Source organism: Dermochelys coriacea, chromosome 9 (assembly GCF_009764565.3).
Source record: "Dermochelys coriacea isolate rDerCor1 chromosome 9, rDerCor1.pri.v4, whole genome shotgun sequence".
In the NCBI taxonomy this organism is placed as follows: domain Eukaryota; kingdom Metazoa; phylum Chordata; order Testudines; family Dermochelyidae; genus Dermochelys; species Dermochelys coriacea.
The window spans coordinates 52,632,593-52,704,681 of NC_050076.1; the positions used below are offsets into that span (position 1 = coordinate 52,632,593).

General features: G+C 44.8%; 1 protein-coding gene across 1 annotated transcript; it reads left to right on the plus strand.

Annotated features, from left to right (window-relative positions):
- The first annotated feature begins 29,124 nt into the window (after positions 1-29,124).
- CLDN18 (claudin 18) lies at positions 29,125-49,513 on the plus strand. Its single transcript, XM_038417554.2, has 5 exons — positions 29,125-29,710; positions 41,509-41,673; positions 44,562-44,670; positions 45,563-45,673; positions 46,949-49,513. The coding sequence occupies exons 1-5, from the start codon at positions 29,491-29,493 to the stop codon at positions 47,124-47,126; spliced, it is 783 nt and encodes a 260-aa protein (XP_038273482.1). The 5' UTR covers positions 29,125-29,490; the 3' UTR covers positions 47,127-49,513.
- The last annotated feature ends 22,576 nt before the right edge of the window (positions 49,514-72,089 follow it).

The following is a 72,089-nucleotide window of genomic DNA, read 5'->3' on the forward strand; positions in this document are numbered from 1 at the left end:
GAAAGTTTCGCAGCCACTGGGAATCGTCCCAGACCTGCAACACTATGCAGTCCCACCAGTCTGTGCTTGTTTCCCGAGCCCAGAATCGGTGTTCCACCACATGAACCTGCCCCATTAGCACCATGATGCCCACATTGCCAGGGCCCGTGCTTTGAGAGAAGTCTGTGTCTATGTCCTCATTGCTCTTGTCACTGCGCTGATGTCGCCTACTTGCCCGGTTTCGCTTTGCCAGGTTCTGGTGCTGCATATACTGCTGGTTAATGCATGTGGTGTTTAATGTGCTTCTAATTGCCAAAGTGATCTGAGCGGGCTCCATGCTTGCCATGGTATGGCGTCTGCACAGAAAAAAAGGCGCAAAACGATTGTCTGCCATTGCCCTGCCGGAGGGAGGGGCGACTGACAACATGGCTTACATGGCTGGCTTACAGGAAATTAAAATCAACAAAGGGGGTGGCTTTGCGAGAAACAGAATGGTCCCTCAAGGATAGAACTCAAAACTGGGTTTAGCAAGCTGTTGATTTCACCGAGGGAGGGAGGAGAAAATTAATACAAAACAAATCTGGTCTATTTCTTATTTTGAGCCATTTCATCTATCTTTATATATCTTGCTGGCAGCAGACTGTGCAGTACGACCGCTAGCCATTGTCATCTGCTGGGTGCTCAGCAGAAGATGGTGCAGTATGACTGCTGGCCATCATCTTCTGGTGGCTGCTGATTAAAAGACAGAGCACTGCCGGTAGAACTGAATTGCCATGAGACAAAACTTAAAAGGGAAATGACCTGGGTGAGTCATTCCCATGTTTGCCCAGGCACCCCTCATCTCATTGAGGTTGGTTAAAAGAGCACCCAGGACTATGTCAATGATGGCTACCAGTCATACTGCACTGTCTGCTGCCAAAAGGCAATAAACTGCTGCCGTGTAGCAATGCAGTACCACGTGTGCCAGCACCCAGGAGACATACGGTGATGGTTAGCTGAGCGGGCTCCATGCTTGCCGTGGTATGGTGTCTGTACAGGTAACTCAAGAAAAAAGGCGCAAAACAATTGTCGGCCCTTGCTTTCATGGAAGGAGGGAGGGAAGGGGGGCCTGACAATATGTACCCAGAAACACCCGCAACAATGTTTTAGCCCCATCAGGCATTGGGATTTCTACCCAGAATTCAAATGGGCGGCGGAGACTGCGGGAACTGTGGGATAGCTACCCACAGTGCAATGCTCCAGAAGTCAACGGTTGCCTCGGTACTGTGGACACACTCCGCTGACTACATGCACTTAGAGCATTTGTGTGGGGACACACACAATTGACTGTATAAAAACGCTTTCTACAAAACCGACTTCTATAAATTTGACCTAATTTCGTAGTGTAGACATACCGAGTCTCACCTGTGTTAGTTCAATTTGCCGCCTTACTAAGGCCACTGTAGCTGCTATAAGAAGACAGGTTTAAAGAGTTACTCTTAGGGGAGATTCCCTTCCACAGATATTTGTCTAAAGTCATTAAGAGATGACTTGTTATTGAGGTGAGAGCCCCTGTTAAAGAGGTTTCAGAGTAGCAGCCGTGTTAGTCTGTATTCGCAAAAAGAAAAGGAGTACTTGTGGCACCTTAGAGACTAACAAATTTATTAGAGCATAAGCTTAAGTGAGCTGTAGCTCACGAAAGCTTATGCTCTAATAAATTTGTTAGTCTCTAAGGTGCCACAAATACTCCATTTCTTCCTGTTAAAGAGGCAGATTTTAAGGGATTGTCCATTGAAATGGGACTTATGCTTCTAAATGCCTTTGGCACTTTGGGAAATCTGGCCCTAAGCTGGAGGAGGCAAATGTATTTGGAAGGAATTAACGGGCTTTCATCCTTCAGGAAAAAAATGCAATCAGTCCAGAGGAAAACTCAGGTCCACCCATCCTTCAACCAGCTTCTGAACTGGATTTCCTCAAAGCTCTCACTTGGTACATACATGGTCCCCAGTATGGTAGTATTTGAGCACCTACCTCACTATTTAAAGTAACTTCTTTTTTCGTAGTTTTATCATAATTAATTTCAATAGACATTATGTGATGTATACGTCAACTGCATGAACTCACCTGAAGTCATTACACAAGGCTGGGGCTGCTTTGTATTTGCATGAAAACCCTCCCAAACATAACCCAGCTGCTGCAGGAATCTGTGCCTGTAACTTAGTAAATAGCACTACTTGCTCAGTCAGCATTAAACCAATATCCTAGCCCAGGGGTTCTCTACCCTTTCATAGATACTAAGGTCAGAAGGGACCATTCTGATCATCTAGTCCGACCTCCTGCACAGCGCAGGCCACAGAATCTCACCCACCCACTCCTACGAAAAACCTCACCTATGTCTGAGCTATTGAAGTCCTTAAATCATGGTTAAAAGACTTCAAGGAGCAGAGAAGCCTCCCTCAAATCACCCATGCCCCATGCTACAGAGGAAGGCGAAAAACCTCCAGGGCCTCTTCCAATCTGCCGTGGAGGAAAATTCATTCCTGACCCCAAATATGGCAATCAGCTAAACCCTGAGCATATGGGCAAGATTCACCAGCCAGATACTACAGAAAATTCTTTCCTGGGTAACTCAGATCCATCCATCTAATATCCCATCTCAGGGGATTAGTCCTATTTACCCTGGATACTTAAAGATCAATTACTTACCAAAATCCCATTATCCCATCATACCATCTCCTCCATAAACTTATCGAGTAGAATCTTAAAACCAGATAGATCTTTTGCCCCCACTGCTTCCCTTGGAAGGCTATTCCAAAACTTCACTCCTCTGATGGTTAGAAACCTTCATCTAATTTCAAGTCTAAACTTCCTGGTGGCCAGTTTATACCCATTTGTTCTTGTGTCCACTTGTGTTCTTGTGGTGCTGAGCTGAAATAATTCCTCTCCCTCTCCTGTATTTATCCCTCTGATATATTTATAGAGAGCAATCATATCTCCCCTCAACCTTCTTTTAGTTAGGCTAAACAAGCCAAGCTCCTTAAATTAAATTTCATCCTATTACTATTACTCCAGTTTACAAGGTCATCCAGATCCTCCTGTATAATATCCCGATGCTTCTCTGAATTGGCAATACCTCCCAGCTTTGTATCATCTGCAAACTTTATAGCACACTCCCACTTTTTGTGCCAAGGTCAGTAATAAAAAGATTAAATAAGGTTGGTTCCAAAACCGATCCCTGAAGAACTCCACTGGTAACCTCCCTCCAACCTGACAGTTCGCCTTTCAGTAGGACCCGTTGCAGTCTCCCCTTTAACCAATTCCTTATCCTCCTTTTGATGTTCATATGGATCCCCATCTTCTCCAATTTAACTAATAATTCCCCATGTGGCACGGTATCAAATGCCTTACTGAAATCTAGGTAAATTAGATCCACTGCATTTCCTTTATCTAAAAAATCATTACTTTTTCAAAAAAGGAGATAAGGTTGGTTTGGCACAATCTACCTTTTGTAAAACCATGTTGTATTTTGTCCCATTTACCATTGACTTCAATGTATTTAACTAATTTCTCCTGAAAATTTTTTTCCAGGACCTTGCATACTACAGATGTCAAACTAACTGGCCTGTAGTTACCCGGATCACTTTTTTTTCCTTTCTTAAAAATAGGAACTATATTAGCAATTCTCCAATCATTCGGTACTACTCCTGAGTTTACAGATTCATTAAAAATTCTTGCTAATGGGCTTGCAATTTCAGGTGCCAATTCCTTTAATATTCTTGGTTGAAGATTATCTGGGCCCCCCGATTTAGTCCCATTAAGCTGTTTCAGTTTTGCTTCTACCTCAGATATGGTAATATCTACCTCTATATCCTCCTTCCCATTTGTCATGCTACCATTATCCCTAAGATCCTCTTTAGCCTTATTAAAGACTGAGGCAAAGTATTTGTTTAGATATTGGGCCATGCCTAGATTATCTTTAACCTCCACTCCATCCTCAGTGTTTAGCGGCCCCATTTCTTCTTTCTTAGTTTTCTTCTTATTTATATGGCTATAGAACCTGTTACCGTTGGTTTTAATTCCCTTTGCAAGGTCCAACTCTACTCGACTTTTCATAGATTCATAGATACTAAGGTCAGAAGGGACCATTCTGATCATCTAGTCCGACCTCCTGCACAGTGCAGGCCACAGAATCTCACCCACCCACTCCTACAAAAAACCTCACCTATGTCTGAGCTATTGAAGTCCTTAAATCATGGTTTAAAGCCTGTCTCACTTTATCCCTACATGTTCTGACCTCAATTAGGTAGCTTTCCTTGCTGATCCCTCCCATCTTCCACTCCCTGTATGCTTTCTGCTTCTTCTTAATCACCTCTCTAAGATGCTTGCTCATCCAGCTTGGTCTACAACTCCTTCCTATGAATTTTTTCCCCTTTCTTGGGATACAGGCTTCCGATAGCTTCTGCAGCTTTGATTTAAAGTAATCCCAGGCCTCCTCTACCTTTAGATCCATAAGTTCTTCAGTCCAATCCACTTCCCTAACTAATTTCCTTAATTTTTGAAAGTCAGCCCTTTTGAAATCAAAAACTCTAGTTGCAGATTTATTTTTGTTAATCCTTCCATTTAGTTTGAACTGAATTAGCTCATGATCACTTGAGCCAAGATTGTCCCCTACAATCATTTCTTCTATGAGGTCCTCGCTACTCACCAAAACCAAATCTAAAATGGCATCCCCTCTAGTCAGTTCAGCAACTACTTGATGAAGGAATCCATCAGCTATTGCATCTAGGAAAATCTGAGCCCTATTATTATTACTAGCACTAGTCCTCCAGTCTATATCTGGGAAGTTAAAGTCTCCCATTAGTTTCCATTAGTATTTACTTGATTAAAAACATTAAAAAGGGCTCTATCCATATCCACCAAGCAATATCGTAGGAGAGGCTTTACTAGTTATCTTCCCCAATGTAATTTTTGCCCAGACGACTCCGTCTTATCCATTGCATCGCTTCTTATTTCTTTACATTCTACCTCATCATTGATATACAATGCTACTCCACCCCCTTTACCTTTGTTTCTGTCTTTCCTAAACAGCACATACCCTTCAATACCTGTAGTCCAGTCATGACTACTATTCCACCATGTTTCTGTTACCCCTATAATATCTGGTTTCACTTCCTGCACCAGTAGCTCTAGTTCCTCCATTTTTTTACCTAGGCTCCTCGCATTGGTGTACAAACACCTTAATTTTTGCTGTTTGGCCTCGCTCACATTTTGTACCCTATTAGGCACAGTCATTCTTCAGCCAGTATAACTATTAGACTAGTATCCACACCACCCTCGCTCCTTATATACATTCTCCTACCCACGGCTGTATCCCTTCTTACTTCGTCTTCTTCCCTCTCAATGCTAAAATCTGGCATGGAGATTACCTGGACATCTCCCAACCATCTCCCCCTAATTTCTAGTTTAAAGCTCTCTTTATCAGTTGTGCCAGCCTTGATCCTAGAAGTCTATTTCCTTCCCTACTCAGATGAAGTCCATCCCGAGAGAACTGTCCTCTGTCTGTGAATGCCTCCCAGTGGCCATACATCCCAAAGCCCTCCTTATAGCACCACTGCCTAAGCCATCTGTTGACAGTCATAATCTTGTCACACCTTTGTTGCCCTTCTCTAGGAACAGGAAGGATCCCGCTAAAGATCACCTGAGCCTCAATTTCCTTAAGCGTCTTCCCCAGTCTAGCATAGTCTCCCTTAATACTTTCCAGCGAGAATCTAGCTGTATCATTTGTTCCCACATGAAGGATAATTAGGGGATTCTTTCCCGCTCCCTTTAGGATCCTTTTCAACCTCAGATCTACATCCCGTATCTTAGCACCCGGAAGACAGCACACCCTTCTATTCTCTGGATCAGCTCTAGTTACAGGCCTGTCTATTCTTCTCAATAAAGAGTCCCCTATCACATAGACCTGCCTTTTCCTGGTGATAGTGCTATTCCCCAGTCTCTCCCCTGTTCCCTCTGGCTGCAAGTTCTTTCCATTCCTATTTTCCCTTATAATCCTCTTCAATCCATCCTGTATCCTCCTGGGGCTCATATTTGGTGTAGTCTCCCTTGACTCTTCCCCTTTTCCTATAGGACGAGCCTCTCTTCTCTTCTTCCTTACCCTTCCACCTTCAACAAATAACTGCCGAGCCCCTTCTTCATTTTCCAACTCTGCAAACCTGTTCCTAAGCTCTATTTCTCCTTCACTAACCCATCTTTTCCTCTGCCTGGTTCTTTTAGTCACATGCTTCCACTGACCACTTTCCTCACCCAGTCTCCCCTCAGAATTCCCCAGCCCTGCTTCTATCTGTGAGTCTGAGCTTTTCCCTTCAGATACCTCATATCTTTGCTCCATCATCTGCTCAAACCCCTTCCTAAACTCAGCCAGACTTTCCACTTGCATCTCCAAATCTCGGATCTTTTCCTCCATCAGCTCTATCAGACGGCATTTCATGCAGACAAAACTCTTACCAGGTCCCCCCTCCAGGATCATGTACATACCACAGCTTCCACATCCAGTCATCCTCAATGTGTCTTCCACCACATGAGTCACTCCCACAGCTGCCTCCGTATCTGTCATTGCCTTCCCATCTAAGTCCTGTTAATCTGGAAAACACAAGTCACACCAAAAAGACCACCCCCCCAGCAAAAGCAAACCCCAAACAAGCACCACAGTACAAACTCCCCTGTATACAGCTCTGTTTGCTCCTGTGCCGCTGCAGCTGTCTTTCCATAGCAAGGACCAGATCTCTATCGAGAGTTCGTCTCCTCCCCACCAGCTGTGATCACACAGCCCATCTTTCCCATTTACAATCATACCACTTCCCACATTGCACCTACAGAAATAGCTTGCAGGTGACATTTTTCAAATTACCCAAATGATTTAGGAGCCTAAGTCCCATTTTCAAAAGTGGCTTAGGCACTTTAGAGCATAAGTCCCAAGACCCAACATGGGTAAGTAATAGAGCTGGTCAGAAAAGGTTTTTTTTTCCCCCTGAAAACTTTTTATTTAAATCCACCCCCCACCCTGAAACTAAAGCTAAGCAAATAACTGATTTTTCAGATAGGGGGCTGCACAAACAGATTTTTTTCAAACCAAAACTGATATTTTCCCCAGATTGTTTCAGTGAATTCAAAAGCCAAAAAAAAAAAAAGTTTGGGTTGAAAAGCTGAAGTGTCAGTTCAAATTGACATTTCATTTGGAAAGTGTCAATTCATAAAGAAATGAAATGATTTGTTTCAAAAATGTCAAAACAAACTGTTTATACAGTTGATTTTTTTTCTGTTTGTTTGGCAAATCTTTTTGCCAAAATTAGTGAATAGTTTCAGTGCCCAGAGCCCAAAGAGTTTTAGATGTTGGGAAGGGAGGAGCGGATTAACCCCCCCAGGAAAAGGAGGAAGAAGACATTTTCACCCAAAAATTCTCTTGGGTCAAAAACCCAGTTTTCTGTTGAAAAAAAGTTGACAGAAAGCATTCATGAGTCTGGAGGAGAGGCTGAGGGAACTCAGTTTATTTAGCCTGCAGAAGAGAAGAGTGAGGGGGGATTTGATAGCAGCCTTCAACTACCTGAAGGGGAGTTCCAAAGAGGATGGAGCTCGGCTGTTCTCAGTGGTAGCAGATGACAACAGAACAAGGAGCAGTGGTCTCAAGTTGCAGTGGAGGAGGTCTAGGTTGAATATTAGGAAACACTATTTTACTAGGAGGGTGGTGAAGCACTGGAATGGGTTACCTAGGGAGGTGGTGGAATCTCCATCCTTAGAGGTTTTTAAGGCCTGGCTTGACAAAACCCTGGCTGGGATGATTTGGGGTTGGTCCCGCTTTGAGCAGGGGGCTGGACTAGATGACCTCCTGAGGTTTCTTCCAACCCTAATCTTCTATGAATACTCTGATAGATGTTTTCTTTAATGCAATGGAGCAGAAAGAAGGCGCCAAGACCATGTGATCAGATAGACCTCTGCAGACCATCAGCAAGTACACTTCAAGCCAACAATGATCCATAGACCACGGTTTGGCAGGATCAGCCCTATTCTGATTCTAGGGAGCATTGTGCTGATGTAGGTGCCGTATGTTGGATATGTGGTCAATACCCAACATAAGGCCTTTTTCATATTATTAAGATCATTAACTCTAATGTCCTGGTCAACTGTAGCTCAGGCTTTACCAAATTCTGTTTGTTTTAAAATTTTCCTTTAGTTCTGGAATCTCTCAACTCCTCTTTCCTCACAAGCCATTGATTGTGGAAGTCCACTTGAGCAGAGACATACATAAAGAATACTAAAATACTGTGCCTACTATCTTCTTTTAGACTTATTGTCTCACTGTAGCAGATTGAGCAGTCACCACCACAGCACCTCGTGCTGGTTGCCTCAGGAATTATCTCTTTTCCAGTACTTGGAGGGCCTCCTGCCAGCCAGTGTCTCTCCTGCCTCATGCTGGCATGCCCTTCCTAGACCCTAGTGTCCCTCACCTTGGGGTCCTGCCCCACAACAGTGTCCCCACACTCTGGGTCTCCATTCCTGTGGGAATCCCCTGCCTCCATGCCCACCTTGCCTCAGTGGCTACTGCCAGCCATCATTTAGCCCCCTTTCACTGGGGCAGACTGCAGTCTGTAATGGCCACTCATCATTGGCAAGGGGGTTGGACCAGCTGCATCTCTGCAGCCCCACTACCTCCTTAGGCCTTAACAAGGCCTCAGCTTGGGGAGTTGCTAGGTGGGAGCTCCCCAGCATCTCTTGCCACTCCTCGCGTAGCGTAGCGTAGCGTAGCGTAGCGTAGCGTATGCTCCTAGCAGGTAGTCCCTTCCCACTCCAAAGCTGGAGTGAGACTGACTCAGCTCCTCCCTTATCCCTTATATCAGGGCCAGGTGTGGCTTGATTGGGTGTGGCCACAGTTGTGGCCACTTCCCCAATCAGCCTACCTTTTCCTGAGGAGCAGGGTAATTACCCGGCTACACTCACCAATCTACTAGGCCATTGTCAGATGAACCACATTCTGAGAATGAAGGGGAACAAATAGCAAAATACCCAGAGACATTGTCCTGATTAGCAGGTCCCCCGCTGAACAGGCTCAATGAATATTCATGGTCACATCTCAATCCCGTAATCTTATTTATAGTCAGAAAAATGTATCTGCAGTCATTTCTGTGATGCTATAGTTCCATGTAGAGAAGAGTAAGGATAATGTGAGGTGTTTGACCCCTAGGATGTCCCTAGGTGATATATCTACCATCTTGCTGTTTCTTCTCACTAAAGGCATTTGGGAGTAAATCAGATAACAGATTGTTGTCCTATTGGGACATCACCCCTTTTTAAAACAAATCTTCTAGTTTTTACACAAGAAATAAAAAACAGGGGAAGAAAGTTCACTCTGGGAGTGGGAGTTTTGTTTTTCAGGTAGATTAAACTATAAAATTAAGTGGTTTGGGAGACGACAGATGAAATCTCAGCAAAACGCTCCCATAGCATAACAGAACTTTAATCCCCTCTTTTCCGCTCTGAAAATCTGCTCCTTTAGAATGAGAGAACCTGTTGATTTTGGATTCTTTGCTGCTGCTGCTCACCAGGGAAATGAGCTGGCCCCATACTTCTGGAAGCAGCTCCTCAAAACACAAAGTCAAGGAAGAAGCTTTTATGGAAAAGTCTCAGTTGCTCCGAACCTGTTTTGTGATAGTCCAGTAAAGGACAATGAGAAATCACTCAGAACAGAGATATTGTCACAGAGTGACGGAGGAGAGGGGAAATCACAAGAATCCACCATGGTGTTTGATTCCCAGGAGGAGGGGAAGTATTGGGTAATGACTCAAGCACGTAAATGAATTGTTCAGGCTGGAATAAAGAGAACAAGGGGAACTATAATATCAAGTTTTGAAGTTTTAGGTGGTCACAAGGGTTAAATCCTTGGTCAGTCTCACTGTAAGACTGATTAAATTGTATTGGGTTGCTACAATGGAGGCCTCTGGTTATGAATGATAACAATGTTACTTCGGGCCAGAGTCTCAGCTGGCATAAGTCGGCATAGTCATTGAAACAAATGCTCACTTATCTCAGCTAAGGATCTGACCCTTCTCATTTTTATAGCCCTCTCTGCGCCAGGATTTCAATGGTTTCATAACTGATGACTCAAGCTTTACAGCCCCATGGGAAGTAAAAATTGAAGTATCCCTGCTTTACAGATGGAGAAACGTAGGCATTAGGCTCAGCTGTGCTTGCAAAGTGCTGCCCAATGTTGGGGATATGGCAGCAGCTCAGTGCTCCACCTGGAGTTTTCAGAAATGCACAGTATATCCTCCTGGAGGTGGGGGACTGTAGTGGGGTTAAGACTCACTGGCACGGTGCCTCCTGCTGGTCATCTTGGGAATTAACTTTTCCAGCCCAGAGCGCACTCTGCAGGCCGGTGTCTCACCTGCTGCTGGCCCGTGTCCCTCCTGGACCCCAGTGCCCCTTTATCTTGGGGTGCTGCCCACTGGAAGTGCCACCACATTCTGGGTCTCCCCACCCAGGGGAACCCCCAACCCTCTAAATCCACTTGCCTCAGTGGCTACTGCCAGTCACCATCTAGCCCCCACTCAGTGGGGCAGACTGCAGTGTAATGGCCACTCATCACTGGTAAGGGGTTAGGACCTGCTGCCTTTGCCTCTCCTCAGGCTGCCCCTCTGCAGCCCCAGTACCTTTTGGCCTTAAACAAGGCCTGCAGCCTGGGGGGTATACCAGGCTGGAGCTCCCCAGCTCCCTTGCCCTATTTTCCAGCACTGCTCTGCTTTGGTACCTTGCTCCCAGGCAGCTAGCGCTTCCCACTCCAGGACTAGAGTGAGACTCCTCCAACTTCTGGCCCACAGCCCTCTTATAAGGGCCAACTGGGCTCTGATTAAGCCAGCCACTCCTGTGGTCAGCTACACAGTCAGCTTCCCCCAGCTGTTCTTAATCCCTTTTTCCAGCCACAGCCCTCCCCAGGGTTGCTTTTAACCCCTTCAGAGCCGGAGTGGGGTGACCACCCCACTACAGGGACGTTCCGCTGCTGTGCCAACCCTGGGGAAAGGACAGGAACACAAACCCCTGGCTCCTCCCCACTGTGTGTAGAGACTGGCAACCACCAGCCTCAAGCAGTGTTTGTGCTTCCTGAGTGTAAGCTCCCCCCACATTGTCATTGCCCTTTTGTGCAGAGTGTCACACCAATGGGAGACCCACCTTTCCAGTCCCTTTTCACATCTTCTGATGTGACGAGGCATCTTTTGATCCTAAGGGACTTGTCCAAGTCCCCACACAAGTCAGTGGCAGAACAAGGATTAGAACTTGGGCAACTTGTGACTCCCCCTCTCATATTCATTCCCATAGGCCGTGCTGCCTCTGTGAATTCAATAGGCCAGGTTGAGTTACGCTGGAGCATCCTGCTGGTGACCAGCATGTTGGGTTGGAGTCACAGCTGTCAGGGCGTATTTCTATTTATATATTTATTCCAAACAAACCCCACGTGTGGTGAGCCCTTCCCCAAGCCATGAAAGCCCAGCACAGGCAAACAGAGGCAACCGTATTTGTTCTCTAGTTTTAGTCTCTATTTTGAATTGCGTGATATCAGGGAAACTTCCCGTGATTCATAAACCTGCTTTCTGCAGTGATTGATACCGAAAGTAATCACAGCCAAGACATGCGGGAGGTGGAGCATGTCATCATGCTTCGCGCTAAGTAGGTATTTGGGCCTGACTCAGGGCTCAATGAAGAGACTGGGAAGCTACCCATTTGGCCCAGGCTCTTCGTGAAAAGCTTAGGGGATCTGGAGGCACCTGAATCATGGTGAAGGTTTAGTACTTCAGCTTCTCCTCCTCTCCCCCAACACACACACACACACTCCACAGAATAAGTGCTAAGGGGTGTGGAACCAAGCGGGCCAAGCCATTGTTCTAAAGCAACTGATTGGACCTTGTTTTGTAAAACCAGCTTCGTCTTTATAAAGAGATAATGTGATGTCCAGAACCAAGCCTCCATCACAGACATTGTGGCCCAAAGCCACAGCCTGGCATTGGAAGCAATGCAGAGGCCGGAACAGTAGGATGCAGTGATGCTGCTAGCGACTGGGTCAGCAATCAGAAATTAAGTCGACCCATCTATGTTGCTCAGGGGTGTGAAAAATCCACACCCCTAAGCAACATAGTTAAGCCGACCCAACCCCAGTATGGACAGCGCTAGGAAGAATTCATCCATTGATCCCACTATTGGTGCTCAGGGAGATGGAGAACCCCTCCCATCGCTTTAGTGAGTGTCTACACAGAAGCGCTACAGCAACTGTGCCGCTGTGGGATTTCAAACATAGACAAGCCCACCTTCTCTAATGGGGTGCAAAAAACACTCCCTTGTATGCCTAATAATTAGCTGTGCTGGCTGGTGTGTGGCCATGGCCCTGCCTCATTATCAGACTAGGACAATGTTGGGACTGCAATAGTAGCCAGCGCCTGTGCAAGGATGTGGAGTTGTCCTCCCTAGTTTGAAAGAATCCAGACTAATGGCCCATGCAGGGGACCCTCCCAGGATTTAGCATTGAGGGCAATAGATGAGGAAGCAGAGTTTGTTCATGCCTTACTGCCTTGCCACTGAAATACTCAATCCTGTCCACACACAGGTCTCATGCCCTCAGACCTAGGCTCCATATGCTGCTCATGTCAGCCAAAATCAAAGGGAAGCAGAGAAGCTCTGACTGTGAGACAAAGGAAAGCACAACAGAGCTGGGAAGGTGCCTTTCCCTCCAGCTTGAATATCATTCAGGAGCCCCGGCAGCCCTTGGGAATATCTGGCTCACTGCCTGTGAAATGCTGGGCTTTCTGATGCCTTTTCTGTTGTTTCTGTTCAATACCTCTCCAAATACAACTTTCCCGACTGGCTGGAAAACACTGGTCACCAGTCATTCCTTGTGGCTGCAGTCGCCAGCGCACCTCATTAGTCAGAATGAAACTACTCTGCAAGGTAAACAGAGAGCAAGGTGTTAACACTGTGAGTAACAAATGGCTCTTGGTACCGATTAAGGAAAATTATCTCCCTGAAATAGATAAAGGGAACAGGGCAAGTCTGTGAGGCACAGGCTGGACCTTTCCTGATTCTATTAGTGACGTGGCCAGCGGCTCCAGCTAAAAGTACCTTTGTGCTCGCTAGGCTGCCCAGACAAGATTTGTATAGTGCTTTTGAACCTCCAGGGCCCATTTTGAGAGCTAGCAGCCATCATGTCTGTGACGATATGCCAGGCCCTGGGCTTTGTGGTGTCAGTTTTAGGGGTAGGTGGAATCATAGCGGCAACAGGCATGGACATGTGGAGCTCTCAAGACCTTTACAACAACCCAGTGACAGCCGTGTATAACTACCAAGGCCTGTGGCGCACCTGTGTCAGGGAGAGTTCAGGTTTCACCGAATGCCGCTCTTACTTCACCATCCTTGGGCTGCCAGGTAGGGGACTGCTGGTCGTATAACATCACTGGGGGCAGAGGTGGAGGTCAGGAGGGCTCTAGAATGAAAAGACATGGGCCTGCCATTTGTTTTCTCTTTCCTCTACCGTTTCCCCTGATTTCTGTAGTAACTGAGGCCTAAGTCTTCCAAAGTGATTTTGAGTGTCCAAATTTAGGCATGTTTAAAAGGCCTTCTGTTCAGCAGGTGGGTGCTCAGCACTTTCTGAATTGAAGATCCCATTAAGATGCCTCAGTTTGAGTATCCAAAAAGCACTAGTCACTTTTGATAATTAAAGGCCTTCAGTTCCTGGCTTTCTTGAAATATTAAGGCTCCATTTTTAATGAACACCCTAAAGTGGTTGTAGATTGAAGAGGTGGAAAGGGGGAGACGAGGTGGTCAAAAATAACACAAATTACCATTTGCAAATGTCCTACCATGACTCTTTCCGTGTTCATCCTCCACTGGGGCTTTCTCCTCTTCCAGAGTTCCCATGACACCTGGACATAATGGGATGAAAAGAAATACATTGCACAAAATGTTTGCAATGCTAGGAGATTTCCCATTTCTGGTCAGAATGGACCACAGTTGACCAAGTATTGAAAACAAATGATTTGTGAATGCTCTATTTGAAGAACATTTTCAAAAATGGATCAGCTAATGCTCACGGAGAAGAGCTTTCCCAAGGTTACGTTTTGTAGAACCAATCCCCTCACAGTACCATTTTAAACACGGACTATCCGTTCTATGTGGGAAGAGTCGATAATTCTAAACTGTCCATGCAGAATTCCATAATTTTCCTTTTGAAATATTTTGCATGTTTGGATGCCTCACATTTGCTCATGCAAAATCCCTCAAGTGTGTATTTATAGTGCCCCTTTGAAAATATGCTGCCCTCCCCACAAAAAGTACAAATTCTGCCTGAAAATACAATCACACAACTCCCAGTGATGACTACAGAGCATTACAGGTGTAACCAAGGACAGAATTTGGCCCTAAAATTGTTAACCCAACTGAATGTTTAAAGTGCACTAGTTTACCATAGGTTTCAGAGTAGCAGCCGTGTTAGTCTGTATTCGCAAAAAGAAAAGGAGTACTTGTGGCACCTTAGAGACTAACAAATTTATTTGAGCATAAGCTTTCATGAGCTAAGTGAACTGTAGCTCACGAAAGCTTATGCTCAAATAGATTTGTTAGTCTCTAAGGTGCCACAAGTACTCCTTTTCTTTTTGCATTTACCATACAATCAGTAAAGTAGGTCAGGTCTGAGATGCAGTAGGCTGATATTATATTTTAACATAACTTCAATCCACTAACACATTTTTCAAAAATAATTAGATTAAAATCAGTGAGAATGAACGAATACAGTAGAACACAAGAACTATAACATTAAATATTGGTAGGTTCTACATTTTTTAACCTTTAAAATGCTTGTGATTAGTGATATGAGAGAAGGATGCAGAGTTGTATGAAACTTAAAGTTTTCATTTTGCAACTCTTCATCTGTGAAAACTGCTTTTAACTTTGGAATATACCAGTGAAATTTACAAGGTAAGACTGAAAACATTGGGGTTTTTTTGTTTGTTTGCTTGCTTTGCTATACTGAGGATTATTTTTATGCAGTTCTTGAAGAGACAGTGCATCCTTCCCATAAATAGAAAGCTGCAAAAAGCCATTTAAATTTCCTTTATCACTTGCCCCCGCATTTTAGGAAAAACTGCAAAGCTTTTGCAATTCCCCAAATTTCTTCTGGTTCTCCAGATCTTGGGTTGATACCTGCAAGACAAAGCTATCCCAGTCTGCAAACATGGAGCAATTGTGATCAGACAGACCTTATCCATTCATCAAACACTTGAAGATTTTGGTATTAAAAATCACCATAAAGGAAAAAGTTTCTGGTAGGGCAAAATAAAATCAATCCAAAGATGTTGAGTAGTCTTGTATAGTATTCCACAGTGTCTACAGGCTTTTAATTAACTCATCATCTTCAAGTCCTAACAGATTGAATTAGGTAATTACCATATCTGAAGTCTTGGACACATTACAAACATTGACAATAGGGAAAAATCTCTTGTAAAAATGTGGATGAAATCCTAGCCTTGGTAAATGGGGCATCAGGTATCACCCTGTGGTGCGTGTGCATGTGTGTGTCTATATATATATGGATATTTATGTTCTGTAGTTCTGACTTGCTGATCACTATGGCAAGCATTATCAGCACTGCCCTATGAAGAGTGATGATCTATTTTTACTAGAGAGACCTTGTTTTTCTTAAGGGGGAGGGAAGTGGAAGTGACTTTTCTCCCCTATTATATACTGCATGACATTTCAAGTCTCTGGTGACAGTGGAACAAAAACAACCTCACCATTGCTTCTAGATTGGCTTAATATTTGAGCTTGTTCTGCAACACAGACATGCCTTTGCACCTGCAATTAGCAAAGGGCAACTGTATTTTAACTGGAAAAAAAAGAGTTTACAAATTAAACAAAACCAATATATTTTTTAAAATTCTGTCTATATTATTTAAGCTGATCATTCTGGTGCTTGTTTTAACTGTGTCACATCCTGATTTGCATTAAAGCCATCTTGCTAGCTGTTCCATAATTAATGGTATGTCAGCATTTCCATTATAAACCCTTATTTATTATTCTGACAATGGCAATTTATATTGAACAATAGTGCCATAGTGAATAAAAATGCTAAAACTGTTGTATAGCAGCCAGGTGACCTAAGTGCATCATTACATTTTTGGTTTCTGTATTTTACTTTTCACTTCCCAACCCGTAGTATAAGAAAAATAGAGGAACTGTAATTTTCCACCCTTTTAATTTGTCTCTAACATGGCTGCTACTCTGAAACCTCTAATTTAACTGGACATTTAAATTTTGAATATACTGAGGAAAAAATCAATACAGAAAATATGAAAATGAGAAATAACTTCTGTAGTTTATTGCTCTTACTTCAGCAGTTCAGTTATAAACATTCAGTCTGGTATGAAATTTGTCACCCAAGAACCAAGCTTGTTTGTTCTCATTTTGTTTCTGAATATTATTTTTGCTGTTTGGTTTTGTGGATAAAAATTCTCTTTTATGATCGCACATCTGAGGCGATGATACTGAGGCACATCAACTGGATTTAAACACACAAATAAGAAATAAATGAAGAAATAACCATTACTAATTCTAGGCAGAGCTACTAGCACTGTCTGTAATATATATTGCCAGACACATTCCGTTATACACCCTAGTTTTCAGTTGTTTATAATGCCAAACTTCAATAATTCAGGATGAAATTTTCAATGCCAGGTGTCTGTTTCAGGCTGAATTTTTCTGAGAAGTTTCAGCAAAATTGGTTTGGCTGTTTCTGAGAATGGGGGATTAGGGAGAATTAGATTGTTTGTCCCATGCTAAAAACAATCTTACAACTGTTTGTTGAGAAGCCCTAGCTTTTCTGTGCTTTGGAGAAGGGTCTTGAAATTTGGCTGGGGCAGGAGGTCACCCTGTGGAGTTCACCAGGAGGTCACTTCTGCTGTCCCTGTGAAAATCTGCCCAAATTTGGCCAAGCTATAAACCTTGAAAAATTTCAGTTCATACGTATTTGCAGTGTTGTTGATGCCATGTTGGTCCCAGCATATGAGAGAGACAAGGTAAGTGAGGTAATATCTTTTATTGAACTGACTTCTGTTGGCGAAAGAGACAAGTTACCTTTTCCAGACTTGAAGAAGAGCTCTATGAAGCTCGAAGGCTTGTCTCTTCCACCAACAGAAGTTGATCTAAAATAAAATTTATACATGCTCAGTAGAGATTTGTTAGAATTTAGCAGCTAAATTCTCCAAAGATTCCATCTGCACTGATCACGCTCACAGCTGCTGTGTGTGACCATATGCTGCTTGTGCCATCCCCACAGAGTGACTGAGCATGCTCCATCCCAGGGCTGCAGGAGCTGAGCAGGACTTTCCCTGAAGTTGTAGCTCCTGGCTGATGTGGTGCTGGGTACCAAAACTGAGAGCAGGGAGACAGGCAGTGTGGAAGTGAAGGAGGGTACAACTTGATTTTAATGCCCGGTGGTGAGGTGAGGGTAAGGGAGAGGGGGCTGCAGGGATCAGAGGATGAGAGAAATAGTGCAGGAGGGGAACAGGAGACAGGAGGGGGATTGGCTAGGAGCACAGGTAGAGGAGGGCAGAAATTAGGGTGGTTGGGGTGGACAGAAGGAGAGAGAGAGGGGGACAGGTTGGAGCAGAGGGACAGAATAGTGTAGCTCACGAAAGCTTATGCTCAAATAAATTTGTTAGTCTCTAAGGTGCCACAAGTACTCCTTTTCTTTTTGCGAATACAGCCTAACACGGCTGCTACTCTGAAACAGAATAGTCTGTAACCACCAAATCACGCTCCCTCCAAAACCTGGAATTAAACTCAGGAGTCCTGAATCTCCATATTCCTCTGCTGTCTGCAAAGACTTGTGAAACCCACTGGGAAAAAAGTGTGTCCCATCTCCCTGTAGTGGCTAGTCTATATAGAGGATAACAGCTTCTACTGCTACTAGTTACATCATTAGCTCAAGTGGCAGAGCTCTGTGTGGTGGATCTAAAAGTTCCAACCCTGCTGATTAGCCAGGTTTTGTGTCAGTATGGTGTCACATGGTAGAATCTTTATATCTTCAGTTTGTTTTTTTTAATTAGGAAATTACATTAACATTCTACATTAAAACAACAATAATATTGCAAAGTCAAGCACAGAAAAAGTTTGGAAATGCGAGAATTAAGGTTTCCCGTGTAAAAGGCATAAGGACAAACTTAATTTTGGCTTCTCCTAAATGACAATTCCTTGATTTTGCAACCTTAACATCCATTTAACATAGTATTTTGGGTGTAATAATAAATAACAGTCTTCAAAATGCACATCAGTTACTTAACACTAAGACCTATTAGAGCATATTAGTTCTAGAATAGCAAATGTTTGAGAATCTAGGAATTCATAGGTAGGGTTCAACAAATATTATCTCCTAGCCCCCATCCCTGCCTGTCATGCTGTATACCCAAGATTTAGCTGGGGTTGAGGTCTAGTAAAGTATATCATAATTATTTTTGGAGTAAAAACTTGGCCCCACTGAGATCAATGGTGAAACTCCCACTGACTGAGGTGGGGATGGGATTTCACCCCTGGTGTTTGGGCATATGTTTGGGAGTTCATGCAGGTCTATGATACGTGTTCTATGGTGCACTGTCTGAGTCAGATCAGGAGGTGAATGAGGAGTACTACAGTACTCAAGGGCCATATTTTGCCACCCTACTCAAGTTCAGTACTATCTTTATGTTGCAAGTAGCTCCACTGATTTCAGTAGCATTACTCGTGGAGTAGACTATTAATCAGTATGAGTAAAGATGGCAGAAACTGGTCCTATATACACTAAACTGTCTGGTTAATAGCAGCCTGGTGGATAGAAATATTGTTTCTTGAATATGTCTGGAAGATACAATGTCTGAGTTCTCATTGGCAATTTGTGGGTAGATGAAGCAGAGGCCCATATGAGATGTGCTTATGTGAGTGCAGATCTCTATTTACACTCTGGAAGGTGGATTGCAATCTGTAGGGGAAGCGTCGCGAAGCAATATGGAGGTGGGGTATGAAGGGGTTGGTAGTGGATGGGTGGAGGCTAAGCACTAATTAGAGTTAAGCTTGCTTGTGGAATCATAACTATGAATATTCAGGCTTTCACACCCTTGCAGCAAAACTCTCTTCTCAGTTATACCAGTGTGAGTCAGGAAGCTACCTCATATAACCTGAGAGCAGAATATGGTCCTTGGAAATTTGAAACTTAGAATTTCCTCTGTGTGTGTGTGTGTATTATACCTACAACATTCTAATAAGATTTCTTTCTTACGTAATTGATACATATTTAAAATTCAGCCTTAATAAAACTCTTTGACTGGGAATGTTGGTGGTAGGGTGGTACCTATGTTAAGGAAAATTGCTGGCAACTCTGCTGTGTAGGACTATTTTTATCCAGTAAGCTAGTAAGTGATCACAGCGGTACTAATTGGCATATCTTGATCTTCAACTGGCAAAAAGTGTAACAGAGTTTCTTCAAAGCTATGCCTGCTCACTTCTTAAAATTGTTTACCCCAGTCATTTCAGCTCCTGATTTTAAAACATCAGCAGGTAACTACAGCAGCCAGCTTAAAAACTTCCAAGACAAGCCTTGTGGATGGCAGGGTTTTGAGTCTGCTAGGGAGTCTATGGACTATAATAGGGAGCTCTCAGAATTATCAGAGGCCAACAGCCTGGATCATGCAGGAAGGGTATCTTCCTCCTTGTCAAGTGGTAGGCCCTCCACAATGAAATCTATGGGACTCCCCCAAAATTGCTATATCTTTAGAAGGAGGGATGTCATGGGGGGCAGAGCTAATTGAGAAGAGGCTAAGTGGACATGATCTGGGCCATAATGAATAACTTGAAAATGAACCACTCAACCTGTCCAAAAATACTCTATGGCACCAGTTTTCATTCAGGCCAAGAGAAAAAAACAAACCTGGTGTGTCTCTAACAAGCCATTTTTAAAATGACACATTCCCCTCCAACCCCGCAGCAGAAAGCATAAGAGCAATGCCTCTGCTTTTTCAAGCAGTCCTACCTCCCTAATGCCTTGTCTCAGATAGCCCAAGAGGTTGGGCAGCAGAAGGCATGGTAGTACTCTGCTCATGCTCTGCCTACAATCCCCCATACACAGTGTGGCTGGATGTTTCTGCAGAAGTGACCATCCGATGTCGTGGGTATTGTGACAGGGTCGGACCAGATGGCTACAGGAGAGTAATAGAAGGCAGATATATTAGCCCAAGGTTAAGTAGGTCCCTTTTCCCCGGGTAAGGTAACAGGGAAGGTTCCAGAACAATCAGGAACCTTCTGGAAACAATTAAGCAGAGAAGCTGATTAGAACACTTGCAACCAATCAAGAAGCTGCTAGAATCAATTAAGGCAGGCTAATCAGGGCACCTGGGTTTAAAAAGGAGCTCACTTAAGTTTGTGGTGCACGTGTGAAGAGCTGGGAGCAAGAGACACTAGTACCTGAGAGTGAGAACGTATAGTTGGAGAATTGAGGAGTACAAGCATTATCAGACACCAGGAGGAAGGTCCTATGGTGAGGATAAAGCAGGTGTTGGGAGGAGGCCATGGGGAAGTAGCCCAGGGAGTTGTAGCTGTTGCACAGCTCTTCCAGGAGGCACTCTAGACAGCTGCATTCCACGGGGCCCTGGGCTGGAACCGAGAGTAGAGGGCGGGCCCGGGTTCCCCCCCAAACCTACCAATTCCTGGTCTGACATAGGAGAAGTTGACCTGAACTGTGGGTTCATGAAAACGGCCAAACTGAGGGCTGCTGTGAATCTCCGAGGTGAGCAAATCTTCTAATAAGCGCAAGACCCATCAAGGTAGAGGAGGAACTTTGTCACGGTATTCACCCACGAAAGCTTATGATCCAATACATCTGTTAGTCTATAAGGTGCCATGGAACTCTTTGTCGCTTTTACATGATGAAATAGTTAACATTGACATTTACAGTGTCGTTGTTAGGATTCGGAATTAACACTACCTGTTGTGATGAACGGGGCGGTTAACGACTCACTTAGAACTGCTTTCAGTCTCTCTGCAGTGGATCATGTTCAGAAGGTTTTCTTCACATCCAAAATAGCTAGAAATTTGGGGGGGGGGGGGGCTAAATCCTGAGCTGCCACACATTGGTGTAGCTCCACTGAAGTGTGTAGGGTGAAACCAGCCTAGGACCTGGGCCTTTGTTTATAAAAGAAAGCTTAAAATCTTCAGAAACTGGCAGAGGCACCTGGGGCAGAGTATCATTGTGTGTCCTCATGCCCTGGCTCAGCCCTATGGGACACATCCAGCAACCACCCTTCTGTACCATGGGAAGGAAAGATGCTGGCTGCAAGGAGCAGGAGCTCTGGGTGCTGATGGCTAGAGAAGGCTATGAGCACAGGCAGGGTGGATGGCAAGCTGGACACCTTGTACAAGATCCTCACCCTCATCCCAGTCCCTTTACGCTGTGTAAAAGGGCTGGAGAGGTGTAAAGGGACCCTACAAGCCCTGGTTGCTCCAGGGAGAAGATTCCTCTAGTGCAGGCACTGTGGAAAGAGCCATAGGGGTGCCATAAAATGACTCCTTCACCAGCCCTGGTGTAGGAGTGTGGCTGGAGGCAGTACGTTGGGGTTGAATTCACAGCGTACAGTGCTGTGGAGATTTGGGGTAGGCTGAGACCTGCAGGGCACTCTGGGGAGGTGGCTGTAACTTACACAGGCTCCTGGGGCTGTCAAAGATGAACCAGCCTGCAGAGTAGCCCAGGGTCAGGACTGGGCAAAGGTACCGTCAGTATCCACCAGACTCACCATAATACATCTAACCCCATGGAGTGCTCACAGAGGGCAAGCAGAAGGCACTCTGCTTTGGTCCAACTGTCCTCCCACTGAAGTTAAAGGCACCAACCCATTGATGCACAAGGGGACAGAGGGGAGTTAAGCTAACACTGAGTGCTTCTGAAAACCCCACCCAGAGGTGCAGAAAAACCAGCCCACTCGTTCCCCAAATACCATGTACTGTGAGGCCCTCACATTATCTTGACTAGTTTTGCAAGTCATGTGGAGAAGGAGAAGAGGTTGGATTTCCTTTGATTCAGTCAGAAGAAGTTGGAAATTGCTATTATGGGTGTGCATTGTATTTGCCAACAACAAAGTAAATACGAGCTATAGGTAATTTCATGGGAGTAGCAGTGATAACATTCAAGGGCTGTAATGGGCCCAGTGATTAGGTCTGAGATAAATTAACATTGGGCAGATAAAGGAGGTGTGTTATGAAACAAAGATTATTGAATGATGCAGTTACAAAGCCACCTCCCACTTTGCAATTTTGGTAAAGCCCTGTAAATGCTCTTATGCCTCAAGACAAAAGCCAACCACAATCTGCGTAGTGTGATGGAGATGCTTCATCTTTGGGTGGGTTGCTTCATAATTTGGCGGTTTCTTGTACCTTCTTCTGAAGCAGCTGGTACTGAACTCTGTTGGTGTCAGTACAGTGGATCATTAGTCTGATGCACTATAGCAGTTCTTATGTTCCTAATATCTATCAGCTGACCTTCTCAGCCCTTTGAATAGAGGACATCCGAGGAGCATGCTTAGAGAGAGGGGTGTGGCCAGAGCTCTCTATTGAGCTCCAACTATTCCCAGATGCAGAACGCCCTCTGAGCATACTCAGTAATAATTTGTCAATCACCTAAATTATAAATTTTATAATTACCCAAACAATTTTTTTAAGCTTTGTTGTGAGCCTCCAGATCAAGGAGCACATGTGCAAGTTAAAAAATCCAGTTGCTTTTACATTATCTGTATGGGAGAAGGAAGGGAGAATACATTTTTACAAAAGGAAATTTTTTTCCCACCTTGAGTAACTCAGAAATGACTATGTGGATTTCCCTCAAATTTTGGCGTGGGTGGAGGTGGGGGAATCACATTGCAGCTGAGATGGAGCATGGACAATTTCATCCTAAAATAAGAATTTTTCAGAAAGCACACAGCAAGGGAAAACAGGGGAAAGAACTGAAACTGGTTTACAACTTTAACTGCATCATTTAGTAAAAGCGACCACTGGGATGGGTGTTTCTGTGGGCTTTGAGTCTCCTGTATTCACAGCTGTGATGTTAATCAAGGCATAAGAAATGGCAACCAGCTAACTTCTGGATGATTATTGCAGTATTCTAAGGGCTCAGGGATGAGTGAGCTGAAGCCCTGAATAATGCAATAATCCTTTAAAAATGTAGTGTTTGGTGGTCCTGGTGAGGGGGTGTGCTGAGCATGACTGACATGGATGTAGATTTGCCATTCAGCTTGAAAACTCCTACATGACCCTGTTTTTGGACTTCCTTCCTCTGCTGCAGCTTTTGAGGACAGAAAACTGAGTATGAAGAGAGGAAGGAGACAGAAAGAAAGGGACCACATCTAGCCCTGGTGTAAGGAAGCACAACTCCACTGATGCTGGTGGAGCTGTGCCCCCAACACAGCTGAATTTGGCCCCAAGATGTTAAACAACACAAAGCTTGTAGTATGTCAGCCAGTTTAGAATCAGTGCACTGGTTTACATCTGGAGGGTGTTGCTGGGGGGACAGTACTTTTGTATTAGTGTATTATACCTCCATTTATTTGATGGGGATCTCGTCATGACTCACCAAGTAAATGAGAAGGGATTTACCGCAGCAGCATGACAGCTAGGGAACTGTTCAGATTGTGACAGCTAGAGAGGTCTAGAAAACCCCTATGCTAGTGCTGTCTCAGTGGCAAATCACCAGCCCAACACAGATTTCCAAAGGTATTCAGACAGACCACTCAGACCTACCACACCTGCCCTACATGCACCTGCTCCGCTTCTCCCTTCAGGCAATGGCCTCTGAGGTTATGCAGCTCACTGAGCTAGTTTGCATGCTACCTACTACAAATCTGCTTTTAGGGGTAGAAGTCCTGCAACTCCACACGGCCGGGGGTATTTGCTGCCCCCTCTCTCATCTGCTGTCGAATGAGAAAATATGCCCAAATCTGAGCCTGTGTGAGCCCCCTTCTCTCCCCTGTGACAACAGTGGACTGCTCCAGCAGATGGGCAAGGAGGGGAGACATTGCTCCTGTGAGTGTCTCCTCAGCTGTTCTGGATTAGTCCGTAACTGCAACCCCCTCCCTCCCATTCAATCATTTCCTGTGAAAATTTCAACAAACTTGATACCTTCTGGCACTTTCTTTGAATCAGCCTTTTACTTCAGAGAAATTTTGACCGGCTTTAGTAATTAACCATTGGAACAGCTTTCCTAAGGACATGGTGGATTCTCAATTCCCTGAAGTCTTTAAATCAAGCCTGAGTATCTTTCTAAAAGATCTGCTCTAGCTCAAATGGAAGTCATGGGCGTGATGTAGGAATTACTGCATGATGTTCTCTGGTAGGCATTATGCAGGAGGTCAGACTACATGACCATAACCATCCATTCTGGCCTTCAAATAGATGAACACATTGTTTGGAAAGACACCATCTTTCCTGCTTACTTAGAGTCAGGTTGTGAGAGGCCCATATGGCACTGTGCAGTGTGGGAATGCACAAAAGCTCCTTCTCCAAACCATTGCCATTACTGCAATGCCTGCCATGGGGAGAGCACAAAGACGCTTCCTCAGGCACCACAGAGAGCATGGGCAGGAGGCAAGGTCTGAGCCCCACATCGCTTTACACTGAGGTGCAGAATAGACCAGATGTACCTGGGCAGCAGTCTCAGATCCCCCTGCCCTGGTCTCACTGGGGTAAGATGGTGCCTTCCTGTGGTACAGTTCCTCTAGAGATCCATATAGGGTGGTGTGTCTCTGCTCTGCCCCCTACATCAGCCTATCACAATCTAACCTGTTCTTTCCCCAGGATCAATTAGATGCCAGGCAAAACGGTGGCCATATGATTTCCTACCACTAGATGGTGACAGCAGCACAAGCTTTAGGGCGTGGCCAGTGGAAGAAAAGCCATTCATGAGCATCCCAGACATGCTAGGTCTTTGTGTCTGAGCAGGTGCAGGGGGGCCAAGAGAGAATGGCAGGGTGGTTCATGCCAAAAACAACCCCTTCAGTGGGGATCTGCCTTCTCTTGGTACTTGTCTGTGCACACATGTAGCTAGGCTGTAGTGGGAGAGAGGGAAAGAGCCATAGCAGAACTGTGGATAACTGGGTTTTGTGTGCTGAGTCTCTTCCAATGGGATGTCTGTAACCCTTCCCCCCACCCCAGGACTATGGCCCCAATCTCTGGACTGGGACCAGCTAGGGGCAAATCTGCCTCTGAAGGGAGTAGGAGGTGCTGAGAGTTGTAGGCCACAGCACTCTCTGAGGGCAAAGGGAGAATGGCAAACAGAACCCTTGCAAGGACCCCAGGGAAAGCTAATCCTTCTGTAAAAAGGGTAGAGGTAGAGTATAAGAAGGGCCCTTCGTTTTAGGGTTTTATTTTATTTAATATTTCCCAGAAATGTATCAGTGTTTATTACTACAATAAACAAAGGTAAAAATTGGTGGAAAAAAACTAATAATGATTTTCCTGGGTAAATATCAGGGTTTATTTTGGTGGATGGAAGGACGGGGGAAAAGGTATTCAGTAGATTAATGCTTTGATGAATGGAATTCAATTTGATTTGCTGCAAAACTAAAACAGAACTCAAAACACAATGCCACCTCTGAGTTTAAGAAAACAATATATCTCTAATCCCCAAATAAAACTTTTCATTTGAATAAACAGTTTAGTGTTGTAGACTTAGAACTATTAGCTTATAAATATTTACATTTAATAATTGGGCCAGACCATTTGCAGTGCATACGCTCAACTTCATCCTTTTCTCCTGTTTTTGTTTTTTAAAACTTTTGAATCCTTCCTTGTGTTCCGAAACGTAGTCTGATACAGATTTTCATTTTCTTCCCATTGTTGTGTGTCAGATCTTTAAAGTGTTATCTGCTAACAGCTTGAAATGTGTATGTGGTGGGTGTGAGATCCATCAGTACGTTCTGATGCTCATGTTTGTGTGCCTGTTTATTTATAGTATGTATTTTCTAGACTAATACATAGCCATACTTTAACAGGCATCTTTGCATATACACACAGACTAATGTATTATCGTAACACATCATATGTAATGTATTTTCCTAATAAAACAAGTTATTTTTAATATATTTGAATGATATAAAAGTAGGGTGAAAATCGGAAAAAAAAGAATAATACTTTTTGTAAAATCCAAGATTTTTTCAGTACAATTCTGTTTAAATTGAAAACAAAGTGGCTTAAGTACATACAAACACCTGTAACCTTCATAACAGCTGTGCAAAGTGCTCAGTCCTCTCTTCATCTGATAGTGTGAAGTGACTATCTGGATTGGTCTTTTAGGGGGCCAGAGAAAGTAAAGTGTCCTACCATGGAGGATGGAATAAGGCCGCTCTCCCCAGAAACCTTCTGCAAAGGCTTTTAGAATATCTCCAGGATTTGTATATGTTCAGATTTTTCAAGTATTCCCTTATGTGCTCTATATGTCAATGGCCATTTTTACTGGGATGTCCTTACTTCCTAACTGTTCAAATTATTCTGTAATTCCTTGCTAAAGCTAGGGCTGGGTGAAATTTTTCAGACATACCTTTTATGGTCAAAAATGCAGATTCAGCTTGACTGAAACATTTTGCACATGTTTGCTGAATTTGCCAGATTCTGTCAGTCAGAAACAAACACACAAAAAATTTTAAAAAAAATCAGAACATTTCATTTCTCTATTTTCTAAATGAAATGTTTCAGTATTTTTATTCAAAATTACTTTTTGTTTTGAACTTTACTTTAGTTTTATAAAAAAGGTTAAAAAAACCCTCAAAAAAGAAACAAAACAATTTGTTTTGTATCAAATGAAACATTTTGTTCAACTCAAAACCAAAGGTTTTGTACTTTTTCAGTTTGCTGAAAATTTCAAAAAAATGTTGTTTCAGATCAACTCGAAAAAATCGTTTTTTTGTTCAGATGCTGAACTGGCAGGTTAACAAAGGATGTCAATATTTCAGCCATAAAATCAGTCTCACAAGCACTTTCACCCTTACCTGATCGCCATTTGTTGCATTAATTGTAGAAATGTAAGGCCCAGTTCTGACCTTAGCTATCTGGGGACCAGCCACTCACCTGATGTAAACTAGTGCAGTTCTAGTAAAATCAATGAAACTATGCAAGTTTACACCAGCTGAGGGCCTTCTTGAGAAATCTACTAGTGCACAAGCAATTCACAAGAACTACCTGTGATTTGTGATTGTGCTAGAGATTCATAATGAGCCTTTTACAGGACTCTCAGCTACTATAACAGAAACTATAAAATACAGGCTAGAAAGGATTCTGTTTGCTCCAGTCAGTCTTTGGAGGCAGAAACTAGCGACTACCTGTAATTTGAAAAGTTAGATATCTTGAATTGTACAAAAGAACAGGGCACCATTCTGTGAGCAGATGTTCCCAACCCCATCATGGGTTGGACAATTGAAGCAAACCTCTGTGGCCTTTGTTAGAGCAAGAAGAGAAAGCCATGTGAATTGGCTCAAAGGGCAGCCTGACATCAGCCTTTTCAGGGACAGTGATCTAAACAAAAGGCACAGCTGCTAGCTAATTCTTGTGGCTGTTCTACCAGGATTACATATGATTTTGTATGGCTTCAGATGATAAAAATAGGCCTAGATGGACCACGATCTTCTCCCAATATTCCTGCATGTAAATCTATATATATTGTCAAGCTCAGGATGTATTTTCTCCAGTGAAGCAGTGCACGTGAAGTGTTAAAAGGGATGTCCTAGGTAGTCATTATATAGGATACAGCGATGATAGCCAATACATCATAACACCCGTGTAAATCACCCATCCTAGTGATAACCTCACCTCTCTTTCTGGTAGCTTTCATTCTGCTTCATAACGAGGCTATCATATTGACTATGTCTGCAGCAAAGAAAGGTTTCTTGATTGGATAAAGACAGAATTTGTTTCTAGGTCAGGGTTGAAGTAAATCAGTTGAACAGTATATTAAATCAGAATTGATGAGCATGAAGTCTGGAAGGTCCCTGTAACTCACAGCAATGCATTGGCAGAGCAGCATGGCAAATTTATATTGCTCCCCTGAGCAGAGCACTTCAGCACTGTGGGAAGAGATAATTAATTTCCTAATTCTCGCCTCCCCTCAGCCTTCGTAAACAACTACCAATAAAACGGCGCTCTCCGAGCGGTCTGTTCTCCCCTCCATGCATACATGGGTAATGCTCATTGATGCTGGCAGGTGTCACGCATGTATAGTTGCGGCTGAGGTATTACAATGATGGGCACCTTGAAATACCTGACTAAGTAGATAGACGGGTGGACAACTGACCTTCCCATTTGGATCATTTCTGTATCAATTAATAGTTAAAGAAGATTTGGTAACCAGGCTTTATATGGAGGAATCCCCTGACGGTGTAAAACTGGTTCTAGGTCACACCTGCTCTTGCTGCCCTGTTATTGGGGTTGTTCCACAAGTGGTGGGGATGGCTAGGACATGCTTTGCTCTGCAGAATAGCCTCTTGGGGACTGTTGATGCCAGCATGAGTCAGAATAGCCCCAGTTCAGCTACTGCCTGACCTCAGTGCTGGGGATGATGGTTGAAAGATGGTTGAAACTCAATTGTGCTGTTCCTGTCAGGTGCACTGAGGACAGCTCTGGTGCCTGGGGTATCTAGTCCATTCTGTTTTGTTCTTATTAAAACTCCTTTAGTTTTTCATGGCTGTTCTGATAAGACTTTGGCTTTTTCCTCTTTTGGTGACAGACCTTTTGAAGAACTCAAGTAAAAAACATATGTCCTGATTCTCCACCACCTTTCACCTTGTATAGACATTGCACCTGTGCCAAGTGAATGTAGAGTGGGCATAAATTGCGACTACCAACCTGATTTGGGAGTGTCTTACTCCTGTTTTGGATAGGGGTAAATACTAACAGAAGGAGCAAAGCAGTGAGAATGAGACCCGTGTTGTATATGTAGACCTTTGGGGAATGCTGTGTTGGGAAGCACTGGCATGGTATGTTTACCCAAAAATGAGGAATTCATTTGTGTGTCTAGTTCTCCCTTGATCCCTCTTAACAGTAATGTGCCAACTACACAGAATAAGTGTAGCAGACTCCAGAGTACTTAGCTATGGGGAGAGGTGCAGGTGCATTCAGAAAGGTAATGCTCCTCATAACTTTGTTCAAAGCGGGTTGCCCTACACTTGACCAGCAGTGACTGCTTAGCTCTGGGATAACAAGTGCTTCTAAAGGACAAAAGCTCCTATCTCTTGCCTCACCAACGAAAAAACACACAACCCTACCCAGCGAGAGTGAAACTGGACTATCTTGCAAAAACACTTTGAGCAAATAAAGCTGCTGAACGGGCACCATCTGATAAGAGCAGCTGCGTTCCTGGTGGCTCAGTCAAGAGGACTTGAGTGTTCCCATAAAGTCTACCGCTTCATTAGAGCTAGCTCAGATCCTGGCCAGGGGGGAGATACCATGTCAACAACAATCTGCCAAGTGATGGGTTTTGTTGTCTCATCTTTGGGTTTTGCTGGGTGCATCGCAGCCACTGGACTAGACATGTGGAGCACACAGGATTTGTATGACAACCCAGTCACAGCCGTGTTCCAGTATCAGGGACTCTGGAGGAGCTGCGTGAGGCAGAGTTCAGGTTTCACAGAGTGCCGGCCTTATTTCACCATTCTTGGGCTACCAGGTAGGGGCAAAAAATGGACCCAGGTGAACCCCTGGAGTTTTCTTGAAGGATAAATATAATACAGTTTTCACTGAATAGCAGGAGCTGATATTTTAAAGTGCTTTGCAAGGGGGAAAATTATCTCCAAAATACTTAACACATGAATATAACAACACATGTATGTTGTGTTACCATAAATAATAATCTTACATGGCAAATATTACAGATTGATGCATATTTGTCTGGTACGTATATTATTGTCCTCAGCTAGAAGTAAATCAGCATAGCTCCATTGATGTTAATAGAGCTACACTGACTCAAATCAGCTGAGATATTGGCTCTTTGGATTTAAACACATATGAAATGGTGGATAAGAGCTGTTCAGTTATTTCTTTTAACTGTTCCAGTGTTATTGGCTGATCATATTGATAATTTCCAGCAAGAAACCAGTGGAAACATTTTCCCCCCAAAGGAAAAAGGATATCCTGAATTTTCTTGTTGAGAAAGCTGGCGCTGAACAGTGGGCATAGTGGAATTGGAATGCAAGAGGGTATTTTTACTTACCCTTTTTTGTACATGGAGTTTTACTGGAAGGTTGTGGTTGGCTGATTGTTTGTTTTTTATTTTGGTTTTGGTTCTTCAGTCAATTTTTTTTATTGGGACAAAATGGTCAAACTGATCTATGGCCTTTGAGGCTCCTCATCTAAAGCTAATTTGGTTGGTTAGGGACAGGTGTATGAAAGTTTCTGTTAAAATACAGCATAGTCCATATCCCATTGGATCATTTGGTTACTGTACTATTTACCCTGGGGCCTGATTTTCTACTACTGAGCCTCTTGTGTAATAATTTACACCCATGCAAAGTGAATGCAAATTTGGTGCAAAATCATTCTGATCCAGTAGCATTTTACCGTCACTTTGCCCAGGTGTAAATGGGAAAGGCAGTAAAGAACTCGGAGCAAGGTTGTGAGAGGGGTCAGTAGCAAACTCAGGAGTGTTGAAATCAGGGTACAATCCCTATTACCAAAACCATTTTGTAAACAAATATCCAGACATTTTACACTAGAGAAGTCACTTCTGCCTTTGAGCATTTGAGTAATTTACAAAGCACTAGCATGCACTGAGGCTGGATCAACATTAAAATTGATCGAAATTATCAGTATGATTCTCCATTACTTTATGCAGTCATTTATACCTGTGCAATGTGGAATAAAAAATTAATACTGTGTCACTGATTCAGTGGCATTTGACACCCATTTTTCCTTGCACAGGTGCAAATAACTGCCCAGGATGCAGAGCTGTGGCAAATCACGGCCTTTTGTGTGCATATTGACTTGTGTAAAGCAGAGAACAGATCCTAGTGTTTCTCACCTGTTCTGTCCATTTTGATGACTGACTTGATTCATCTCTGAGAAGTCACCAGAGACTGTACAGTTGAAGACAAACTTTTTTGCTTTGGTGTTTGTTGCTTAATAAAGTTCCGGGCATCTCCCTAAAGATATGATTTAATAAATACAACTGTGTTCACTCTGCATTATGACTGGTAGACAATGTATTATGTCAATTTTGAGAAAAAAGCATTTGAAGCTAGCTGTCCTGGAGTTGCTTTTATTTTAATAAATATCTCTAACAAAGCTGTACATGACTAATTATGGTTTAAGACAGCAATATATTTTGCCTTAGCAACAGTGATGATCAGGTTTGACTGCGGTGATTTATCATTGGTAAGAGCCAGTTCTTAATTAGATTACTCTTTAAGTAATGTAGTAAGTAGAGCCTGTCAGGAATTTTTTCATGAAACATTTTTTTTTGTAGGAAAAATGTCCATTCATTAAAATCAAAACTTTATGCAGGACGGGGTCAATTTTGACAAATTTCCTGTGTCTATATGTTTGAAACAAAAAGTTCTGTTTTTCAGTTTGAAATGACTTTTCATTTAGAAATTTAAACTAATTTATAGTAAAATAATAAACATAAATTTAAAAGGTTAAAATCAAAATGAACATTTGGAAATTAATAAAATTAAACATTTTCATTGACTTGATCTGCCTTTTTTGGGTTTTTGGTTTGTGAAAATTTTGAGATTTTTGACTTTTCATCCCAATTCAAGTTGAGAATCATTTTTCAAAATTTGAAAAATTTTTGCAGGATGGGAAACTTTTTTCCACCCATCTCTAGGAATAAGAAAATGTATTTAACAGTCACAGAAAGGTCATATTGCAAAAACAGAGGTTTGATCCGTATTATTCTCCATAGTGCATTGCTGAAATGTAAAGTTGGAATGACCTTGCTTAAAATTGTTTTTTTTTTAAAGATCTCAGAAATCATAGAACTTGAAGGGACCTCGAGAGGTCATCTAGTCCAGTCCCCTGCACTCAAGGCAGAACTAAGTATTATCTAGACCATCCCTGAAAGGTGTTTGTCCAACCTGCTCTTAAAAATCCCTAATGATATCCATATTCTGGTAATTTTAATTGGTAGTAGGGTTCCATTTTCATGTCTGTTCTGGTAAAAGGAATACAGATGATGTTGCTTTAGATCAAATTGTATCATTTTGTTCCACACAGTGTTTAGGCCCAGATCTTCAAAGGTATTTAGGCACCTAACTCCAATTGGTGCCTAAATATCTTTGAACATGTGGATCTTAATACATATTATTCATACCAACATTAAAAAATAAGTCTCTTTAATTTCTCTTTGGGTTGAAAAATACAATGATGAGCTGTGATGCGAATTATTACAAATCATCAAAGGCTGTTCAGCCAATAAGATTGTTTGACTGGCAGATCATTCTGAAACATCCATTTTATGGATAATTCCATTGCTCCCACCTGGGAAAGATGGGGGGATTTGTTATTTAATTTAAAAATATTTGAATGACTATTAAAAATCTGAGGTTAATTTATATCACTGGCTGGATTTTTCAAAGGGAGATATGTGCAATTGCGTGGATGTCTTTTTTGTACCTAACTTGTGTACACAACCCCCTGATGTGTGCATGCCAATGAAGTGTGCAAATGGTCACTTGTGCAGCTGACTGTCCATATGTATTCAAATACCAGGTCTGTACACACTTCAGGTCTCTGTGCAAGATAGGTGTATGTGCATTTCATGAGCGCAGCTTTAAAAATATGGCCACTAAGTGCTCTTAATGACAACTTTTGAATGTTTTATACTCTCAGTTTGGACAAGACTAGAACCCTCCCAACCCTTCTACCTTTTAAACAATTGTCCATTTAAAAGTAATTTTATTACAAAGATTTCTGATTGTTGCATACCTTCACCTAAAATTACAATGCTTCCTATCCCAAATGTTTTCACTTTACATTCCATCTTCAGGGTGAGTGATAGCACACGGACATTAATATGAATGGAATGTTATATCAGCTCAGATAACTTTTTCTGTTGTCTTCTGCCTGATGTGAATTTGCAGAAATCACAATATAGGGCCAGATACTGCTGTAAATCAGCATAGAATCATAGAACTGTAAGGGACCTCAAGAGGTCATCTAGTCCAGTCCCTGCACTCAAGGCAGGACTAAGTATTATCTAGACAATCCCTGACAGGTGTTTGTCCAACCTGCTCTTAAAAATCTCCAATAATGGAGAATGCACAACCTCTCTAGGCAATATATTCCAGTGCTTAACCACTCTGAGAGTTAGGAAGTTTTTCCTAATGTTCAACCTAAACCTCCCTTGCTGCAATTTAAACCCATTGCTTCTTGTCCTATCCTCAGAGATTAAGAAGAACAATGTTTCTCCCTCCTCCTTGTAACAACCTTTTATGTACTTGAAAACTGTTATCATGTCCCCTCCCAGTCTTCTCTTCTCCAGACTAAACAAACCCAGTGTTTTCAATCTTCCCTCATAGGTCATGTTTTCTAGACCTTTAATCATTTTTGTTGCTCTTCTCTGGACTTTCTCTGATTTGTCCACATCTTTCCTGAAATGTGGCACCCAGAACTGGACACAATACTCCAGCTGAGGTCTAATCAGCACAGAGTAGAACAGAAGAATTACCTCTCTTGTCTTGCTTACAATACTCCTGCTAATATATCCCAGAATGATGACTGCTTTTTTTGCAACAGCATTACATTGTTGACTCATATTTAACTTGTGATCCACTATGACCCCCAGATCCCTTTCTGCAGTACTCCTTCCTAGGCAGTCATTTCCCATTTTGTATGTATGCAACTGATTGTTCCTTCCTAAGTGGAATACTTTGCATTTGTCCTTATTGAATTTCATTCTATTTACTTCAGACCATTTCTCCAGTTTGTCCAAATCATTTTGAATTTTAATCCTATCCTCAAAAGCACTTGCAACCCCCGCTTGGTAACATCCACAAACTTTATAAGTGTACTCTCTATGCCATTATCTAAATCATTGATGAAGATATTGCACAGAACCGGACCTGGAACTGATCCCTGAGGGACCCCACTTGTTATGCCCTTCCAATATGACTGTGAACCACTGATAACTACCCTCTGGGAATGATTTTCCAACCAGTTATGCACCCACCTTATAGTAGCTCCATCTAGGTTGTATTTCCCTAGTTTGTTTATGAGGTCATGCAAGACAGTATCAAAAGCCTTACTAAAATCAAGATATACTACATGTACCGCTTCCCCCCTATCCATAAGGCTTGTTACCCTGTCAAAGAAAGCTGTCAGGTTGATTTGATACAATTTGTTCTTGACTAATCCATGCTGACTGTTATTTATCACCTTATTATTTTCTAGGTGTTTGCAAATTGATTGCTTAATTATTTGCTCCATTATCTTTCCAGGTACAGAAGTTAAGCTGATTGGTCTGCAATTCCCCAGGTTCTTGTTATTTTCCTTTTTATAGATGGGCACTATATTTGCCCTTTTCCAGTCTTCTCAAATGTCTCCCATCTTCCATGACTTTTCAAAGATAATTGCCAATGGCTCAGATATCTCCTCAGTTAGCTCCTTGAGTAATCTAGGATGCACTTCATCAGGCCCTGGTGATTTGAAGACATCTAGCTTGTCTAAGTAATTTTTGACTTGTTCTTTCCCTATTTTAGACTCTAATCCTACCTCATTTTCACTGTCATTCACTATGTTAGATGTCCAATCACCACCAACCTTCTTGGTGAAAACCGAAACAAAGACGTCATTAAGTATCTCTGCCATTTCCACATTTTCTGTTATTGTCTTCCCCCGTTCATTGAGTAACGGGCCTACTCTGTCCTTGGTCTTATTCTTGCTTCTAATGTATTTGTAAAATGTTTTCTTGTTTCTTTTTATGTCCCTAGCTTGTTTAATCTTGTTTTGTGCTTTGGCTTTTCTCATTTGGTCCCTACATACTTGTGTTATTTGTTTATATTCATCCTTTGTAATTTGACTGAGTTTCCACTTTTTGTGGGATTCTTTTTTGAGTTTTAGATCATTGAAGATCTCCTGGTTAAGCCAGGGTGGTCTCTTTCCATACTTCCTATCTTTCCTATGCAGTGGAATAGTTTGCTTTTGTGCCCTTAATAATGTCTCTTTGAAAAACTGCCAACTGTCTTCAGTTGTTTTTCCCCTTAGACTTACTTCCCATGGGATTTTACCTACCTGAGTTTGCTAAAGTCTGCCTTCTTGAAATCCATTGTCTTTATTGTGCTGTTCTCCCTCCTACCATTCCTTAGAATCATGAACTCTACCATTTCATGAAAAAAGAAAATGAGTATTTGTGGCACCTTAGAGACAAGCAAATTTATTTGAGCATAAGCTTTCGTGAGCTACAGCTCACTTCATCGGATGCATTCAGTAGAAAATACAGTGGGGAGATTTATATACATAGAGAACATGAAACAATGGGTGTTATCATACACACTGTAATGAGAGTGATCACTTAAGGTGAGCTATTACCAGCGGGAAAGCGGGGGTGGGGGAAGGAACCTTTTGTAGTGATAATCAAGGTGGGCCATTTCCAGCAGTTGACAAGAATGTCTGAGGAACAGTAGGGAGTGTGGGGGGCGGGAATAAACATGGGGAAATAGTTTTATTTTGTGTAATGACCCATCCATTCCCAGTCCCTATTCAAGCCTAAGTTAATTGTATCCAGTTTGCAAATTAATTCCAATTCAGCAGTCTCTTGTTGGAGTCTGTTTTTGAAGTTTTTTTGTTGAAGAATTGCAACTTTTAGGTCTGTAATCGAGAGATCAAAGAGATTGAAGTGTTCTCCAACTGGTTTTTGAATGTTATAATTCTTGACATCTGATTTGTGTCCATTTATTCTTTTACATAGAGACTGTCCAGTTTGACCAATGTACATGGCAGAGGGGCATTGCTGGCACATGATGGCATATATCACATTGGTAGATGTGCAGGTAAACGAGCCTCTGATAGTATGGCTGATGTGATTAGGCCCTATGATGGTGTCCCCAGAATAGATATGTGGACACAGTTGGCAACGGGCTTTGTTCAAAGATAGGTTCCTGGGTTAGTGGTTTTGTTGTGTGGTGTGTGGTTGCTGGTGAGTATTTGCTTCAGGTTGCGGGGCTGTCTGTAAGCAAGGACTGGCCCTTCTCCCAAGATCTGTGAGAGTGATGGGTCGTCCTTCAGGATAGGTTGTAGATCCTTGATGATGAGTTGGAGAGGTTTTAGTTGGGGGCTGAAGGTGATGGCTAGTGGCATTCTGTTATTTTCTTTGTTGGGCCTGTCCTGTAGTAGGTGACTTTTGGGTACTCTTCTGGCTCTGTCAATCTGTTTCTTCACTTCAGCAGGTGGGTACTGTAGTTGTAAGAATGCTTGATAGAGATCTTGTTGGTGTTTGTTTCTGTGTGAGGGGTTGGAGCAAATCTGGTTGTATCATAGAGCTTGTCTGTAGACAATGGATTGTGTGGTGTGGTCTGGATGAAAGCTAGAGGCACGTAGGTAGGAATAGCGGTCAGTAGGTTTCTGGTATAGGGTGGTGTTTATGTGACCATCACTTATTAGCACCATAGTGTCCAGGAAGTGGATCTCTTGTGTGGACTGGTCCAGGCTGAGGTTGATGGTGGGATGGAAATTGTTGAAATCCTGGTGGAATTCCTCAAGGGCTTCTTTTCCATGGATCCAGATGATGAAGATGTCATCAATGTAGCACAAGTAGGGTGGGGCATTAGGGGGTGAGAGCTGAGGAGGCATTGTTCTAAGTCTGCCATAAAAATGTTGGCATATTGTGGGGCCATGCGGGTACTAATAGCACCCAAATTGCCTTCCACTTTCAAATTCTCAATCAGTTCCTCCCTATTTGCCAAAATCAAATCTAGAACAGCCTCTCCCCAGTAGCTTTCTCCATTTTCCGAAATAAAAATGTGTCTCCAATACATTCCAAGAACTTGTTGGATAATCTGTGCCCTGCTGTGTTATTTTACCAACAGATGTCTGGGTAGTTCCATTCCGTAGCTCCATTGCAGTCACATAGATAATGGCCACTTTCAGTGGCAGTATGCTGATTTACACCAGCTGGGGATCTGGCCCATCACATGTTCTCTAACACACTCCATTTCCAAAGACAAGGGACTTGAGCCACAAAGAGGCTATAGGCTGAGCTGAGGAGGAAATGACAAGGGGAGTGGAGGAGCCTAAGCCCCACCCTTCAAAAGGATTTATGCCAGAGGGAGGTGAATGCAAGGACTACAGTTGTGCCTGGCCCCTATGTGGGATAGAAGAAAATGAGGTATCTTGTTGTCTCTCCCACACACCTTCCATACCTATGTGGGGTGGGATATAACTTAGTGCATAATAATTCATTTTTTCTTCTGTTGGCATGAACAATGTATTGGAAAAACTCATGACATGTCAGTCATCCCCTAGCAAAGCAATGTCCCCTCTTGCCTGGTCTTCTGCAGCTCAGCTACACAGGGACAGAGCTCTACTGCTGTTTTTAAAACAAAGGACTTACCACCTCAAGGGAGTCAATTCCTTAACTCAGGCCTCAATCCTCCAATCCATGCTGGACTTCACTCGGAGTTTTTTCTCCACAGTGACTGCAGGGTTGGGACTAAAGTGTTTTGAAACAGAGAGCGAGATCGATGGCTGTACTCTGGCTGCTTCACACCAGACCAGAGGCACAGAAAGCAACTGGAATGAACCAGCTTATCTGATCCAGAATGTGCTAGTGACGTCTGAGAATCAGAGCAACCTTCCTTTCATCTTATTTGCATCCAAATATTGTAATATTTTATAGGACATTTGTAGGAAGCACTGAGAGGAGAGCTTATCACTCCCTGAGAGGAAACCAGAACTATCGATTCTATTCAATAATGGCTTACTCACAGCTACGGAGTAATAATTTCACCGGTTGTCACTCAGCCAGCAGCACACGCCTTGCTTGGTGATATCAGTCTATTTGTGCTGTCACTGAAACCAAAGCGGTTGAAATGAAACTTCAGCCTTTGTAAAGAAAAATGAGTAAAGGGACATTGTAGTTTTCTTCTTGCTGCTTCCTCCTGTTCTGCACCAAATGTCTCATGAAAACCCTTCAGGGCTGATAACACTTATCCATCAGTCTCTTGATTTCTGATGAATAATAATGAAATCACACCTCTGTGCTGATGAGTGGGAGGCTGAAAATACCTGGTTTGTTAACACTTGTTATCAGCTGATAAGGACATACCTGATGATCAGAATGAGTCATAGCAATAATAACCGGGGATTGTCAATACAGCCCGGTCCCACTGAAAGCCATGGTTATTTCAGGTTGGGTCTCTCCATGCGTTCAGTGCTGCTTGTCATGTTCATCTGTAGGTGAGTTACTGCGCCAAGTTGACAAAGCTATTGGTTCTACCCAAACATGAGGTAACCCACCTAATGGCAGGGAGGTCTAATGTTCTTCTACATGGTTCCCTGACCACCTCCTCATTTAACATGGCTCAAGGGGGTTGGGCAAGGCTTGCAGAATTGCAAAGATTTCCCTTTCACTCCTGGCCAACTTGTTCTGCAGTGTAATTTTTCTAAGGTAGCTATGTCAGCTGTTCTGTGATTGTGGGACAAGAAGTTGTGCTGGTGGTATCAAATGTGAAAAGAATAATTGAAAAAAGCCTACCTCATAACTCTTAGAAACACTCTTTAAAAACATTCAAATCACCAGAGAATGGCACTGAAGAGAATGCTCTCTGTATTGTCGCTTCTCCTCTGTGCAATGCCACATAGTTCACTTCTGGCTCTTTTCCATATAGTACCTTCTCTCTCACGGTCAGCTCATATATGCCGTCAACCAATGACCATTCAGGTCAATAGGAGTCTTTACCACAGCCAGCACCAGCTAGTAGCAGCCCACAAGGAGCAACACATGACCTGGGAACATCCAGAACACAGTACCCTTCCAGCCACTCCCCCTTCCTTTACTAGGCTCACTCTGTATGCTGAGCCTAGGCTATGGAGTAGTGTAGAAGATGGCTATTCCAGCTCTGTGCCAGCTGTGAACACCTGCATACCAAGAGAATTCCCAGCTGATGAGATCAGACTGGAGACTCTCATCCTCTTGGTCTCATGAGTACCCTTGTTCTTGCAGAAACACAGGTATTCATACCCTTAACAGCATTGACGTAAATAGAACTCAGTCATTGGAATGTTCATGGAATGACAAAAAGAGGCCTTAATGTACCAAAATCAAATCACAAATGGTACTTTACAAACATATTTGTGACTGCATCCTCCTGTTATTTGACCATCTCTGTTACTCTGATACCTTCTCATCTCTCATGGGATCTTCAACAACTGGTATGAATACTGGCACAGACATTATTGCCAATAAATGTCTGCAGCCAAGTGTGAAATTGTGGATGAGGTGAAATAGATGCCATTTCATGAGAAAGACTTCTTGATATTCAAACACCTATACACCTTTTTTCTCTGCTAGAGAGAGAGGCAGCTTGAGGGATGTTAAGAGGTGTTGCTATAGATGAGTCACAATATGTTGGTTTACAGTTGGGAACCAACATACAGTAGCTTTGTATGAGAGCGTGTCAACTCTTCAATCTCCTTTTCGCAATTTGTTTGCTCAGTTGAAGCCTTATGTGAAAAAGGGTTGTTTGTGGGACTTCTCAGCATTGGCATAACTTTCTGCATAAATCACAAGCTGCTACTCTTTGCTCTGCACCACTCCACATGCTCACTTGCCATGAGCAACATCTGGTACCAACCAAATCTGCTTCTCTCATCACCAGCCAGTGAAATAAACATGGCACACCCCTCTGACTTACTGTAAGAAAACACCAAAGAGAATAAAGCCACGGTGAGGTAGCCATATTTCTTTTTATTGCATTTTTTAAAATTGCTATACCTGGTTAATCCTTAGTTTTGTCTCTGGATCTCCAAAAATGGAGCAAGTCTAATACCTGAAAAACAGTGGACCTCATTGTCTCCCATGCCCTGCACCTTGTGTTGCCATTCACACCCATGAAAAGTGAGTGTGAAATCCTACCTTCCTGATTTTAGTCATACTGTGCAGTAGCATGCACAGCTGTAAATAGAGACTCTAGATCAGTGGTGGGCAACCTGCAGCCCGCGGGCCGCACATGGCCCATCAGGGTAATCCGCTGGTGGGCCACCAGACAGTTTGTTTACATTTGCACAGCCACCCACAGCTTCCAGTGGCCGCAGTTCACTGTTCTTGGCCAATAGGAGCTGCAGGAAGTGGCATTTAAAATCTTAAAATCTGTCGGCCATGGGCTTCACCCATGCAAACCGTTCACAATCTGGCCCATGCTGTCTCACAATTTGTTTCAATTTCCAATTTGCACGTTTGAATTTAATTGAATATATAAAATAAAGTACCTTTCAAAACAAAAAATCATTTCAAAATGAAAAAATCACAGCTTTCTGTTCCCAAAATGTCCATTTTGACATTTTTGTAACTGTGTTCCTTTTTTTTTTTTGAAGTAAAATTTCACCAAAATCAATAAATTTTCATGAAAAATGTTAGTTTTGTCAAAAACCAGCCTTTTCTTATGGAAAACTGTTTTGAGAAAAAAAAATTTGTAACCGACTCTACTCACACCATCTGAAAAGGGGGAATCCTGTAAATGGCAAAAATAAAGATGCAGATTTGCAAAGGTATTTGGGTGCTCAAAGATGCTGACAGGGCCTTAACTGCATCATTGGTGTCTAAACACCAATATAAATTGGGCCCAAATTCCATTTAGAGCTAACTGGACCATTTGTGATGTATCTGTGGGCCAATCTCATTCTTCCCTTGCTTCTTACAGTGTGGGACAGGAAGCTCACTCCTATGTGGAAGAGCACCTAGAAGGTCAACATGCGAGGTTCAGAGTATGCTCAATGGGAATAGTTCATGGAGACATAGATTTAACATCTTTCCTCAAGAAATGCTACTCAGGAAATTATTGTTTCCCCTCACCCTAGAAAAATGCTTTCATCTTCACAAATATTTTTCTTGCAAATGTTCAGATTTTCCTTAAAAAGGTAAAAAACCCAAAGCTGAAAATATTTCAGCTTTTGGCAACTGAAAAGCTTCAAATTTAAAACCAAAAATGTTCAGGTTTTTGGGGGGCTAAAAACAAAACCAAAAAATGCTGGGTTTTGGTTTATCAATATCGAAAACCTAAAATGGCTTGACAAAAACAGAATTTTGGGGATGAAAATTTTCCTTTTTGTTGAAAAGCCCATGTGCCTGTGAAAAATCTTTTTTGATGGAAAATGTCCAAACAGCTCCATCAGCCTCATCAGCTCTTCTCTGAGAATTCATTTGGTTGGAAACAGCAATGCCTGCTGTGGGCCATGTTGGCTATCCCCAGCCGCAGACTGGACTACACCCCCATGTTATGTAGTCAAATATTTTTTTCCTTGCTTGTTTTGCAGCAATGTTCCAGGCTGTGAGAGCCCTAATGATCGTGGGCATTGTCCTGGGTGCCATTGGCCTCCTTGTGTCCATTTTCGCCCTGAAATGCATTCGAATTGGCAATATGGAGGACTCTGCAAAAGCCAACATGACTCTGACCTCTGGCATCATGTTTATTGTGGCTGGTAAGTCATTGTGCTCTACACAATTTCTTCTATTATGTGCAAAGCTCATCCAGCAGCTGAATTTAAAATTGAGGAAGTCTTTGTAAAACAAAAAAGCATAAGGACAAATACAGTCAAGATGTACAGGGAAGAAATGTTTCAGAATTGCAAACTGCAGTGCTACCAACTCTGACAATATTTCTGGTGTTTTTATTAAGGCCTCAGCTCCCAGAGTCATATAAATATATGAGAACCTCAGTTTTCATTTAATAAAAACATAAGTTTCTAGCTTTCATGGAAATGGAAAACAGCACGAAAACGTGAACCCTAAAAGCTCAAAAACCAGACAACAAATAAAAAGATCCCAGAAATTATTATTTTTAAAATGTCATTATTTTTAAGACAGTTTCATGATTTTTGAATACTTGGGATTAAGAATAAAATCTTTAAAAAAATTAAAATTTTAAAATTTTAAATTTAAAAAAAAAAATTTTGCGAATACAGACTAACACGGCTGCTACTCTGAAATAAAATCTAGTCATTCTTGTCTTCCTCATGTGGGCAATCCCAGAGCTTCTAATAACGTGACTTACATCAATAAATAAGCAGAATTTACCCCTGTATTTGCACTAAGCAACCAACCCTGAAAGTGGTGATGCCTAAGGGAATTCCTTCATCACAGATTTACCCACAATCCGTTGCAGGTGAGTAAAGAAACTGAGTCCGTATTCTCACTGAAGCATCACTCTGGAATGTATCAGCAGGATTAATTCACAGTAGCAGCCGTGTGAGTCTGTATTCACAAAAAAAGAAAAGGAGTACTTGTGGCACCTTAGAGACTAAGAAATTTATTTGAGCCTAAGCTTTCGTGAGCTACAGCTCACTTCATCGGATGTTGTAAGCAAGACATGAGAAGTAATTCTTCACTTCACTCTGTGCTGATAAGGTCTCAGCTGTAGACCTGTGTCCAGTTCTGAGTGCCACATTTCAGGAAAGATGTGGACAAATTGGAGAAACTCCAGAGAGGAGCAACAAAAATGATTAAAGGTCTAGAAAACATGACCTATGAGGGAAGATTAAAAAAACTGGATTTGTTTAGTCTGGAGAAGAGAAGACTGAGAGGGGACATGATAATAGTTTTCAAGTACATAAAAGGTTGTCACAAGGAGGAGGGAGAAATTGTTTTTCTTTAACTTCTGAGGATAGGACAAGAAGCAATGGGCTTAAATTGCAAGGGCAATTTAGGTTGGACATTAGGAAAAACTTCCTAATTGTCAGGGTAGTTAAGCACTGGAAAAATAGCCGGGAAGGTTGTGAAATCTCCGTTACTGGAGGTTTTTATGAATAGGTCAGACAAAAACCTGTCACGAATGGTCTAGTTATTCCTTAGTTCTGCCTTGAATGTAGGGGACGGGACTAGATGACCTATTGAGGTCCCTTCCAGGCCTACACTTCTATCATTCTATGAAGGCCTGATTTCTGCAATGCTTACACAGGTTGAGCACTTACTCAGGCAGGTTGTCCCAGTGACCTCAAACAATACAGTTCAATATACACGGTATAATATACACTGTTTGGATGAAAGAAAGGGCTTCAAAAATGTGGGTTCATTTTTGCATTAAAAACACATATAATTTTATCCACTGACTTCACAGGGAGCAGAGTTAGGCCAACAATGAAAGGTTGTGTAAGTCCCACCCATATATTCTACATTTGTGAAATCACTGAAAGACAATGAATAGAAGATATTATCTACCTAAAATACAGGCAAGAGCTCAGCTACCATGTGGCATATTAGAGCTGGAGAGCAAAGTCAAAAGGAAGAATAGTTCAATGGTTAGATCTAGCCTAGCCTTCAGAAGACCTGGCTTTGATTCCTTGCTGTGCTATAGACTTGTTGTGTGACCTCAAGTAACTCTCTGTAAAATGGGGATTATTGCACTTCCAAAGTCACCCAGGCTCTGGGAGGATAAATGCATTAAAGACTGTGACATGTGCAGATACTAGAATAATGGGAGTGATTTGATTCCTAAGATGGAAACACCACTGATTTCTGTGGTTCTGGCTCCTCAAGCTCTCCCACTCATGCCATCAATGAAGTCCTACTTGCATTTTTATTTGGCTATTAAAACCCATTTGATTTCCACAGCCCCCAAATTTTCAGTTGTCAGCATGCTGCAAATAGAGGGTCTTATAGGCGAGCCAGAGGCCCTGGCAGCTGGATAAAGGATAGGTGGGGCTTCTGGAAGGTATCACAGTCAGTGTTGCTGGTTGGCAAGCAGGGGACTTTTGAGGACTTTGGTAATGTGATAGGTTCGAGTCTTTTCCTTCCTGCTTTGGGGTAGGGATATCTGTGACTTCAGATTTGCAAGAGGGATGTTTGGATTCCTCATTCCCATCCTCAGAAAACTTTCATAGCTTCTATTTGCACCCTTTCCCAATATGCCAATGGTTGTGAAATGATTTTTTTCCCCATGAAAATTTTAGATGACAATGGAAATTCTTTCTTTGAAGTTTTTCATTGAAAAACCAAAATTTCAAAAACGGGGGGGAATGGTGGTTTTTAGCAATCAGGATTTACATGTCTCAAAATGGTTTTCCGTTGAGAAAAGGTTGAACTGAAAAAATTTACCAGCTCTACTAGAGAAGGTTTTTTTGGGTGGGGGAAAGGGAGGGCCAGGTTGTAATGAATGCTTTGATTCTGGAGCACTCCATTATGGAGCAATTTACATGGAAACCTGACAATTCTTAGTCTCAATGCTTCTGCCATTGTATAACTTGTGCAAAATGAGTGCAATCGGAATGGAGGGTAACACTTTACTCCCATTTTTTCAGAGATCTGAATGACTCCCTAACATATAAGGCAGTGGGGAATCTTGCTCCCAGTCCCATATTATCTCTGTTCCCAGGTCTATGTGCTATTGCTGGAGTGTCCGTATTTGCCAACATGCTGGTCACAAACTTCTGGATGTCAACAGCCAATATGTACCAAGGATCGATGCAGACAATCCAGACAAGGTAATCTTCTCCTCTTGTGAAGAGCAGTCAATGGGAGACCAGTATAGCTCGGGAGAAGAATGTTAGCATTGGCATGCAGTAGCCATGGCTGCCCCAGAATCAACAAGCATGTAGTGATGGCATCTACTCTGTGTTTGCAGATCAGTTCTGATGCTATGGCTAGATGAATTTATCAGGCCAGATCTTTAGCTGTGATGAGTGCACAGTGTAGTTTAACTATCCTTGGGATCTACTCTATCCAAAGCCAGTTCCCCAAGCACATACTCAGCCTGCTGTAACTTGTACCAGCTGCTAATGGTCCCCAGAGGCTATTACAGCAGCTGAGGACAGGGCTGCCCAGTAATGTAATTTTTCGAGTACGTCTGCAGGGAAGGGGGCGTGCGTGATATAGAAGTAACTATAGTGGTGATACGCTAGTTGATTATTCTCCTGCTTGGGGTGAGATTGGGGAGACTGGGGAGGTCCTCCTATGACTGGTTAATCCCGCTTTAAGATCTGATCCAAAGCCTAGTATAGTTAATGGTAGTCTGTCAATTTCCTTCAGTGGGCACTTTGATGGTTGAAATGAATAAACAAGCAACACAAACAATGTAGTTGAGAGATGTCCATGCTCACCTATCCAAACTGGAGGAGTAGGGAGAACACATGCGTCCACTCTACAACATGGATGACACTTGTGCGGCTGGGGTGGGATATAGTCACTCTCATTCCTGTTGGGACAGAGGGAAATCTGAAGATAAAAACTAAGAAAGACCTCTGCTAAGAGACGTGGTAGAAGAGACTTCGTGTTCCAGGAGGGAATTCTGTATCTTAAACACACTTCAAAACAAATTGCATGGGGAGTTCCTGCACCCCCACAGCATTACAGGCCCTTTGTCTTTTTATTTTGTAGGTATACCTTTGGTTCAGCCTTATTTGTTGGCTGGGTTGCTGGGGGCTTGTCCCTGATAGGAGGCATTATGATGTGCATTGCTTGCAGGGGACTGGTACCAGAAGAAACCAAGTAAGTCCCAATGCTTCTAAGTTGGAAGCTTTGCTGGTAATGAAATAGTGTTTGATCGTGCATTAGGAAGTGATGGACAGTCTTCTGCGGGGTTCATTATTTTATGGCACATCACAGATCTCTAGCTTAGATTACCCTGGCAAGTACTGGATGTGCAAAATGTATATAGCCCATGGACCAGATGCGCAGTAGCTGCAATCATATAGCACATCCAGTTTACAAAGGATATAATTATTAGAGCTTGGCAATTTTTTTTCAGAGCATAGTAATTTGACTGAAAAATGCATTTTGGGGAGCAAACTATATGCAAATTCAAGCTGAATTTTGGCATAGTTTGGCCAAAAAATGATTTAAAAAAATTAAAATATTTCTTTCTGATTTTTTGTTTTGAAACTTTTTGTTTCATTTTGAAATTTGGTCACTTTAAAAAAAAAACAAAAACAAACAAACAGTGAAAAACAGCCAAAAAGAACCAAAATGAAAAACCAAGAAGCATTCATAATGGATTCACAAAAAATTAATTTTCTCAAATTTTTCAATACGATGAAACATCTAGAAAAAAATTGGCTTGGATTTGAATTCAATCAAATTGGTGGGAGGCGGGGGAAGGGATTTTTCATTTTGGCCCTGGAACTCAAAACCAATTATTTGCTCAGCTGTAATCATGATGTCTGTGGGCCCCATGAAAACACAGTATACTTACTTGTATAGTGTTGTTTACTTACATGAGTCACATGATATTGTTTCTCTTCCATGACTGGGTGATATATATATATATATCAACAAGGTATGAATTGCAATTTTTACAATCAAACATACAATTCAAAATGTGCACTATGACTATGTTGGTTAGCTAACTTTGTTTTATAAATTACAGCATGAGTTGCAAATTGTGTAATTTGTCATAGAACCTCTGAAGCCAAAGAGCTAGGACAATTTACACCAGATGCAAATCTGCCCCTGTATGTTTCATTGTTACATTTTCAATCTGCAATTCAAACAATCTGCAGGCCAGGAATTATTCGTGGAAGAAACTGGTGAAGCATTTCAAATAACAAATTTAAAGGAGAGAATTTTGCAATCTGTTTGTGGACATTTGGCCCTCATCTTAATCAGGGCCTCCAAGTATTATTATCATACAAATAATAGGAATTAATATAATGGTTAATCAGTTGCATTAAATCCAGGAACTCATGGGAATAAAGTTCACAGCGGAGTGGATATTGGAGGTTGTCACAGAGTCTGCATTGCTGACATATTTTATTTCTCTTTCAGTTACAAGGCAGTGTCCTACAATGCATCAGGACGGAATATCTCCTACAAGACTGCGCCATATAAGGCTGGTACTGGCTATGAATCTGAAGCCAAAAGTAAAAAAGTCCCAGCATACAATGACATTGCTCGTAGCGATGACGGGAAACACTCATACCCTTCAAAATATGACTATGTCTAGAAGTGCTTCAGGGGTCAAAGATACACTATTGTTTTATAACACTTTGCAATCCAAAAACAAACCAAAAAGAGTGCTTAAACAAGAGGCACATAGGTTCACTCTTTCTTATTTTGTTTGGTTTACGGTGGTGAGGTGTAGGGCATTTTCATTGGTTGTTAATGTGACCTTGATTTGACTTTGTACTGGTGTCCCCAGTATGACGAGGTCCATAAAAAAAGCAGTGTGTGTTCTTCTAGTTGTTCTCATCCTTAAAAGAGATGGCTAGTATTTCAAATACAGCTTATGAAAGCCAAAAGCATGGTTCTTCCATGCACCGTTTTCTTTCTTTTAATTGATTTACATTTCTATTTAATAACAGGACATAGCTGGAGTTTGCAACCCATGTAAATCAATCACGATCACATTTGTGTTTGTGTCTAAAAACTAAATAGCACTGAGAGCAGGCATGATAGGCCTTTGCAAGTCAGGTTGCTAAACCCAAATGTCTGTGCTGACTAGTAACAAAAGGCAATTGTCTCCAGAAATGCTGGTGGCTGATCTTAATTACAGAGTGTATGTAAAAACAGCACCACACCACTACATCCCCCACCTCCTCATTCAATTTCACTCAAGGTATAGAGAGTTGTCTCTTGTTTTTTTCAGATCCTGGAGACCTTAACGTAATCTCTAGTTATAGTCAGAGAAAGCGACAATGCTTTGCTTAAATGATAGTGTATCTTTGCCCTAGCTTTGTAACCCAGCCCTGCCACAGCAGGTTAAAGAGATGAAAAATCATTGCCTGTTGTGTTATAGGCTGTGTGCTTTAATGAAATTCCAGTGGCCTTTCTTTAAGCATAGTGAGCATAGATAGGCAGATCCCACATTTGTGCTTGGTCATCACTTGTACCCAGACACTTCCTTCCCTGGTACTGTAATGTATTATATGAATCTGATTTGGTGTGATATTTAATTTGATTTACCTTACTTAGACATTAGATGTAACCTGTGACACCAAAGTGTATTTATTTCCTCTGATCCCATCAGGGAATATACATAATCCATTGTTATTCGTAGGCATGGTATTTTCTGTGAGAGCTGAGAACCTTTGTGCACAGCTGGTATTCCTGCAGATGTCATCTTTAATGAAGCCAGAGAAATTTCTCATTTAGAATTAATTAGAGTTACATCTGGAGCAGGAATCCCATGGAGCATTAGATGTGTAACTCTCTTCACTGACATTAGGGCTTCCTTGTATTAATTCTTCCCATACTGATTTAAATATTAACCCACTAAAGGGTCACTATCCTCTTCTCAGTGGTCAATTTGACAATACAATCTGCTTGAGTCCTCAGAACCAAGAGCACAAAAATGGGACCTGGCTCAGTCCAGAGAATGGGAAGCATCATCTGTCACCTGAGCAAGTCTGACTCAAGGGGTATCTTTGATGGGTCTCTGAACAGTGACTCGTTGGCAGACTAAGGATCCTTTTCAAAAGGGGCTTTGATGGTTTAAAGGGATAAGCAAAAGAGGGATCCTAGAATCCCTTCCCTCCCAAGGAGCCATTTTGATAGCTAGCTGTGATGGGATTTTGCTCTCGTTCTTAGTAACAGTCTGAGTTCTCTGTATCCACTAGCTTGTGAACTCAACTGAAATGGAACAGAAATGAAGGCAGAAGATTTCCCCAACAATTTGATCCTTTTAATGTCTGGAGGTATTGACAGTGTCACCTTTCAACACACACTGGTTGTGTGTCTATTAAACTCCTAAGCACAGTGTATCATGAATCTTCGTACTCACACTGCGTGCAGTCCACACACACACGTCCACATGGCCCATCACAAGACTGAAGCCCTGCAGTGATGGGTCCCCAGGTGGAGTGGCTATGCATTCCAGGTGTATCTCCACACTAGCTCCAAATAGGAGAGTGTGTAAAGGGAGTTTGGAGGTGGGTCGGGGTGGAGCAACAGCAGCACAGAGGCTGTGGTAAAGCCACAAGGCTCAGCGGAGATGAACTGCATCCCCTAACCCTAAACAAAGCCTTATTGTCCTGTGTTGGGGTGGGAGTATGTGAATGTCACCAATTAAGTACAAAGAATGCTCACTTCCTTAAACCCAGAGCCACAGAAGGTATAAATCTGCATAGGAATATTGTATTCAATGGAGATATGTTGATTTTACACCACTGGAGGACTGGGATAATTATTTTTATAGGCCCATTTAGTTACATGGCACTAAGATGTTTGCTTTTTTTTTTTTAACTAATATGTTTGTTACTTTGAAGACTAGATTTTCATACAGCTCTGATACATACTTTGCTTTTGTGTCTGTGTTTTGCATGCTGGAAATATTGTGCTCCATTATGTTTTTGTTACTTGAATATTAAATAAAGTGACTTTAAGTTCAAAAAATGTTAGTTGATTTATTTGGCTTTTGTTTTGTCATTCCCTGAAGCTAGGTAAACAGTAGACATTAATTTTCCTGCATTACTAGATTCATTCCGGCTTTAGACTCCTCAAGCTCTGAGGGATATGATCTGCAAAAGAGGGGAAAATGGGTCTTGTTTTTTTGCTTCTTCTGGTGTACAAAGAAGAACTAGAAGGGGTTTTGTTGTTGGGTTTTCAAAGTTTCTTTCCTGCCTGTTATCACATTGGAAATTCAGTTTTATATGTAGGGTTGCTTTGAGGTCCAATAATATGTTCTCCAAAATGTGCTCCATACAGAACACTGAATATGGATCTGGAATGATAAATCAGGAATCTACACCTGAGCTTTCAAGAGTTAAGTGAATCAGAGCATCAGATCCAATGACCCCATTTTGCCCAACAAACTCAAAGAACTCTCATATTACTTTTGCAAGATCTATTGCTGCCTTTTACCAGGAAATCTAGCCATGCTCTTATTAAAAAGCAAATAAGTCACATATTAGCAGATGGCTGCTTTTACTGTGTAAACACAGAGAACCTGCAACGGCAAAGCACAAGAAAGATTTCTTCTTATAACGGAGTTTCAGATGGCTGCTAGTTTTCACCACGAGTCTGGTTCACATGCTCATTATGTGAAAGAGCAAAAAGTATTTTGGGTTTGCTTGTCATTTCCTGCTGGGCAGCTAAAGAGTCTAATCCCATACAATTGGAAAGCACAACCTGATCTCCAAGAGATAGGGTGGATCTTTCAGCCAGTTGTACTGTTACTGACATGATTCATCATCATATGAATATGAGAAACAACCTAGCTCAGACTTCATTTACCTTTAATGAACTGTTAAAAATATATTTTGGGACACTAATAGAAAATCCAACAGAGATGCTACTGTAACCCACCTGTGAGTATATGTTATGGGCTCCTCTGTGCCCGATCTGCAGAGGATATGCATCTATTACAGCCCAAACTAGCAATTGCTGACTCTTTATCTTTACCTACAACAGCTCATGTTTTTATCTGTGAAGGTTCCCAGTTCAGTCCCTAGTGTGTCCATCAAGATGGCAGCAGTCACTTTATCACAATGCCACAGGGTTGTTTTAGCACTGCAAACCAATGGATTTAGCCCGGCATAGAACTGAAGTAACATAGTGGTGAATTAAGCCTCCAGTTTCCAAGCCACACCAAATCAAAAGTTGGAAAAAAACCAATGACCAGCTGACTGTGAACAATTCCTGAATCACAGAAAACATAAGTCCTGATACTGCAACTCCTTATGCACGGGTTTAACCAAACCCATGTGAATAGGGCCATTGAACTCAGTGAGTCTACTTGCAGCTGTAAAGTTAAACATCTTTGCAGGATTGAGGCCATAGCCAGTTCAGGCTCTGCCCCTGACTAGCACTCAATAGCTCTTCAAGGAAAGGGATCATTAGAAAAACAAATACTACTGAATACTTCATTGTGCTTTGAATGGGACAAAAATTGTTGGTATGCTCCCACTTCTGCTGCTAGATTCCATCAGAGGAGAGATTGAAAGGACTGGAACTGTTTAGTTTAGATAGCAGTCAGATAAGTGGTGGCATGACAGAGGTACATAAAATAATGAGGAATAGAATAGAATAGAATAGAATAAAGGCATGGAATAATCACAAGAATAAATTTTTGACCATACAAGAACAAAGGGTAACCCAAGTAAGCTACAAGACAACTCACTGAAATGTAAAAACAACAAGGAGTCCGGTGGCACTGTAAAGACTAACAGACTTATTTGGGCATAAGCTTTCATGGGTAAAAAACCCACTTCTTCAGATGCATGGAGTGAAAATTACAGATGCAGGCATTATTATACTGACACATGAAGAGAAGGGAGTTACCTCACAAGTGGAGAACCAGTGTTGACAGGGCCAATTCAGTCAGGGTGGATGTAGTCCACTCCCAATAATTGATGAGGAGGTGTCAGTTCCAGGAGAGGCAAAGTTGCTTTTGTAGTGAGCCAGCCACTCCCAGTCCCAGTGTGAGATGGGTACCCAGTGCAAGACAGGTACCCAGAAGACACCTACTACAGGATAGGCCCAACAAGGAAAATAACAGAACACCACGGCCATCACATACAGCCCTCAGCTAAAACCTCTCCAGCACATCATCAACAATCTACAACCTATCCTGGAAAATGATCCCTCACTCCTACAGACCTTGGGAGGCAGGCCAATCCTCACTTACAGACAGCCCCCCAACCTGAAGCAAATACTCACCAGCAACTGCACACCACACCACAGAAACACTAACCAGGGAATCAATCCCTGTAATAAACCTCGTTGCCTATTCTGTCCCCATATCTACTCTAGTGACACCATCAGAGGACCCAACCACATCAGCCACACCATCAGGGACTCATTCACCTGCACATCTACTAATGTTATATATGCCATCATGTGCCAGCAATACCTCTCTGCCATGTACATTGGCCAAACCAGACAGTCTCTACGTAAAAGAATAAATGGGCACAAATCGGACATCAGGAATGGTAACATAGAAAAGCCAGTAGAAGAACACTTCAGTCTTCCTGGACATTCTATAACAGATTTAAAAGTGGCCATACTTGAACAAAAAATCTTCAGAAACAGACTTCAAAGAGAAACTGCAGAATTAAATTTCATTTGCAAATTTAACACCATTAATTTGGGCTTGAATAGGGACTGGGAGTGTCTGGCTCACTACAAAAGCAACTTTGCCTCTCCTGGAATTGACACCTCCTCATCGATTATTGGGAGTGGACTACATCCACCCTGATTGAATTGGCTCTGTCAGCACTGGTTCTCCACTTGTGAGGTAACTCCCTTCTCTTCACATGACAATATAATAATTCCTGTATCTGTAATTTTCACTCCATGCATCTGAAGAAGTGAGTTTTTTACCCATGAAAGCTTATGCCCAAATAAGTCTGTTAGTCTTAATGTTGCCACCAGACTCCTTGGTGTTTTTGTGGATACAGACTAACATGGCTACCCCCTGATACTTGACACTGAAATGTAGTAAGTTTTTTTTTACACAACACGGTTAGTTTGAAGTGTTCACTGACCCTGACATTATTGAGGCAAAATTCTGATTAGGATTCAAGTGAGTATCTGAATAACAAGAACATAAACAGATATGTCACAGAGGATGAAATAGAGAAGAGTGAAATGTGGAATTTCCATTCCTAGGGAAATTCCAACAATGAATTATTTATTTTTGTGCTAAATCGGGGGAAATGAAAACATCAATGAAAATTTCTGAAAACATTCAGTTCCAAAGTATCAAAATATTTCATTCCAAATCTATTCAACATTAAACTGCATCCGCCTATTTTGCTCCAGTGCCTCATATGAGTTGTAGTCTGGGTGTCCCTTGCTCCATTATCCACTACTGGCCACACTCCCTGGCTGGACTACATCTTTCATGATGCAGCCATAGAAATGTGGGATGGGATCCATGAAAGGACTTAGGCCTTGCAACACTGAGCATCAGAGCCCCCAACTTTTAGGTATCTAGAAAAATCAGGGAACAACAGTGTCATCCACAAATCTGAGTTCAGTGCCTACGCTTCCCATACAATGAATGGGGAGACACTGGCATATTAGAATGTGATCTACAAAAGCCAGCATGCTAAGTGGAGAGCTGCCTCAGCTAGCCATTGAGAAATGTTGGCCAGATGGGTGAATGATGAGTCCTGCCCCTCTCTCAGAGATCCATACCTAAGTTTGGGCCACAGGGAGCTGACTAGCTCTGCTTAGCAATACACAAATGGGAACTAGCCACCTGGACTCAGATGGCTTTGGTGCCTAAGGCATTTCTTGCTGGAATGAATTAGGCACTTGCCTTGGCACACACAAAATACCTGAAGGAGGAGGTAGTGTCTTTCTTATACTTTTAGCACAGTGGGTAGAGCTCTCAGCTGGGATGTGAGAGACCCCGTTTCAAGTCCCCCCTCTACCTGAGGGGAAAAAAGGCTCTGAACATCAGTCCCCTACCCCTCAGAAGAGTGGGCTAGCCACTGAGTTAAGGGATATTCCGCTAGAAGGTTTCCTCATTCTCTCCTGTTGAATCTGTCCACTGTGGCTCAATAATGAAAGAGTGGTTGGAGCAAGTGACCGAGGCTCTCCTAGGTGGGTGTGCAAACAACTAGACTACAGAGTCATCTCTCTCTCTCTCTGGCCAAACACTCTTTCAAATTTTTAATCCACAGTGGAGCAGCTTCAGCAGGAGAGCCTGAGGGAGCCCCCAAATCAGAATGTCCCCTAGCTCAGTGATTCTCACGTATCTGAAAAGTAGGAGACTCCTGTTCAACCCTTTCTCCCTGGCTGCCTAAGAGGGAGGACTTGAACCTAGGTCACCCACATCCCAGGTGAGTGCTTTAGCCACTCATCTAAAAGCTATGAGTTTGGCAATGCAACCTCCTCCTCTGTCCAGATTTTGAATGGGACCCATTCTGGTAGGTGACCTCTAAGCACACCTACTGGATCAGGCCCTGCACACCAGGGGCATAGCCACAAGTGGGCCTGGGTGGGCTGTGGCTCACCCACTTAGCATCCAGGCCCACCCAAATCTGAGCAAGGGTGTAGTGCTGCCACAACGGCCCGGAGCATCACTCGGGCACCTGAAATCCAGGATGGAACTATGTGCCTGCTCTTCAGAAAGCTACGCTCCGGCAGCTCTGCCTTGTAATTTTCTGAGCCGTGGGCCAGAGGGTCAATGCCAGACTGACCTCTCGGGGCTGCCCGGCTGCAGGAACACACGCCGGCACGCAGCAGCCAAACACAACGAAGCAGCAAAGGACAGCACGGCAGAGACACATTAGCGCCCCAGCTGCTCTGCCACCCCGCCCCCCTCCGCCCGGCCAAACTATCAGGCTGCTAATGTGTGCAGGGGGGAGGATTGGAAAGGAGGTGACAGGAACGACCTCTTCCATGTGTGGAGCGTGTGGCCTGGGTCCTCCCCCATGCAGAACACAGCGTGGGCTGTTTGAGCTGGGAAATCAACCCCATGCATGGTGAGGTGTGGCCGACACATCTCTCCCTCTCCCCCCACCTCTGAGGGGGAATGGTTGGGCCCCCACCAGCAGCTGCTGTGAGGGGAGGGGGGTAGCAGGCATGTGGGGGTGCTGCACCAGGTCCCTACTGGCTTCAACAACACACAGTATGACCATAGGGTGAGGAGGCAGAGCTATGGCCCCCCCAGGAGAGGGGAGCTGCACCCAGTGGAGAAGGAGCTGCTGGCGGCGATTGCCCAAGCTGAGGCATGCGTGTGCCCAGCTCGGCAGGTGCAGCCCTGTGTCTGGGGGCACCAGGGCTAGGGAGAGGGCGTGATGTCGGGGGAGAAGCTCAGCTAGCGCAGTCTGTCATTGCCCATGCACCCGAAAGTCAGGGCCCACCCAAATTTCCACTCCGAGCTATGCCATTGCTGCACATGAGCAGGCAGCCAAACACATGCCTCCCCTGCTGTGTGACGCACTCTGGGACTTAGGTGGGGAGCTAGGCATCCAGACGCCACAGTGGAGGCAACACAGTGTGCATGCCTGGAAACAGAAACATGAAGGTCAGGGTTCTTTGACTTTGAAAACTCAGGCGCTGAGTGAATTTAATCACCTAGCGGTTTTGGCGGGAGTTTTGTGGGTTGGAGTGGAGTCAAAAGTGGGACTTGGGCACATGGATGACACCCATGAGGCGCCATTCCACAAGGTAGCTGGGCTGCATCAAGGGAGATGGAGTCCAGTGAAGAAGCTCAGAAGGGAGAATGAGAGCATGAAGCATCTGAACTACAACTCCCATGAGGCACTGCAGCTCCCTAGGCGGAAGCAGTTTAATGCTGAACAAACTTGAAACAAAATGTTTTTTGACCAGTTCAATAAAGCAAAATAGTCAATTTGGGTCAAACTGATCTAAAACAAAATGTTTTGTTTAGATTTTCTTGGTGGAACATTTTTTTTAAAATGGCAAAATGAATAAGGGATTCATAATCTGGCACTTTTAAAAACTTTTGGCGAAGGGACTTGGATTTTAACGTATCTCAGTATTGCTAGCTGTGATGATTTTAACACAGGACTCACAATATTTGGTGTTTTATTCAAAGCCCCAGTTTTGGGAGTCATGTGATTATGAAATCTTAGTTTACAGTTAAAATAGACAATTTCTAGCCCTCATGGTTGCGCAGAAAAGATTTTCAGCATGCCCTGAATGAGCCCTCTTGTTCTCCACATCCACTTTGAATTAAAAAAGTATGTTTTATAGAACAAGATTTAAAAGAAAAGGGAGAAAATTCCAAATCCTGCAGATTTACCCAGCCATGGTTTGCTAATTGTACATCATGGCCCAGTGTTGTGGTTGCCATGGTGACCCTGCTGATAAGTCTAAGGGAGCCTGCTTGCATAGGACATGAAACCCAACACCACACCTGTGGGAGAGTGAATGTAGGTCACCAGGGGGGTTAGACTGGGCAAAGTGTTTGCCAAGGGATTCAGAGTCAAGTAGAGAGGACACGGGGAGACCAAAAAACAAAAGAAAGGAAGGTGGTGAACAGAAATGGAGGTGCAGTAAGAATATACAAAGGCCAAATCCAGGTGAGCCTGCTATGGAGGTTGGCTAGGCTGGTGACTCAGAAGACCTGGGCTCTGCTATTGATTTCCTGTGTGATGGGCAAATCACGTAATGTCACTTGGTTTCATTTCCCCATGTGTAAAGGGGAGATAATAATAATTCTCCTAGTATCTCTTTTGTCCCTTTAGATTGTAAGCTCTTTGGAGCAGGGACTGTCTCTCACCTACCTTCAGTTGGGGCCCCTGGGAGCCATTGAATGGTTTTGTTTTCACACAATTTAGTCAGCTAGTGTTCAGCTCCCTGTGCAACTGTTTTAGGCTCATCTAATGAAAAACACACTAAAAGGTTGCCCATATTATCTACAAATAGAGCTTGCTATAGGTTCTTTCTGAAGGACCTTGGGCTCCTGAGACATTTCTGACTTTATGGAGTGCTGTGAATTTTTATTGACTTTGACCAAGGGAAGCAAAGACCCGTATCTGGAGCTCCAAATTGGACTGTGAGATAAGAACTCTCCTGAAATCTATATGCAATTAAAAACCATATCTCCCTGCCTATAGTGACAAGGTTATTGCTTTTATATAGCTGAGCAGAAATGAATGAGGCTGTGGATTAATAGCGCTAAGATTTATGACACTGTGCTGCCAAATATTGTGGGAGTATAGCTTGCTGGGTGAGATACTCCAGCTGCATAACTGTGATAGGATTTTTTTTTCTTTATTTTTCAGCTTTTGTGTTTCTTGGTTACGCTGTGTTCCATTTTGAAAGACAGATGTTGGTGCTGTTTGATTACCTGTTAGTTTTCCAGGAACTTACGTAGCCTATAAAGGTATTACTGATAGATACAGCCCTACACAGGAAACTGTCAACAGGAAAAACAAAATCCATGCACAAATACTCTAAAACAAATTTTTGACTTCTGTGGAGGTACACTGATTGATACACAGCTGGGGATCTGGTCCATTGACTCCAATGGAATTAGGCTGATTTACACCACCTGGGGATATTAAGAAATCCTTTGTATCTGAGTCTTTCTGTGTGTCAGGCTATAGTTAAACCAGGATGTCTATAGCAGCAATCAGTAAGTGGTAAGTGCTTCAGTAATTTTTTCATTTCTTGGTCTCTTGTGTGAGTGAAGATTTCCATGAGCAATGGTGTGGAACTGGCATGGCCCATGGCTTTTCATAGAGGGAGGCTCCTCTGGTTGGGCAATAGAGGGAGGAACTGGTCTGATCAGGGCAGGAGGTACTTCTTGAGTTTATGTGCATGGACAGCCTAATCGCCTTCATCTTCCCAAAGAGAGAATAATTGAGGGATGACCAGTAGAGGCTCCTTCCTAATTTCTTATTCTAGCTTTGTTTGGAGTGAGTTGCTGGTGAGGTCCTTCTTAAGAAAGGAAAACTTAGGGACTGATAGAATATTCCCATTCATTTCAAGAGGGTTTGGATCAGGCCTCTAGTGATTCCAAGCAGTAAAAAGGAAGAAATGCTCTGCCTTATACATAAAGGACATCAGGGTCAGGCATCATACAAAAGGGAAGACATAGAACTCCTTACTAGTTTGTAGGGCTGGTCAACAATGGTAAGTATCTTCCATAGGTAACATCTAAAGAAACAAACAAAAACTAGTTTTGTTCAAAACTTAGCACAGAATTCTTTGATTTTCCATCAACATGAAATGGAACAAAACATTTCAAATGGAACCAAATAAGATTTTGTTTCTATGGGTTTTCCATTGGAAGTGGGGTGGAGAGACCCACAAGACTACAAGCACTGATATTATTTTAGTCAAATGGAATCAAAATGATTTTTTTCTTTTGTTTGCAAATGAGCAATTTTGTTTTGATGGATAATTTTGAACAATGCATGCATTTTCACATACATTCAGAAAGCCACATTTCATCCTGCTAATTTTATGTTTCTTTTTGTTGCTGTCACTCTAAATGTATTTGGATTTTTCTCTGAAATACCCCTCAACTCATGAGTCAGATGAGACTAGTCTATGCAGATACTTTTATATATTATTTAGCTTGTTAAAGGTGTATCATAAATATGGACAGAACTTTACTTTCCACTGCATTGCTACTGCTATAGTCCTTTACCCTGTGCAAAGGAGATATAACATTTTTTAATGTTTTCAACCCATTTATGCTTACTTTGCACAGCTTTAAATAACTGCACAAGTCTGAGCAACACAGTATGTATGACATCAGCAGGAGGCTGGGATTGTGGGAATCCACAAAGCTGTGTTTCTAGGGGGGAGCCAAAGGCTGGAATAGTAGAGACAGCTGCATATTGAAATGTAGAGGCCATTGATTTAGCTGTGGTTGGATGGGGAAGGAGCCCAGGAATGGAATAGCAAGAGGGTCTGCAAGTTGGAGGGAGAAAAGGAGTACTTGTGGCACCTTAGAGACTAACAAATTTATTAGAGCATGAGCTTTCATGAGCTACAGCTCACTAAGTGAGCTGTAGCTCACGAAAGCTTATGCTCTAATAAATTTGTTAGTCTCTAAGGTGCCACAAGTACTCCTTTTCTTTTTGCGAATACAGACTAACATGGCTGCTACTCTGAAACAAGTTGGAGGGGACTCCTTGGCTGGAATACTGGTGGTGGGACATTAGCAGGGCTGTGTAGCGCTGGACTAGCAGGGGGGCTCTGGGTTGGGAAAGAAGAGCATATGCATAGCTGCAGGGGAAGGTGAGGGGCTGGGGTTAGCCGTGTTTTGTAGTTTGGTATTGAGCAGCATCGCCAGAACTTGGATGGATGGCAGGACCCAGGTGAGCCCAAGCTTGGAATAGCAGTGGGTTGCTCATTGGGACTGAGGGGAATCAGCAGAGGTGAGGGAAGCCCAGGTTAGATTAAGGCATTGGCACTGAAGGCCTGTGCCTACAGGCTCAGCATGTTGCGGCTTGTGATTATGTGAAGCTTGCAGCTTTCACTGAAAGAAAATGTCCATGTGTAGCCCTCATGGTTGCGAAGAAAAGCCTGGAAAGGTGAGTGTAGTGTAAGCATCACAGCAACATCTGTCCGTGTCTGCAGAGATGGCCTGAGATGATTGCTCTGTGAGGGAGTCTTAACCAGTCCTTTCAATGTCGTGTTTACTCCCAGGACCCCTGCTCTGGGCACCCAACAACCCAGCCTCAGCTGAGGACTTCTGTATGGCAGGAGGGACAGAGCAGTGCAGTGCTGTTCTCACTCAAATAGGGAAACCCCAGATGATGAGGCAAGTATTAAGGGTACCACACACTGCTGTCCTGTCAGGAGACAGGATTCCATACAGGAAGGGATGCACACAGGGCCTGGCTGCCATAACCAGGGCCAGACAATGAGTGTTTCTTGGGCCTACATTACTCCAATGTGTGGCTGACACATCACCATTGATTTCAGTGGAGTTACACTGGGATATTGGGCCCTGGGGTTTTTGCAAGGCTAACATCCCTAATGAAACAATTCATTAGCATTCACCTTCCAATCTGTCATTTCAACTTGACTCAGATCTGGGTCCTAATCCAGTGTGTGGTGACTCTTCTCTCTGAACATTTACTGCTGTTGATTTTTGCACCAGTCCTGCTTCTGTCTAAACAAAATGAGAGCATGGCTGATTCTGTTTCTCTAGAAGCAAAATCAGGCCCTAAGCCTAGAGGCCAGATTTTCAGAAGAGCTCAGCTGGTTGGGCACTGAGATCTTTGGGATATCTGGCCCCAGCTGTGGATCTGAGCCCACTTAGCGCTGGGACCAATGACCAGAACCTGCCTTTAGAACTCTAAGCACGACCTAGAAAATAAAACAATGGATTTGGGGTGAGTAGCATCTCTAAATGATGAGGCTGGATTTGGAGTTACCCCAGTTTACATTTGCTGAGGACCAGGTGCTAGGATCTCAGAAGGGTGTGTCTGAGTGCTAAGAATGCATCCCATTAGTCACACAACATAACAGCATCTTCAATTTGCATGCACGGTTTCTGCTTGTAGAAGGCTGGCCTTCCCAGCTCCCCACTTGCATTTGCTGTTAACTGCATTGCATTGTCTTTTTTGTTTTGGAATCTCATCTTTACAGGAAGAGGGAAAATCATTTTGGATTAAGCTTTTGTTTTTTTGTGTTTCTCTTGTGGGAGAAGCCAAATTTGTTTTCTAATTTTGTCACAAGTAAATCTTTGTGTAAAGCAATTACCAAGACACTTGTCTCTCTATTTAAACTCAATTCATAGTAATATAAGCAGAGTCTTACTGAGCTCTCCCTTGACATCTAATGGTGAGCTGTGGAAAAAGACTTCTGGAGCTGATCTCATTTGCATGGACATGCCTACCCGGCATAGGTGCTCAGCATGATGGGATTGCTTGCCCAAATGGTCACTTGTATCTGGTGTTGGATCCCCAGTCTCCTTGTTATTGGGGCAGGAGTAATAAAGTGTTGTTATCCTTCTTGTGTGAACCGAGGGCAGCAGAACTATATCTAGCATACCCTGATGGAGGGACTCATCCTCAACTGAATAGCACTCACTAGGCAGGGGATGTGGGTTCCAGCGCCCAGTGAGTGAAGAGAGGGTAAGGATGGGTGTTTGTAGCTGTACCTGGTAGTGTGGGTGCTGTTTAAGGGTCCTAGGCATGAATTGACCCTTTCTTTCTCTCCACAGTATAATAAAAGAGCTAATTTATACTCAATTGAGAGTCTTTTTACATACTGCAGAGCTGCAAGTCACTGATACATAGGTCTAAGTATTAGACCTACTTTGGGACAATGTACCTATTGCAAGAGACTGTTCAGTATGCACCAGCAGTGAGGCTCCCCCACTAACAGCTGGAATCACTGAGAGCTGTGTTAAATGGGGGGGCCCTGAAGACATCTTGGCGGGTGGATGGTGGAGAGGCACAGCCAACAGGGCAGGTGGCAGAGAGGGCCAGAGCAGAGCCCCACAGAGAGGTGTGGCAATCAGCTGTTGGGGAGATGAGCGAGTGCCTGAGCAGCAGAGCGTGTAAGGTACCTCCTTACCCCCCTTTCCACACAGGATGGGAGATGAACTCTGAGGATGAACCTCTGAACTCTGAGGCTGCACTGGCCAAGGACAGCAACTGTGAGTGGAGTGCAGAAAAGGGATGGACACATTAAAGGGACTTTCGGGTTGTTGGACTTAAGAACCTGAGGGGAAAAGGACACTGCCCAACTTACTTGGGGGTGGATCTTTTGCTCATGGTTTATGTTTATGAAACCTAGTTGTGGTGTTTTCCCAAATTAATGGTGAGTTTCTTCCCTCCTTTTATTAAAAGTTTTTGCTACACTCAGACTATGTGCTTGTGAGAGGGGAAAGTATTGCCTTTTAGAGGCACCCAGCAGGTGGTGTGTAACTGTCCCAGCTCACTGGGTGGGGGCTCAAGCCAGTATTGTGTTGTGTTGTTGAAAAGGAACCCCTAGATACTGAACCCGGCCCTTGTTGCTGCTGGCTCCACCTGGCAGAAGGGTTACAGTAAGATTCCCTGCCCCTGCTTTTGACGCTCTCTCATGCTGTGAACTTCCCATTGCTGAGGTTTTTTTGTTTATTCCCTTGGATTTGGTAATCCACCTGCTTGGTGGGAGTGAAATTCACTTCTATTTCTAGCCTGTATTATCACTGTGTAGCACATCAAGAGCATTCAATACTGTTAATGTGCAATTTTTTGGCAACAGACATGCAATGATGCCATTGAATTTTGGAACACAGAGACTGGATTAAACTGGAGACTACGCCCACCTGAAAATCAAGGCTTGACATGAGGCACAACAGGCTGTCTGACACTTTTCCAGCACTACACTAGTGGCCCCATCAGTGTCTGCAGAATTTTAAGTGTCTTGTCCCTCTGGCTGCAAAATGATAACTTGACATGGTGGGAAACTTTCCATCCAAAAATTGTGGGTTTTTGTTTGGTTTGACCAAAAATGATTTTTTTTAAATCTAAAGGCAAATTTCTGTAGCAAAGGCCCATTTTTTATTTTTAAAATTGCTTAATCTAAATGTTCTATGAAAAAAAGGTGACTTTTTAGCAAACAATCAGAAACTGAAAATGTTGATACTGAAATGCCACCCTGATGCTTCATGGGAGCTGTAATTTGGATGCCTCATGTCCACATTCTCCTCTATGGGCCAGTTTCCCTAGCTGATCAACATATCCCATGATACACCACAGATTCCCCTTTTGTTGAACCACCACAGTGCATCTTGGGAGACATAGGTCAGCTGGGGAGCCTGGCTCCATACAGGAGAATGGGGGCATGAGGTACATGAACTACATGAAGCAGGATCACCAAATTGAAAACTTCTGTTTCTGGCTGAAAATTTTCAGTTTGGGGCCAAAAATATTTGGTTTTTCATTTTTTTTTTAAACCCAACAGTCAATTTTCCATGGAAAGCAGACACTCTCAATGGAAAATTTCACTTAATCAAACATCCAATTTTCCATCCAAAAACCAAGTCAATGGGAAAATTTTCAACCAGTCTTAGTGTGATTATCAACTGGCAATTGCTTCTGCATAACTATCATCCTAGGAGACCCACAATGATTAAAACTTAAATTTCATCATTAGCCACAAACTTTGTGTTCATTAGCAGCACTGGAAAAAACAATACAGAACATATGAATGGCCAGACTAGAAATGACATTCTGGGTCCAGTCCTGACCAGTGAGGGACTGTCACCACTTGCCATGCAATCTGGGGTGCTTCACAATGCATTGCTGCTATAGGTCCCAACTTGGATGCCTAACAAATACCCAAAAAGCATGCAGGTCACACCCTGAGTGTCTGTCTATAGCCACAGGTCCAGCAAACAACAACCACACTCTGGCTCCCACCAGCTTTCGTTACTATTTTCAGGGTGACCCCAGCACACTCCCAGTCCTGAATTCCACCTCCACCCCCACAACGAAGTGTGGTATGTGCTGTCCAGCTCTCTCTTGGACAGTCCAGATATAGTAGGTCTGTTGCCCCTCTAAGGGGATAAATATACAACAGCCTGCTACCTTAAATGGCATTACCCAAAGAATCTACAACACTGGATTAGTTTCAATTAAAGAATAAAACAAGTTTATTTACTTACAAAGGGATTTGAAGTGAGTACAACTAACGAGGCATTAAAGTCAGAAATGGCTACAAGAAAAATAAAGATAACACTCTCTCTAAATTTAACAAACTAGACTTGTCTCAAGGTGAAGTCCCTTACCATGTTGTTAGTACATTGCTGATGAAACTCTCAGGCCAAGGTCTGCTCCCCAAGTCCAATGGCTGTTTCTTTTGTTCTCTCAGATGAAAAGAAAGATGGATAGGGAGAGAGAACTTGGGGTGGTTTTGCCCCTCACTTTTGTAGTTGTCACCCTTTGGAATGCATTTCCCTGAGAGTGATGCTAGGTAAAGTTCTTTCCAGCTGAGAGCAAGGAGACATGGAATCTGGTGTGGGAGAGGTTTGCTAAATTGCTTGCTGAGATACAGGGCTGTTTGTTCCTGCCCCCATTCCTTGCTAAATAATCACTTGATAGATAATGGCCCATCAGCTTTGACGACACCTGGCTGGGGAGTCAACTTGTCCATTGTCTTTGAGAAACAGGCTTACCCACTCCCAAGAATTGTCTGGTAAACATGCATCAGTCATGATTTCAGCTTATGTTCATAATTTTACATATAATGTTGCTACATACATTTCAGCATGATATTATTTACCAGCAAGTTATTAGTTTTCAAATAATACCTTACAGGGCATATTTTGTACAAAGATTATTACAATATTGTGTAGGGTGTGAATACAGGGGTGCATTCTGTCACACTGGGTCAGATAAATGGTCCCGCTAGCCCAGTATACTGTCTCTGACACTGGCCAATACCAGATGCTTCAAAGGGAATGAATAGAACATGGCAATTATCATGTGATCCATTCCCTGTCATCCAGTCCCGACTCCCAGCATGTGGCAGTCAGAGACTTAGGGACACCCAGAGCATGAAGTTGCATCCCTGATCATCTTGGCTAATAGCCATTGATGGACTTATCCTCCATGAACTTAGCTAATTCTTTTTTGAACCACGTTATACTTTTGGCCTTCTGAAGATCCCCTGGCAATAAGTTCCACGGGGTGACTGTACACTGGGTGAAAAAGTACTTCCTTATGTTTGTTTTAAAGCTGCTAACTATTAATTGCATTGGGTGGCCTCTGGTTCTTGTGTTATGTGAAAGGGTAAATATTCGCTACCTTATTCGCTATCTCCACCTGTGACAGGGCAAGGTAAGATGGCTATAGAAAAGTAGTCTTATTGGGATCCGGGAAGTGGGCGGGCGAAGCCCATCCACCGCTAAAGGATCCCCCCCAGCCTAAAAGGGGGATCCACAGGACCTAGATACCCAAAAAATTCCGGGGGACAACTAATAAAATAACAGGGACAGGAGTGCGGTCAAAGGGTCAAAAGAAGGGAACCGGACGGGGACAATGAGCAGAGAAGACGCCCCGGACAGCTCCCACTGCTCCTCAAAGGCATCAAGGGAGTCAGAGGATGCCGCCCAGAGGAACTCTGCCCAGATATGTGAACGGAGCGAGGATCGGAAATAGGCCCCACAGTCACAGGAGACTCCATCGGCCAACCTCCTCACTCTGGTTTTGTAGATGGCCATTTTAGCTAGGGCCAGGAGGAGGTTGACCAGGAGATCCCGTGACTTTGTGGGGCCACGGATAGGGAGTGCATAAATGAGAAGGTGAGGGGAGAAGTGCAACCAAAACCGTAATAAAATATTGGTGAGGAGCCGGAATAGGGGCTGCAGCCTGGCACACTCCAGATAGACATGTGCCAGGGTATCCCTCATGCCACAAAAGGGGCAGGTGTCTGGGATTGAAGTGAACAGCGCCAAGTACACGCCCGTGCTCACGGCTCCGTGAAGGAGCCGCCAACTGACATCCCCGGCGGGCCTTGGGACTAAGGTGGAATATAGGCTGGCCCACCAGGGCTCCTCACCCTCCAAAGGTGGCAGGAGGTCCCGCCATTTTGTATCGGGGCGGGACACGAGGGTGCGGGCGTGAAGGGTGTGGAGCACGAGCGTGTAGAGATGTTTTCTTGGTGTGGTTTGAAAGCAGACCGGCTGCATCTCGTACAGCCGACTTCTAGTGAAGGGGTGAAGGGATGGGTTGGGTCCACGGGGCAGGGATCCAATTAAAAGATCCAGCGGGCCTGGGGTAGCGGGTGGGCGGGGCGTGCCCTCGTGCAGGACCCTGTCGAGATAAACCCGAGCAGCGGGCGGGAAAGCGGCCTTCACCTCCTGAAGTATGCGTCGTGGAGTACAAGGTCTGGAAAGCCCCATGTGCTGAGCGAAGGTTAGGGGATCCAGCCAGTCTCCCCGGTCATAGTGCAGGAGGTCTCCGACTCTTGTGACCTCTGCCAGGACCAAACTCTGGTGCACCGAGCGGGACACCGCCACCTGCACACGGAGCTGGGGGTTGTGTAGCAGGGGCTCCGCGAGGAAATCTGCCCCCTCGGTGGCCGCCACGGACCTGCTCGTTGTAAAGAGTTTCCAGGTCCGGAGGAGCTCCTGGTAGAAGACTGGCAGCCTGGAGAGGTCTCGCGGAAGACCTCTCGGATGGAGATAAAGGAGCTGCCGGTCGTATCGGAGCCCTCGGAAGCGGCGCAGGAAGGCGTGCGCCAGTATGCTCCACGCCGGACTACCTGCACCACAAAGGAGCCTCTGCAGGGTCTGGAGGCGGAAGACATGGACCTGAGTAAGCAGACATTTTAGGCCCTGCCCTCCCTCCTCCACAGGTAGATGGAGAACCCCTGCAGGGACCCAGTGCACTCCTGACCAAAAGTTCCAGAATCGATGTCCGGAGGTTGGCCAGGAAAGCCGGGGCCGGGACCAGGGTGTTGAGCCGGTACCAGAGCATGGACAGGACTAGTTGATTAAGCACTAGCGCTCTCCCTCGAAGGGAGAGGCACCGGAGTAGTCCTGTCCATTTCCGGAGCCACTCTATCACCCCGCCCTCTAAATTCTGCCAGTTCTCCGGCGGAGAGGGATGTGTGGCAGAAAGGTAAACGCCCAGATAGAGCAGGGGACCCGTGCTCTACCGGATGGCCTGAAGCGCGGGTGGGAGGGAGCTCGCCTGCCGCCAGTCCCCTACCACCAAGCCAGAGCTCTTGACCCAGTTAACTCGCGCAGAGGAAGCTGCCGAATAGATGGCCTGGCAAACCTCCACCCGAAATAAGTCGCCCGGGTCCTGGATCACGAGGAGCATGTCATCAGCGTACGCCGACAGGACCAGCCGCAGCTCCGGCTCCCGCAGCACCAACCCTGTCAACCTCCTTCGGAGGAGACAGAGGAAGGGCTCGATCGCCAGAGCGTACAGCTGGCCTGAGAGGGGGCATCCCTGCTGTACTCCTCGCCCGAAGATGACCGGTTCGGTCAGGGTCAGTTGAGCCTGACCAGACACTCTGCGGAAGCGTACAGCACCCGGAGAAAATTCACAAACCTGGGTCCGAAGCCAAACGCCTGTAGAGTGCTCAGGAGATACCCATGATCCACCCTGTCGAACGCCTTCTCCTGATCTAAGGACAGGAGGGCGAACGACAGACCATCCCTACACCCAAGTTCCAATAGGTCCCGGACCAGATATAGGTTGTCGAAGATGCTGCGGCCCGGGACGGCGTAGGTCTGGTCTGGGTGGACCACGTCCGCCAGCACGGACCCTAGCTACAGCGAGATGGCTTTTGCCATGACTTTGTAGTCCGTGCTGAGGAGCGAGACGGGACGCCAATTTCGTAAATCGCGGAGGTCCCCCTTCTTCGGCAATAAGGCCAGCACGGCTCGCCTACACGAAAGAGGGAGGACCCCGCTCTGCAAAGACTCGTCCCAGACGGTGACTAGGTTTGGGCCCAGGACATTCCAGAACACGCGGTAGAACTCCACGGTCAACCCGTCCATGCCCAGAGATTTATAGTTGGGCATGCGACGGAGGGCTTCCGATAACTCGGCCAGAGTGAGAGGCAGCCCTAGCCGGTCTCGGTCACCCACGCTTACTGTCGGGAGCTCCTCCCAAAGCACTCTGCGAGCGTTAGGATCGGTCGGATCCGGGGAGAATAGGCTTGCGTAGAAGGCTCTCGCTCTCCTGCACATCTCCATCGGATCCGTGAGGGGAGTGCCATCTTCTGCCAGTAGGTAGATGATATGTTTCTTAGCCCCCCTCTTTTTCTCCAGAGCGTAGAAGAAGTGGGAGCCACAATCCATCTCCCGAAGGAGACGGATGCGGGATCGAACAAAGGCACCCCGGGCCCGATGGTCCTCGAGGCTCCGGAGCTCCTCCCGCTTCTCCCAGCACGCTCCGCAGAGGGGTGGATCCTCGGGGCTGGCGGCCAGACGCCTCTCCAGCTCTAAGATCTCCCGTTCCAACTGCTCTATCGTCGCATCCCTCCATCGGCTGGCGCCCCGGGTGTAGTCACGGCAGAAGAGCCGGGCGCGCACCTTCCCTAAGTCCTACCACCGCCGCGCCGAGGGAAAAGCACGCCGCTGCCCTCGCCAGGCCAGCCAGAACTCCCGGAAGGACGCCACGAAGCCCGCATCCTCCAGCAAGCTGTTGTTAAAATGCCAATAGGCCGGCCCCAGCCTCTCCGCGCAGAGGGAGGCTGTCACGGTGGCTATATGATGGTCAGAAAATGGGGCCGGCCGGATGCTGGAGGAGTGGGCTCGTGAAAGATGAAAGCGTGATAAATAAATGCGGTCCAACCGGGAGTGGCGCGACCGATGGGCCTCCACCCGGACAAAGGTGAACGTGGAAGTGTCATCCGGGTGGTGGTCGCGCCAGACGTCCACCAGGGAGTGGTGTTCGACTATCTCCTGGAGGACGGCGACAGCGGCCGGGCTCTGCTTGGTCCCCAAGCGGTCCCGTTCCTCAAGGGTGATGTTAAAGTCCCCTTCCAGGACCAGGCACTCCTGAGGATCCAAGGTGCCGAGGAAGGCGGATGCCTGCTGATAGAATTGCAGCCGCTCCGGGCTCACTGCTGGGGCATAGATGTTGATGAGGTTGACTACCAACCCCTCCATGCGGACCCAGAGGTGCAGCAGGCGACCTGGCACAGCCTCGGCGACCCCCAGCACCTCGGGCCATAGGTCGGGGGAGAACAGGGTCGCCACTCCAGCCGTACGAACTGTGAGGTGGCTAAAGTAGACCCTGTCTCCCCAATCCAGCCGCCAGCTGTCTTCGGCGGTCGGATCCGTATGGGTCTCCTGCAGGAAAACCACAGAGTACCTCCCCTCTCGAAGGAAGGAGAGCACCTGGGACCTGCAGAGACCCATCCTACAGCCACGGGTGTTCAATGTTGCGATGATAAAGGGTGCCATGAGGAGGGCTGCGGGGGATCCTCGCCGGCAGGGATGCTCGTGGCTCCCGGCGGGCCGCACAGCAGTCCGTGACCCACCCCGTAGGTGAGTAAGGAGTCACGGAAGTGGCGGACCCGCTGGTAGGCCGTGGCGCCCTGCCTCCCAGTCCTTTTCCCCTCCCCATGAGGGCCCTTGCGGCCCGGAGGATTTGATTATCTCCCGCAACTCCTCTCGCAGCGCATGGGGAGCTGGGGTTATGGTCTGGTTACTCCTTGACGGGGCCCTTGGTACAGCCCCGTGGCCCACCGAGATGGCCAGACAGGGTGCGGACCCCCGACGGGGCTCCTGATGGGTTGACCTGAATGCTGGGGCGATAGGGGGCGGCGGAGGGAGGATAGCAGCCCCTGGTGGGTCAGGACGGGTAAACACAAAGGCCACTCCCTGGGAGTCATCTGTTGGAAAGGGGAAGGAGACATTCCCAGGGGTGGCAATAATATCTCGGGAGGTGGGCGGGATAAGGGCAGGGGCAGGGGTAGAGGTGAGAGTCTGGGTTGGGAGAGGGCTCTCACTGATGCCGGGCCAAGCTCTCTGGTGGATTTGGCAGCCACGGCATCAGGAGGAGGACTTTCTTCTGTAGGGTCCTCTCCCGGGAAGGAGGTCGAATTCTCCTCACCAGCGAGGGATGCCACTGGTGGCTCAGGTTCCAGCCGCGTGGCACTGGCCGTCGCCTCAACTAGCTCGGAGGCTCTCAGCGGGGTGCCCTCTGCAGCTGGGTTGATGGAGGAGTCCAGTGATTCCTCGGAGGTGGGAGCAGAAGCAACGGTTAGGGGGAGAGAACATGGGGAAAGGGGGGCTGGAGTGAAGTCGCCCAGATCGAGGCCCACTGGCATAGGATCGTCCTCCCCCTGGGTGACCGGGGTCAGACCCTGGGCCTCGATCTCCTCATATATAGACGGGAAATTGTTTTCCGCTACCCCGGGATTCTCCTCGCCGGCAACTGATGCGATGGTTACTTCGGGGCACACTGGGGTTTCAGATGGTGCCTCGGGGGTCTTGGAGGGGAGGGACTCCCGTGGAGGGGAGATACTGCCTTCCAGTGCTGCCACGTCTTCTCCATCCGGCTCTGGTGGATGGAACACACCCGTGGGTAGAGCGGAAGGCTCGGCATCAGTGCCCCCCTTCCTGGTCTTCCGGGGGGCCTCCGCGTCAGATGGGAGGAGCGGAGCTCGAGCCTTCCGCTTGCCCCGCTTCCCCTGGACTAGGGCCCAGCCCTCCATGGCATCATCAGGGGCTGGCTAGCAGGGGTTGTGTCAGGGGGCAGAGGCGATGGCTCAGGGACTCGAGGGGGTAACGGTGGGGCAGCACAAGGGAGGGAAGATTCCCCTTGGGGCGGGCCCTCTCCCATGCTTGGCGGTGTCCCTGCCGCACCCTCCTCCACAGGCCCCGCCAGATTGCAAACAGCGGGGGCGGGGTTCTCCTGCTCATCTGGGCATAGTTGGGGAGGTGCCCCTTGGGCCCGAGCGGGAGCAATGGTGGACTGGGAAGGAGGAAGGGTGGTTTCGGGCGCCGGGCAGTCAGGAGCACCGGCGATGACGGGGCTGGTGCCCTGCCGGGGCTCAGGGATCCCGGATGCCCCTCCTTGTTGGGCCAGGGGGCAGTCCCTCCGGACGTGCCCCATCGCCCGGCAGAGGTAGCACCGGGCCTCTCCCGTGGAATAATGCACCCTGTAATGGGTCCCCTGGTAGGGGACTAGGAAGGACCCCTCCAGCGCCTCTCCATCACGCGCTGTCGGCGGCAGTTGAAGCTGCACTTGCCGGCGGAACGAGAGGACGTGACGGTGGGCGGGGTCTTTGCAGCCCAACGGGAGAGGGCTGATGACAGAGATGGGCTTCCCCAAGGTAGAAAGTGCGGGTAACAGGGCGGCATTGGGGAGAAAGGGAGGGACGGAGGTCAGGACCAGGCGGACGCCCAGGTCCTCTAGCGGCTCTAAGGGGACGTACACGCCCCCAACTGCCAGGCCCTTCTCCACCGCCTCCTGGGCGGCAGCCTCCGATGCTAAGAAGAAGACGACCTTGCCATACATTTTGGAGGCCGCCACAATGGCCGTGGGCCCCACCACCCTCGCCAACGCCCGCACATAGGTCTCCACGTGGGGCGAGGTGGGCACCAGGAGGCAACGGACGCCGTGCTTCCTGGTCATGGTGGGAAAGGGGCCCCGGCCGCTATAGATGGTAGCCGAGGCAGTGGGCTGGAGAAATGATGTAGCGGCAGGCGGGGGGGCTGCCGCCACCTGGGCGTATTCTCTGGGGGCCGGGGAAGGGACACCTGCAGAGCTGGTGGAGGGAACAGCAGGGAGGGGTGCCCCAGCTGGAGATGGGGCCGGGGCATTGGGGGCAGCCCCTGCCATGGAGGGTCTGGTCTTTTTAGCGGGGCCCTTCCCCTTCTTCTTCCCCTGGCCCTTCCCACCGGCTGGGGGGGCTCCCCCTGAATCTTAGGGGGGGAGAGACGTGGCAGCAGTGGAGGTCACCCCAATGCCCGTCTCTGCTGGTGCCCCAGCGGAGGCGATGGCAGATAGTTCGGCAGCGGAGGTAGAAGCTTGGGGGGGGTGACGGAGGGATAGGCGGGGGAGGGGGAGCTCGGGCTGCTGGAGGGGTCCCACCTGTCTCATCCCCCGCCATCATGAGCAAGGAGGGAAGGGGGGACACCAGAAGGAGGAGGGGAGAGGGGAAGCAGTTCGACCACTCCTCCCCGCTAGGCTGCAGGCAGGGGAGGAGGGCGCCAAAAGGGGTGGGCTGGACAGGGGGCAATCAGGGGTTGGGGTCAGTCACCGACACAAGGTGGAATTCTGGCTCCTCTTGGTGCACTAGGGGAGGGGGGGATACAACAACATTGGGGGTGCAGTGACGAGGGTTGTAACTGAAATGGGGAATTGCACAAGCGCATGGGAAGGGGGCATGGGCACACGGAGCGAGGGGCTAAGCGGTCTGGAGTTAGGGCAGGGAAACCAAGGGACTAGCTTCAGAGGCTGGGGTAGGGCAAACAAACAAGACTGCAGAAGGAAATGGGCGGGGCAGGCAAACAAACTGAAGCTAGTAAGGGGGGCTGGGGCAAAAGAGGGGGCAAAGCAAGTGGCAAATGGGGAGGTAGTAAAGGGCAAAGCTGGGGGGTAGGCAGTCCGGGGGGGGCACATGTGCCCATGTGCACTTGCACAAGTCTTTTTTAAGCTGGCTGCTGCTTCTGGCCCAAAGGGTGGAAATAGGGCGTGGCAAGCCAAGCAAGCAGCTGAGTCCAGAGGCAGGAGCTGAGGCAGATGGTATACAGCCAGTGGGGGGGGGGTGGAGGGGGCAGCGGTGGTGGTAGTAGTGGCGGGGGTTGGGGGGACACACAGATGGATTGGAGGGCAGCTCCACGCCACACCCCCTGTGTCCCTGGAAACACAGTCAAGACCCCCACCACAAGAGCACAGTTTGAAAATTACTCAGTCTTAGGCCCCCTCCACGGTGGTCTGCAAAGTCTCTAGGTGCTCTGTGTTAAATGCTGAGTATCAGATGTTTTAGAAATGTGTGCCAAGTAATGGAAAATAACAGTACAAGAGATAAAGGACAAGGCCAGGAGATTTTGGCTGGACTGAGGACTAAACTTTGGCTGAATTAAGGACTAATGATATAAGCAGCACCTGAGAGT

Coding starts and splice junctions, on each gene's coding strand:
- CLDN18 (XM_038417554.2), top strand. CDS start 29,491: ATGTCAACAACAATCTGCCAAGTGATGGGTTTTGTTGTCTCATCTTTG. Junction 29,711..41,508: donor CACCATTCTTGGGCTACCAG/GTAGGGGCAAAA, acceptor CTTGTTTTGCAG/CAATGTTCCAGGCTGTGAGA. Junction 45,674..46,948: donor CTGGTACCAGAAGAAACCAA/GTAAGTCCCAAT, acceptor TTTCTCTTTCAG/TTACAAGGCAGTGTCCTACA.